Source organism: Oreochromis aureus, linkage group 17, assembly GCF_013358895.1.
Source record: "Oreochromis aureus strain Israel breed Guangdong linkage group 17, ZZ_aureus, whole genome shotgun sequence".
Taxonomy (NCBI): Eukaryota; Metazoa; Chordata; class Actinopteri; order Cichliformes; family Cichlidae; genus Oreochromis; species Oreochromis aureus.
In genome coordinates, this window is record NC_052958.1 from 23,418,542 (window position 1) to 23,488,703 (window position 70,162).

Sequence of the window (70,162 nt, forward strand, 5' to 3'; positions counted from 1 at the left end):
TCTGGAGTCTAAGTATCCGTCACACCTATCTCACTGATCATTAAGAGGAAACTGTTCAGTGTGGTGATCAACTTACAGGAAAACAGATGTTTAACCACAGCTCGATGTTTACACAGGATTACTGATTCTGTCTGACTGTTTGGGTTTTATCTGAAACATCCACGACAAGAGATCACAGCTCAGCTTTATTGATACAGTACAGACTTCAGTTAGACTCACCTGAGTATAAATTTGATAATAAATCACTGGAGATTTAACATAACATGTACCTGACAAACTCTTGGAACATCTGGACAAACGTAAATACTGGAATAACAACAGCTAGCTGAAATCTGTGATTTTAAAAGCTTTCATGAAGAAGTCTAGTGGCTATAAAACCCCTCATTACAGTAATGTTGTTGGTACATGGATGGGTTAGGCGTCTTCTTCTCTTTACCTTCATTCAGCAGCAACAGTTTTAGACTCCAAACTCACATCCACAGAGCCGTTTACAGACTTTACAGTGTCACACGTTTGATGTGGCATTCATGTTAAATGACTGATATTCCAGTTTAATTGACTCAGATACTCAGATGATTAGAATTTCCTAATGTGTGAATTTGGTTACCATGACACTGACTGACATTATTTACTCCACTAAGACCACAGAGTGGCTTTCACTGAATAAATCACATTATAAAACACTTGCTCACTTTTCTACATGTTTTCACAACAATTTCAGCTTCATGTCTGGCCCTTTGTTGTTGGGCTTCCCATAGTCTTCGTTGGGCCTCTGCAGCTTGTCTTTGATGCTGTTCCTGTAATGTTCTCATGTTTTGAAGCTGCCTTTGCCTCTCCACAGTCTCCCTCTTCCTTTCCTCCTCTCTCTCTTTCCTTTCCCTCTGTCTCTCATTCTGGAGTTGTTCAGTGATTTTCTTCATCTCTTTCTCATATTTTTCCTGGATTTTCTTCTCCAGTTCTTCTCTTTCTCTGCGTATTTGCTCCTCTTTCTCTTTCAGGACTCGTTGTTTCTCCTCCTCGATTTCTCTCTCAGCCTCTTGGAACATCTCATTGGTATAGTGGCTTCCTCCGTTCTTCTGAACTATACATCTGATCTTCATGACCAACTCGGTGACCTGAGCTCGGTCCTTCTTCTTGTTATTGAAGACGTGGTACTGGCCATTACATCTGGCCACGAGTTCCTGCAGCTCTAAGTTTCCCCCCAAGAACTCCTCTATAGACGTGTCCTCAAGTTGATCCCCACCAGTAAAGAGAACCATGCTGTATTTGTCTGCTGCCTGGCCAAAGGCTTCTTGAATTTTCTGAACCGTCAGCATTTCCTCTTCAGTGTATCTGCCCAACCTGATGACCACCAGAAAGATGTGAGGTCCAGGAGAAGCATAACCAATGCACTGGGAAAAATCTTTAGCTGCTTTATCCATGCCGAAGGTGGTGTCAAAGAGGCCTGGGGTGTCAATGACTGCAACCTTCTGCCCATCCACCACAGCTTCAGCTTTAGAACAGTGAACAGTTATCGACTTAGAACTGAACCTAGATGTGAAGAAGTCTGGTCCCAGAATGGTGTTTCCTGTGGCGCTCTTCCCACTGCCAGTCTTCCCCACCATTACAATCCTCAAAACTTCATCATTTCTCCTGATGGGCTCTGTGGACAAAGATCTGCATTTTAGAGAGTTCTATAACTCTGAAGAATTAAACTACATTACAATATAGGTATATTTCTTTTTGATATAACTGTGGCAATGAATGGTAAAAAAATCCCCAAAATATTTACATCGATCCATTCAAATACTTTGTTCTGTATAACCTAGTCTAATAGGTATAAGTGAACAGATTATGCAGTACCCGAACTTATCTAAGACCCAGAAACAAAATCAATCAATCAATCAATAAAATCCAACACTCTACCATATCCACCTGAGAACCAGCCTGTTCATTCATGTCCATAACTTATTTGAGCTACTCTACTAATTCCTGATGTCCTAAATGGAGGACAGTACATTTGTTAAATTGATTTGCATTATCCGATACTGTTGAATGTGTAACACTGTTTCTTGACATTGCATACTGCTGAATCATGAAGAGAACGTTGGGTGCAGAGGACCTTGTGCCGATAATAGAAGAGACAGACCACATTCCATGCCCCCACCTTTACAGAGAGCAGAAAAACAAGGAGCCGAGGTCATAACTTAGGCGCCGTGTGAGAGAAAGAATGTGAATGTTTAGATTTTTACGACTAGGTGGGGGCCACTAGAGGCTATAAGAAGCTGAGTAACCCGTCACCATTTTGAGATTTGCTGTGACCCTCTTCATGCATCTCTCCCCATCCGGATGGCTTGCGCTCATAAGTGTTGAATTGTATGGAAATAAAGAATTGTTGATTGAGCATTTATACACCGAGTATTGTCCTTCCTTCAGCCCAAAGATTAAAAGAATTGGGAGATTTTAACAACTTGGTGCCTGGTGACCCGGATCTTTGGTGTGCTGAGGAAGGGCAGATTTGGCCTGTGGTGAGATCGTGGGGCAAGGCGAACAGAGGGCCGGTCCAAAACAAAAGGGAAGCACAGCCTGTTGTATTATAAATACCAAATGTGCATATTGGGCTTTCCAAATTAATCTGTTCGCTGAGTTACACGTATTTTCACATTAAATTTGTCGGTGTCTGGTTTTCGGCGCGAGATACTAACATCATAAGTTGAGGCTGAATTCCAGTGTGTCATAGGAACTGCCTCTAACAAGAAACTAATAACATACTACGTTGAGTCTAGTTGCAGCCCACGTTACCTTCCACATTTAATTTTGTCTATGACTGGCTTCTGTTGCAAGAAACGGGGAAAACTTCTAAGACGCGGCCAAAGTTTAGCATATGAAATAGAGGTGAAATAGAGTCTGGCTTGTGGTGCGCTTGCATTTCAAAGGTGAGCTCAGAGGTTTCTGTGTGTGTTTCTGCATGTGAGACACGCTCTTTGTGTGTTTCTGTGTGTGAAATATGAACATGGTGACAGTGACGGTTAATGTGTGAATAGGAGGACACTAGAGCGGAGACACATTTTAGGATCCAAGGTTGACGCCTAGTGTACCTGTGGAAATTATTTTGCCCTGGGGTTGGCTCCCCCACCGTGCGTTGGACGCGGCGTACGGACCAGTGGCGTCTGGAGGTCCAGGCTTATCACCTGAGAGCTGAGGGCCCACAAACGATAACAGAGTAACACTGAAACCGCTGTGTAATCACGGGTTTACATTTATTCTGGAATAGAACAAGAAAATGCTTTGACATCTAAGGTTGAGTTCTATATTAGTGAAAAATAAAAAAGGTTGAATTCCTCGTTTCAGTGGTTGAAATTGTTGTGTGCCTGTCCCCTGACGAGTGTGAAATTAAATAAAGAGGGAATTTGGAGCCACATAGAAATAGACGGGCATAATTGGGTGTATTACTCTGTGGTGTAATAAAAAATAATAAAAAAAAAGAGAGAGAGGAGTGTGTTGGGAGACTGGCATGCAGTCTGCACTGTCAAGGTGGGCGTGTTACCTGCTTATCTGTTTAACAGTGATGAAAATGATATTAAATAAATCTCTTAGTGTGTTAATACAGGTGGCTACGGACCTGGACCAACTGCCCACCACAAGCACAGCGGCCGAAGCAAAATTATAGTAGTGGTAACCACACCCAGCAAGAATCAGCAGCTGTGGAAAAGACAGCAGCGAGGAGAGAATTAGAGGAGAAATTAAGAGAAGTTTTTACACATAAAATTGGGGCCAACAGACTTGTGGAGGTTGGGAAGGCGTCCGGAGCATCACAACAAAAGGTGAAACAAAAACACACACAAGCAGAGAAATGTGAGAGAAAGGCTCCTTTTAAGGTAACGCCTTGTTTGAGAAAAAGTTATAAATAACCCGCCTACAATGCACACACACACAATGAAAAAACAGCTTACACTCATGAACAGTGTTGGGAAGGTTACTTTTAAAATGTATTCCACTACAGAATACTGAATACATGCCCCAAAATGTATTCTGTAACGTATTCTGTTACGTTACTCAATGAGAGTAACGTATTCTGAATACTTTGGAATACTTAATATATTATCATGCTGTTTACAACTACATGAATGTCCTATTGCTGTGATTTATTACTGTTACTGAAGGTCCATGGCTCAAACGTAGTAAAGGGACCTCTGGCTAATACGTCGGGTTCGTGTCGGGCTGGTAGCCGAAAACTAGCTTTACTTTGTTGTCTGGGTCAACTTTGCTTATGGGAGAGAGAGAGGCGTTGAAAGGCTGCTCCAACGGAACTTATTTTTTCCGGAGGAAAACACGAACACAGTGTACAGTTGAGTCTTAATAGCTTACTTACAGCTGGGCTCGTCAGGCACTCTTCTTGGCTGCTGTGGTTATTATTACATTTACATGCTTCCAGCTCCCGTTTTTGCTCCGTGACAGCTCGGACTTTTCCTTTCTCTCCCTCCCTCGCTCACAGACACATAACGTGTATGGCAGTCCATTCTCCCTGCAGCACAGACTACACTGCCCATCAGGCTACATGCTTTAGGGCCATGCCTGTAGCATTCTGCCTTTTAGCTTAGCACAACAACAACAACAAAAAAGTGCTCTCTCACCCAGGAAACACGCAGAGAGAGAGCGTCACCCTGTAACCATGGCAACCGTAACGCTGCCGCCTGGAACAACAGAACGTAGCTGTCAAACAAACCCAAACAATCCTGACCCGCGACAATATGAAACAGGGAAGTACCGCCGTGTATTCCATTTATTTCAACAAAGTAACTGTATTCTGAATACCACCTTTTTAAACGGTAACTGTAACGGAATACAGTTACTCATATTTTGTATTCTGAATACGTAACGGCGGTACATGTATTCCGTTACTCCCCAACACTGCTCATGAACACGTGAAGATTTTCCGGCAAGATTGAAGCAGGGAAATTTAACATACACCTGTTGTTTTTAATGATGAAGTTTATCCATTACTAACAAATAAACCCTCTGGGTTGCAGGACAACAATTTAACTTCAAAGAAAAAGAAAATAAAGAGACTGGTATGACCAACCAGTGATGAAACAACAAAATTTAGTGGTTAAGAGTTAAATTGTGAGGTGTTTTCTGCTGATTGAACAACACAAGTACTGACGGAAAGAAATTTCTCTTTTGTGAGTTTAAACATGATCTTAAGAATTTGAACATGTGCATGTTGTCCTGTCAACTTGGTGGGTTATGAGTTGATTATATCGTGAGAAAAAAGAGAAAAAAGGGGGAGAGAAGGCTGACACAGGGCCTGGCCCAGTGTTTCTCCCCTTTCTGAATAACACAGCCAAAACAACATAATTTTCCTGTTCGTCTGTTTTGTTTTGTTTTTTGTTTTTTCTCCTTATGTTTAATTACAGGCTGCTTTGCCGGCCCTGGAAGCCGAGGCTGACCTGGACTCCTGCTCTCCCCTCTACCATCTTTCACGTGACCCTGACCAAACGCTGCAGCGGCTGGACCCACAACAACGACCTGAAAATGTCAACAGTGCTGCAGGAAAGCGATCTCATGCAGCGGAGACGGAGAGCGCTAAACCCAAGGGCCTTAGGTTTAGCGCCTCCGCCTCCGCTGCATGAGATCGCTGCATGAGACCGTTTCACTACACGGGGGAAAAGAATTTCAGACACCTTCACCTGACAGAGCTGTGACGAGACGCCCGCCAAGCCCGAATGAAAACAAACAGGGCGTGCCAGGGACAGGAGGAGCAAGTGAGGTCAAAAGGCACCTCAGAATGGACAAAATACAGAGGAAGATGCAGGTTTCACCTGCAGTGAGCATGGACACTGGAGAAACGGACTGCCCCAATTGGGGCCAGAACCAGGATGGACAGAACTTTGAGCAGCGGCACCAGCAACGGTCACAAACAGACTGAAAAGGAGGAGGACAGGACCTCAGGGCACGCTTCAGGCCATGGTTTACCCAGAACACCAGAACAGGAAAGTGATGAACACAAACACACACAAACACATACATCTACATACACTAATGCAGAATGAAAAGAAACACACACATGAACACATGTGCACTCGTTGATTGAGTGAGAAATGACACACGCACACAAATCGAAATGCTGATTCACTGAGAAGTGATACACACACATACACATGCACACGCTTGTGCAATGAAGAATGCTTTGCTAACAAATGCTTATGCTGATATGCAAAATGCTGCACACAAACATCCCAATACATAATTTTTATGAGGAGCCATTGATTACTTAGAATACGTTTTATGTCACCCAGAGAGCATTTATGTAGATTTAAGGAACATGGTCTAAAATTGTCTGGTTATGAAAACAATGTCTGTGCGTGATGTCTGTTTATGGCTCAAGGCCTTGACTGAATTCTTTGCTGTGCTTCACACAGCCTGGTGAGGAGCAGTGGCACAGAGTGAAAATGATGAACTAATAGTGTAAGTTTTAGGTCGGAGTCCCGCATTTTCTGTGATTGACATTTAATTCAAGGAGGAACAAAAGGTGCTACGGTACCTGAGGTTCTCATTCCTTCACAATATTGTCCCGGCAGGAAGCAAAACTTTCCTGTGAATTTCTGGTTGATTTTTGGGTTTTGCTTAGCGATAGCTTGATTTTATCAGTGAGCTTTGGGTTGTTTTCTTTCTCTAAGCGAGAGAGAGATGATTTTATGTTTGGACATGTCTGCAACGGGCCCTAGTATGTGTTATTTTATTAGTATTTTGTTGGTTACATCTGTTTTCGTTTTTGTTACAGTGCACTGAGATAAAAACATCTGAGAGGTGTGATCCACCGGGGGTGATATGGTGATATTTTGTGAGTTCATGATTTAACAATCAGCTCTTTAAACCAGGCCTAAGAGATTGAAATTTAAAGCGCTATAAAATATTCTTACTGTAAACAGTTGCAAAGTGTGCTTCTCCATAATTATAATGGGCTTTGGAGAAATTCACTTATATGGGACATTGATCACATGAGATGGTCCTGAGTCTAAAAGGATTGCAGTGAGTCAATCCAGTCCAAAAAACAAGGAATAGTTTCCTTTAGAATGATGACGTCATCTTGCTTGTGATGGATGCTCGAATAGGTCGCGCGGGAGACTCCATTATCAGCAACATCTGGTATGAATGTGTGTGAATGAATGCATGTGACTGGACTGTGATGGACTGGCTTGATACTGAGACAAAGACTGCACAAACTTTAGGATTAGTAAATGCCGACAAACAATTCACCCAGCCGGCAAGAGAAGGGTGGATGCTTGGCTTTGTTTTGTTTTTGCAGGAGTAGGAGGATAAGAGAGACAGGAGAGGAGAATTTCTGATGCTTTTTGAGATATGATGTCACTAACCTTTTCTTTTAATTTTCTAGCTCCGGTGAATTGACACATGGGAGTGTGTCAAAAAGGGGGAAGTGGAAGTTGCGTTTGAACATCAAACAATGGTTATATGAAAATTTCTATGAGTTTATTTGTGTGTTTAATAATTTAGGTATGGTAAAACTTAAGCTTATAATGTGTTAGACTTAGAAATGGTTCATTAATTTTTGATTTATTTTACACACACATTGCAAATGTGCTCATAATGAGTTGGCACTCAGTCTTTTGAAGGTCATAAGCTTCGTTCGGCGTGATGTCCAGACTGATATATTGCAGGAAATGACTTTGAGTGCAGAGGGCTAAATGCAAACACGCTTACACGCACATAGACTATGATTAGAATAAGTCCCTGGGTCAAAAAGTCCTGAACATGATATTCTAAACCAAATTTGCATCACTGGAAGAACAATGGACAATAACATTAGATTATCAAGGCTAGGCAGAGAGGTGTTTTGGTTTTCTGTCTCGTACAGAGAAGGGAACAGACACCAGACGAGGTCACGGAGATACGAGGATCCTTCGCAGCAGAGACAGACACAGAGACTGCCAAGACAGCAACTGGGGTCAAGTGTCATGGCGTTTGGGCTCCGACTAGTCACCTCAAGAGGATGGATTCCAGGAGCACAGCAATAACCATGAAGGGGTTGGCGAAAAACTAGGAACACCAGACCAACGAGGTTCAAGAGGCTCTCGGTAAAAAGGGGGACACGGCTGTGACCCCAGAATCCACAGATCGTTGTTTGAAATAGGGGCAGAATAATCCCCTGATCTGTGCAACGACTGAAGGGTGGTCTAACCCCTGAGGTCGAAGAAAGAAGAGCAGAGAATCACCCGACTGGAAGACACTGGTAGCTGCAGCAATAAAATAAAGGTTAAAAGCCCCTCGGACAGAGGTTCTAGTCTGAGTACATTTGAGGGTGTAAGGTAGCACCAAGATGGGGGTGGGAAACTGGAGCACCAAAATAAAGCTGTGGGAGAACTGGGGATTGATGGGAATCATCTGTAACTACTGTTGTTGTTGTAATCATAGTTTTTATTGAATCTGAACTGCGCAAACACAGAGATTATCGCACATATGGTCCACCCGTTAAAGGGGGACAGAGGGCCTCAAGGGCAAGAAGAAATGGACCTCGTAATGTTGGATTGCAAGATGTAAGTGATCTCTTTGAAAAAGAGATCAAAAGGGGGAATTGTGAGATTATTATATTATCTTATGCCATGTTATACCCCTGATTAATGATTGTGAAATTATTATGTAGTTTTAGTTTGCTTTATTCTCCTGAAGAGGTGATAACTATTAGATTTATTAAACTGATTTGTATTAGATTAGACTGCTGATTTATTGTGAATGAATGATATTGTTTTATGATGCATTATACTGCTGAGTTATAAGAAATACCGTTTTCAGAGAGTCATGGCCTTATTTGTCTGATTAGAAGAGAACAGAACATACCAGAGAGGTTTTCTGCCCCATCTCATCAGGAGGAGATAAACAAGGAGCCGAGGTCATAACTTAGGCGCCGTGTGAGAGAAAGAATGTGAATGTTTAGGCTTTTACGACTAGGTGGGGGCCACTAGAGGCTATAAGAGGCTGAGTAACCTTCCACCAGTTTGAGATTTGCTGGGACCCTCTGCATGCAGGTCTCCCCATCATGATGGTTTGTGCTCATAAAGTGTTGAATTGTATGGAATAAATAATTGTTGATTGAGCATTTATACACCGAGTATTGTCCTTCCTTCAGCCCAAAGATTAAAAGAATTGGGAGATTTTAACAGTTTGTGTTTGTTCTAGCATCACTAAGAGTCATGTCTGTACCCTTTATCTATTAAACTGTTCCTAAACCTTGAATAATATTCTCATGTAAGAGTGTTAGTAATGAATGCGTTTTTAAAGGGCAGTTTGGCGGAGGCGGTTGCATCTTTCTCCCTCTCTCTCATCTTATTTTTCCTGCTTGGCTTCTCATGTCCTTGTCTAGTCTCATCTAACTTTAACCCTCATAGAGACTCTCGGTCTTGTTCTCTAAAACCTAAAGAATATAGATTTGATCAACTGGTCCCTCAATGCAGGATCATGAGAAGACATAGTATACATTTTCACTGCTATGCAGATGACACCCAGCTCTATCTGTCCATGAAGCCAGATAACACACACCAATTAGTTAAGCTGCAGGAACGTCTTAAAGACATAAAGACCTGGATGGCCGCTAACTTTCTGCTTCTTAATTCAGATAAAACTGAGGTTATTGTACTCAGCCCTGAAAATCTTAGAAATATATGGGGCGCCGTTTGTAAAGTGAAACATGCTGAAATTAACGGCAACATTTTTCCACATTTAGCTCAAAACCTTACAAAAACATGTTTTTTTGAGTCATTTTTTTTTACAACATTTAGTAAAATATTTGTAACTTTTCATATTTAAAACACAATTTTAAATGTTAAATCTAAATGTTAAATGTTAAATCTAATTAGATTTAACTAAATATCTAGCTAACATGCAAATTTATTGTACGGATCAATGGAAATACCAAAATAAAAGCTTTACGAAAACCTCCGGTGCAAAGGTGTGCTGGTAGTAGTAGAGTTGGATGTCTCGAGACCGGTCTTGGTCTCGAGACCGGTCTCGAGACCACTTTTACGTGGTCTTGGTCTCGTCTTGGTCTCGACGGACTTTTGTCTTGGTCTCGGTCTTGGTCTCGATGGACTTTTGTCTTGGTCTTGTCTTGGTCTCGACGGACTTTTGTCTTGTCTCGGTCTTGGTCTCGCTGTTTCGGTCTTCCGTTCTCAATTCGACATAGTGTTCGGGAGATTTGGAGTCAACCATTAGCGGAGCGGGGGGGTGGCTTACTGGGCTTAAGCCCGGGTCATTTTTTCAGAAGCATGGGGCACCGTCGTAAATTCCCCCTAATTTTGGTATGATCCGAGCTCAGGTACTAGGCGACTGAGCACAGCACGCATGTGAGCGAGGAGGGAGAAGCTGCTGCCTGCGAGTTTGCTGCAGACAGAGGACAGCTTAAGTTTGACCAGGTACCAAAGCAAATCATTCGTACTGAACTAATAATGTAAATATGACGGTGTATCACAAAAGATTGATATCAAACTGATCAGTTGGTTTGCGTTACTTGCTCTTCGAGTGAATCAACAAATGGATCAATAAAAAGCCGAACAACAATGCTGATTTTTAGAGAGTCTTAGCCTACATTTCATATTTTCAGTTGTTACCCTCCACGGCTAAACAAACTCTCTAAATCGGTTTCAATTGTGTACTGATGAACACAACAATGGACATAAGAAGCTTCTTTCAAAGAAAAACTCAGGTAGATGTTATTTTATATATTATGCTTTGTATGTTGTTCAGTATATCTATGCAAAACAAGAGGAATTTCAATACACAGCAGTATATTCACAGATGAAACAAGATATTTACATACACTTTAGGTAGAAAACATAAAAACTATTTTTTACTGTTAAACATTAATTTAGAGTAAACTTTTGTTTTAGATAAATAAACTAATCTTTTGAATTAGTTTAATGACAGAATAAAGAGAGACAGAGCTGTCTATTTTTATCCCTTTCATCAAATTTAGGAGAACATATACACTAAGTTTATTGTTAATTAATAAGAAAAACTCCAGACGATTCCATTCTGAGCTTAAGAAGCTTCTGATAGGTTAGTAGAGTCCATGTGAGTAAATTGGTGGCACAGCTGTGGAAGCATATAAGGCAAAACACAGAGCCTGTTTCTGTGACATGTGAAAATCAAGAGATGTCAACCAAAACACCAGGAACAGAATTGTGGAGCTACATAAGTGTGGCTCAATTTTGAATACAATTTGGTGCCATTTGCAATTAAGAAATACATATAGTTTTCTCTTTACTCTTAAAGTTAACAAATATGTTTTTATATTTATCAATCTAAAAAAATAAACATTTAGTCTGATTTGATGTTACAATTAAAAAGTGTTTGTGTTTTTATCTGAAGAGTATGTAAATATCTGGTTTCAACTGTATATTTGATGATGTTGGTGTTTGGCTTGATTGTCAGCACAAAGAGGAGAGAGAGGAGCAGAGAGGAGATGGAGAATGAGGACAGAACAGAGGTGGAACAAGAGCAGGTGAGACACACATGTTAGTCAAATGGTTGTTTGCCAAAACTCATCAGAACATGTATCTAGTACCTGTTTCTTTTAGATACCATTTGTTACTTTTCAAATTCTATATTTATTAAGTTATGCAGGCTTGTTTGCACAACAAGGCTAAATAATTATATAAACTTTTCAGAATCTAAATAGCGTACTTTGGTAGAATTAAAAAATAAGTGTAGTGCAGGTCTATGATGATTTTCAGTGCTACTATCATCTAGTTCTGATTCTGGTTCCATCTTGGTTAAGTCCTAAGTAGTCCTGATTTTGAACTGTTGTAGTCCTGTTTTAATTCGGATCAGTTCTGGGTCTGGTTGAATTGGAGTTTAGTCCCTGTGTCTTGATACAGGCCCCGACTTTGTTCTGCCTTGCTGCTTAATTAAAAACTAGTTTAAGGTGTCCTGCATATGTGATATTTATTTTTTTCCTATATGAAGTCATTCTTTTTGAACAAAACTCAAAACAGAGCCTAATAATCTTTCAGTCATTTCTACCCTCACTTAATTTCCTTTCGCTGCTCAGCTCTCACACAGTGGCTCAGTTATGCTCCAATCCTCCATATTGTTGCCAATCACATGCGAGGATATAGGATAATATCATTATATGTGAAAACAGAGAGGGTGAGAGACGCGACAGTCAAGTGGAGCCATGCGTCTGTCCTCTCAGCAAGTGAGTGAGACAGTAGACAGCGGTGAGGAGGGCTGTGCGAAAGCAAAAACACATAAATATGCCTGACACCTGTAAACGAAGCAGCATCTGGCTGCAGTTTAAAGACTTTTTTTGTCTCGGTCTTGGTTTTGGTCTTGGTCTTGGTCTCGTCTCGACTCGGTCTCGGTCTTGGTCTCGTCTCAACTTGGTCTTGGTCTTGGTCTTGTCTTGGTCTCGATACCCTCTGGTCTTGGTCTTTGTCTTGGTCTTGATACCCTCTGGTCTTGGTCTTGTCTTGGTCTCGGATTAGGCGGTCTTGACTACAAGTCTAGGTAGTAGTCAGATTGTGTCTGCTCTCCCCCTCACTTCTCACCGCCATTAGCTGCTTCACTTCTTGCCTACGAGCATGTCCAGCGATTTAGCTAATTAATTATTTTTATTTAAACCAAACACTGATATTATGAGGCGTGCGTATAATAGCATTGTGTGTTTTTTCTAAAAATGTTTTCTGTTGTATTAATTATGTTTCTCTTTCTTTGAGTTACCCGATTTTGGGCGGTGGCTGTTTCCTGTGTGGGCAAAAGGCGTAGCTGAGCACTCTGAGAACAAAATGCCTGCTCAGCAGGACCAACCATGTGCTTATCAGGAACAAGGTTGTTTTAGGTTTACTTATGCTATTCTGTGCTTAGTTTGTATTGGTTTGTTTTTTTCTTCTCCCTATTGTGTGTAAATGGTTTGGCCAAACCACCATTAAAGCTACCCTCCTGTGTCTTTGTAAGTAGGTTAGTTTGTGAGTTAAGTTGTGTCCACTTTGTTTAAGTTTCTGGAAATTACTTTTTGTAGAGTTATATTTAGTTGACCTCTTTTATGGGCCCACTAGTTATGTTTTTGAATTTTGTCTTTTGAACTTTTTTGAGGGTTAAAATAAAGAAAATACTTTTCGAAGACATTTTTTCATGTCCTCTATGCCTTGGCTGCTTGGTCCCTCACAACTGATGTCAGAAGTGGGATCTTTCAGTTGAGGACACAGTTTTGCTTTTTGTTCTTTTTGAGGTTTTTTACCCCCAGAAACAAGAAAAAAGCATTGGGGAGGAAAGGTCTAATAACTGTTCAGGAGAAGGAAGCTGATGTGGAGGAGGAAATTGGAGTCTCTGAAATGGTCGGGAGCGCAGAGGATGAAGAAAGGGAGACAACTCTGTCAGATCTGATATCAATACTGCAAGCTCAAATGGGTCAACAGGAGGCTCGGGAAGCAAGGCAAGAGGAGGTAATTGCACACCAAGAACAAAAATTCAAAGCATTGCAACATCAGTTCCAGCTTTTACAGTTGGAGGTGCAGTCCTGGACATCACCAGTGCCTGAGCTACCATTAGCTACCACAGAGTCACCAGAGTCAAGGGAGCTACCTCACATTTGTAGTTCTCCTCAAGCTCAAGCTGAATCCAGTGAGTCATTATCATGTCAGTTTCCATTCCATGAACCCAGACTGGAAAAGTTAACTGATAGTGATGATATTGAGCCTTTTCGGACTACATTTGAAGGCATTGCCTTAGCATATCGTGGGGAAAAAACAGACTGGGTTTTTCGATTAATATCACTGCTAACGGGCAAGGCAAGAGGGGCATATGTTCATATGGATATTGATGACTCTCTCAATTATGACAAAGTAAAAGCTGTTTTGTCCAAGTATGATGTTAACCCTGAGACCTACAGGCAAAGATTCTATAGACTTGAAGTCGGGCTTGATGAGAACCCTAAGGAGTTGTATGCTCGACTTAAAGATCGGTACGAAAAGTGGATTCAGCCAAAAGGTAAAACTAGCCAAGAAATTGGTGAAATAATCATCCTTGAACAATATTTGAGAATGTTGTCCCCTGAGCTACAGGTTTGGATACGAGAGCACAATTCGTCTTCTGTGTTTGTAGCTGCCAGGAGGAAAGGACAACCCTGGACTTGTAATGCAAATAAAATGTCAAAGGAAGGCCCCAAATCAGCCCAGATGTATCATCAAAGGCCATTGTCAGCTGATAAAACTCCTGTGGGTGAGAACCAGTTTGCTGGCAGACCATTAAAAAATTCAAAAAGGATCTTTTGTTACCAATGTAACAAAAGCCAATGTCCCTAAAAACTTCAGCTAAGATGGTTCAAATGTGTTTCATGCCATGTCCACATGCTGAACATGGGCTCCATTGTGACCAGACTGTTAAAATGATACAAACTGAAGCTAATGGAACAACTTTAAGAGCTTTACTTGATTCTGGCAGTTCTCATACACTTATACACAGAGATTTTGTGCCACCCAATACAGGGAGTGCAGAATTATTAGGCAAGTTGTATTTTTGAGGAATAATTTTATTATTGAACAACAACCATGTTCTCAATGAACCCAAAAAACTCATTAATATCAAAGCTGAATGTTTTTGGAAGTAGTTTTAGTTTGTTTTAGTTTTAGCTATTTTAGGGGATATCTGTGTGTGCAGGTGACTATTACTGTGCATAATTATTAGGCAACTTAACAAAAACAAATATATACCCATTTCAATTATTTATTTTTACCAGTGAAACCAATATAACATCTCCACATTCACAAATATACATTTCTGACATTCAAATCAAAACAAAAACAAATCAGCGACCAATATAGCCACCTTTCTTTGCAAGGACACTCAAAAGCCTGCCATCCATGGATCCTGTCAGTGTTTTGATCTGATCACCATCAACATTGCGTGCAGCAGCAACCACAGCCTCCCAGACACTGTTCAGAGAGGTGTACTGTTTTCCCTCCTTGTAAATCTCACATTTGATGATGGACCACAGGTTCTCAATGGGGTTCAGATCAGGTGAACAAGGAGGCCATGTCATTAGTTTTTCTTCTTTTATACCCTTTCTTGCCAGCCACGCTGTGGAGTACTTGGACGACGCGTGTGATGGAGCATTGTCCTGCATGAAAATCATGTTTTTCTTGAAGGATGCAGACTTCTTCCTGTACCACTGCTTGAAGAAGGTGTCTTCCAGAAACTGGCAGTAGGACTGGGAGTTGAGCTTGACTCCATCCTCAACCCGAAAAGGCCCCACAAGCTCATCTTTGATGATACCAGCCCAAACCAGTACTCCACCTCCACCTTGCTGGCGTCTGAGTCGGACTGGAGCTCTCTGCCCTTTACCAATCCAGCCACGGGCCCATCCATCTGGCCCATCAAGACTCACTCTCATTTCATCAGTCCATAAAACCTTAGAAAAATCAGTCTTGAGATATTTCTTGGCCCAGTCTTGACGTTTCAGCTTGTGTGTCTTGTTCAGTGGTGGTCGTCTTTCAGCCTTTCTTACCTTGGCCATGTCTCTGAGTATTGCACACCTTGTGCTTTTGGGCACTCCAGTGATGTTGCAGCTCTGAAATATGGCCAAACTGGTGGCAAGTGGCATCTTGGCAGCTGCACGCTTGACTTTTCTCAGTTCATGGGCAGTTATTTTGCACCTTGGTTTTTCCACACGCTTCTTGCGACCCTGTTGACTATTTTGAATGAAACGCTTGATTGTTCGATGATCACGCTTCAGAAGCTTTGCAATTTTAAGACTGCTGCATCCCTCTGCAAGATATCTCACTATTTTTGACTTTTCTGAGCCTGTCAAGTCCTTCTTTTGACCCATTTTGCCAAAGGAAAGGAAGTTGCCTAATAATTATGCACACCTGATATAGGGTGTTGATGTCATTAGACCACACCCCTTCTCATTACAGAGATGCACATCACCTAATATGCTTAATTGGTAGTAGGCTTTCGAGCCCATACAGCTTGGAGTAAGACAACATGCATGAAGAGGATGATGTGGACAAAATACTCATTTGCCTAATAATTCTGCACTCCCTGTATTGTCCGTGTCAGTGATACATCCCCATTTGTTGTGTGCATGGAGATGAGAAGATGTACTCAACAGCTGACATGTACATTAAGGTGAATGGACAGACTTACCTTTTAAATGTTGGGGTGGTTGATAACTTGCCTTATTCAGCTGTTTTGGGATGAGATTTTCCAGTGCTTTTTGATTTGTTGGAGTCGGACCAGAATCATAAACGCAATGTGGCTGTTACTAGAGCTCAAGCTCAAAAGTCTAGTGAAAATTCAGAAGTTTTCGGTGCCTTGCCATTTGTTAATGAGGACTGGGAAGCTGCATCTGGGATGCCTCATAAAAGTCATAGACAGAGGAGACGGGAAAAGTTCCAGCATGTTATACAAGCAATAGACAAGGACCAAGTAGAGGAGACGGGCATTAACAGAAGTATGTCCTGCAAAATGGCCCTTGCCATCAAGTGGGCCTTTGATTCCTTCAGGTACTACCTTCTTGGAAGAGAATTCACCCTGGAGACAGATCACAGTGCACTTCAGTGGATGGAAAAAGATGAAAGATAAGAACAGAAGGATCACAAGATGGTACCTTGCACTGCAACCTTTCCGGTTTATCATCAAGCACATTCCTAGGAAGAGCAACGTTACAGCCGACTTCCTCTCTCGCTGTATCAGCGAGACTCCTGAAGAGGGGTTGTGTGTGATGGTATCAGCCACACATGGGTAAATCAAGTCCATTTGTTCACTTTATTAGTTTGGTTTGCAGTTATTTTAGTAATATAATTTATTAATCATTTTTATTTAAACCGAACACTGATATTATGAGGCGCACGCATAATAGCATTATGTGTTTTTTCTAAAAATGTTTTGTTATATTAATTATAGTTTCTCTTTCTTTGAGTTACCTGGTTTTGGGTGGTGGCTGTTTCCTGTCTGGGCAAAAGGCATGGCTGAGGACTGTGAGAACAATTCAATTCAACTGACATGAATTGATTCAGGTGTGTTGACCCTGGGTGATATCTAAAACCTGCAGGACATGGCCCCTGAGGACTGGAGTTGGACACCCCTGGATTAGGTGTTGTTTATCATCAGTTGAAAATGTAGAGTGTAGGATTAAAGAAATTATTTTATTGCTACTTTTCATAACCATCATCTTTATCATTGCATTAATTATCATTTCATCAAAGCATTTATTGAAGCTGTTGGCATTATGTTATAATTTGTATTACAGGGGTTATCATAATCACATATTAACATTTTTATTACAGGTGCAGTTATAACCACTTAAATCGTTGAGTTAAATCTATAATCTTAAAAGCTTATATGCTGAGTATATTGTTACAGTAAAATAGTAGCTGAGCAAAGGCCTGAGTGTATTCAGCAGCATGTTGCACTAGAGTTTACTTGACAACAGGTGACAGAAGGAGGACAAGTCCATGGGGACCTCAAAGGCCTGAGATCATCACCATATTTGGAAGAGGATGCCAGAAAGGGGAACTTCTGTGTCTGCATTTATCTCTTAAAATTGATCATTGTCTGTAAAAGAGGCAAATAATGTTCTTAAGATGCAAATTATGTGCTTGTAAACGCAAGAGGGGGCGTTATAATACCCTGATGATATAAAAGCAATCTGAAGTGTATTTTTGGGCGGAGATTTACAACTGATGTTTTGCAGTTTACACCTCCCCACGCTGCGTGTATTCATTAAAATCAATTGTTTTGATCAAGCTCTTCTGGACCATCGTTGTTTTACTCTCGTCCTCAATATCGGACCCTTAACATTTGGTGCATTGGCCGGTGGTTGAGGGGGGAGAGAGTTGGAGGTTAAGACCGAGAGGGTCTGAGGTGCTCGAACGGGCAGACACGAGTCAGTGGTCGAAGTGACTTGACATAAGCCGGCTTATTCAAAGGTAAGGCACTACCTGTTGAATTAAAGTGTGCCAAATTGGGCATTGAAAATTTAAGTCTACACACTGAAATTACTGGTAAATGTCTGGTTTGATTTTGGTGAAGGTCTCATGAGAATTGAAAGTGGAAGTAAGAATAAGGAAACTTTGAAAGTGACAGTACTGAGTTCAAGAAATAAGAAATGACAAGAGAAAATACAGAAATGTTTAAGAGAATATAGGATAATAGGTAATTGGTGAATAGTTTGTGACAGTAAAGTCTCAATTGAATATAATGCCGGGCTTGGACATCAATAAGATTGCTTGTGTAGATTTATGGGGTGTCTTCAAAGTAATTAAATTTTTGTAGAACGGGACTCTGGGAGTTCTGAGAAGTGCATTGTTCAGAGGTGATGCTCCAAATTTCCTGGGGACGCTCAGGATTTTCCTTTGGAAGGGATAGTCCGATTTGGCAATCGTGGACAACTGAGGACGGTCCAAAATAAGCTACTGACTGGGTCAGTTTACCGTCCGGGACGGTGGTTTGCACTTTTTTGGTCAGCAAAGTTCGGAACTTGGGCGTAGGACGCTTTTAAATTGTGTTAGGGCATTAGATATGTGACCACGGCCCGGGGCCGAGACTGGTTAATTGATGACAAAAAACTCAGAGTTTATCGGTTGGACCGTTAATTTAAATTTGTCGAAATTGTGTAGGTGTTAATAGGCCTGATAATCTCTGCAGTTGTAATTATAGGACGTCTTTGTAATATAAAGTAAGAGGTTTGGTGTGAAAGGAGTCTGACCCAGCACTGAGCTGAAGTGCTGATGCCATTTTTAGATGGAGTGTGTGTGAAAATGCAAATTAGGAAGCTGTGAACTGCTTAAACCACAGTTGGTTTCACAAGTACTGCTGCAAACATTGTTGAATGCGTGTGTTTAAGACGCCATTTGTGTTTATTAGAGGGCATAAATAAATAAATAAAGTTTGAGTTGTTACAGGATGTATAGCAATTGACTGAGTTTTGATATATATATATATATATATATATATATATATATATATATATATATATATATATTTGTCATGGCTCTGGGTCCGTTGGACCCAGTATGTTGAGTTTATTATATTATGATTTGTTCTCGTATTCTCTTGTTGTGCTATTAGTGATTATGATGATGATGATTATTACTTCTGGTTTAGGTTTTGTTTTCTCGCTCTCATGTTTAGTTCAGGTTCCATGTGTTTTATTCTGTCTCTCTTTCAGTGTCCTGTCTGCATCCTCGTGTAGTGTTCTCTTGTTTCCTGTTTTATGGTGAAGGTCTGCGTCTCTTGTGAATGTGTTCAGTCTTACCTGCTGTCTCGTCTTGTTAATTACTCCCAGCTGTGTCCACCACCTGTGTGTAATCTCCCTGTGTTTCTCTGTGTGTATTTAAGTCGGGTCTTCTGTCTTTGTAGTTGCGGGTTCGTCTGCGTTATTTGATATGTTATGGTCTGCGTCTCTCCGTCCGTCATTCTGTGTATTTCCCCGTGCCTCCCTGCATCTCTGTTTCTGTTAGTTTTTCCCAGTTTAGGTTTTCTTAGTTTTACGCTCATCCTCGCCATCTCTGTTGGATTTACTTTTGGGTAATAAACTCACTTGCACCAGAGCTGCCGCATCTTGGGTCCTTAATAATTCACACACGGCTTGCCCCGGCAATCCGTGACAGTATTGAGTGCACTGTATATACCGAAGACTAAAATATTACTTTCAATAGTAACTTCTTTTCAGCAATAAATGCTGGGGTGTTTTATTTTTTCCAGTTATGCGTGTGCTGTGAGAATGATTAGAGGTTTCAATTGTTTTTCTTGGACTTGCTCTTTCTGATTATGAAAAGCATGTCTAAAATACTCTTAGGAAAGCGTATTTTGAGTTATATTCCTGAACTCTTGTCGCAGTTCAAGTGTGTGAATGCTGTGAGTAGAAATGCAAAGAATTTAGTATATTTAAAAGGTATTGTGTGTGAGACGATTATGAAATTATTGTGTGAATGACGCTACATTTTAGATCAAGAGTTAGTAGAATTACAGAGGGTTTGTAGAATATAAGTACAAAACTAAAAGAGTTTGATTAGCCTGTAGAAACAGGAAAGAGAGAAACAGAAAATACTGTGCTGCTGTGTGTGTGACAGGAAGGTGTGTGTGTGTGACTGACTGTGTCAGGGGAGCACCCAGAGAAATAGACAGACGAGTTAAATTCTAAGAAGATGAAGCGAATGCATGTTTTAAGAAAAAGTTATAAAATTATATTAATTACATGTTTTAGAAAAGAGAAAGACCGAGAAAAATAAATACATCAACTAACAATTACATTAATGAATTGAAAACACACGTACACAAATTGTTACATGTGAAATTATTGTTGGAAAGTTTAATACACACATGCAATAAAGAAAGCAGTTTACACTCCTTTAATTTCCAGAACCAGTGTGTCCCCTAGACCTGATAACACCCTTGCCCATTTGGCCCCTGTATCAGGCGAGTATGGAAGGCTGGATAGCCCATGACGGGTAAGATCCCATCTCAAAACCCTGGGACAACCTAAGGCAGGCACAGTCACGATTACTTGGCCTAAGTCCCTGTGAGCTCGGACTCACTGGTGGAGACGGGACTTGAAGGGTAAAGCCGCTGGGCTGAGGCGGAGGGGAAATGTCATTAACAATGACCAGTGATGAGCCATAGAGAGAAAACACTCCCTGTCTAAATCAGCTTGAGAATTGTAAAGGAGTCTGAAACACTGCAAAAGAAACATTTACAAAATCACACATACAAACAGAAAATGCACTAACCTTACAGAGATAAGCTCATGAAGATTAATGCATAGATAGTGATTAAAACTTGGCTAAAGTACACAAACATATGCAATTAAATCAGATTGCTAAGTTCATGATTGATATAATGGTGTGAATGGGTTAATAAAATGCACTTAAAACCTGAAGTTGAGATATGACTCAGTATGCAAATTAGCTGAAAAGGAGTGGTGACAAAGACGCTTGCTGTGTGTCTGTGTGGTGGAGGCCTTAAAGAAAGGAAGCAATGTAGACTGTTCAGAGGTGCAGGTTTGGACAAGAAATTTATAATTTAGTGTTGACACATTGTTTGAACGTGTTTATATCTTATGCTGAATCTAAGTATGGTAAAGTGCTTAAAGGGGACATTGTTGTGTGCAAAACGGTGCAGCTTTTGATGAGGTTTTCGGTGTGTTGAACGGGTGACATTTAAGACTGTTTAAGATATTTGAGGTTGTTGTTTTTTATTTAATAGAGGGAGTTTTATTAAACATGGACATGTCTAAGGGGGCCCATTATTTTGTAACAGTGCACTTAGAAAAAACCTGTCAGGTGATTTTGTTTTGTGCTTTGAAGAGCTAATAACCAGCTCTCTTTTTCTCATTTTTGTTCTGAAGCAGGCCTGAAAGAGAGTGAACTAACAGCGCTGACAAAGTTTTTGGGAGAACAATCATAACGTGGGCTTTCCAGATTATAATTGGCTGAGGAGGAGTCTACTGGTGGGGACCTGATTGGTTGTGAGTCTCTGTTTAAAAGGATTGTAGCGAACCAATCCAGTCCAAAAGTATAAAGAACTATTTTCCTAAAAAGGTAAAACAAGTGAATGAGCTCATTTTGCTGAGAGGGGAGTATCTGTTTATTTGCGCGGGAGCCTCCACTATCAGCAATACCTGGTGTGAATGCATGTGAGGGAATGTGTGTGACTGGACCAAGGTGGGGATGAATAAATGTGGACAAACAATTTGCCATGCCAGCAAGAGAAAGAGGATGCTGATTTTGGGTTGCTGATGTTTGCTGTGAGAACGTTTCTGTTGTTTTTTTTTACTGGGGTTAGATTATGGTATTACATTATATTGTTGGGAGAATGCTAAATGCTAAAAGGGAAACATTTGTTGATGTAACTTATGTTGCCATTAACTGAAGAAACACATGATTGATAATTGTTCTGTTTAAGTTTTATTTTTTGTTATAACACAGATTGGATCATAAAGGGGGAGAGTTGAGTATGAAATGTAAAGTACAGGTTTTGTTTCCAGGAAGTTCCAAGGATGCAGGCTCTGGCTGGAGCGAGGAGTTCGAGAGGATGTGACATGATGATTAAATTGGTTTCATTCCTTAAACACAGGTTTTCAGGGCCGGAGCAAAATACCTGAGAGGAGGATTGCTGAGGTGCTTGGACAGATGAGATGACTAACCTTTTGTTGTTTTTCCCTTTAATCTCTTAAGCCCGGGTGACGCATTTTGAGTTTTTTGTTTATATTTGAGACATAAGATGTCTCAAATATAAAGGGGGAATTTAAGGGGTAATTTGAAAAAGGTTTTAGGATCATTTAATGACATTTTGGAGTTTTGGATGATTTAGATATGGTAAACCTGGGGCAGAAATTGTTATTTTCATGTTTAAGTTAAAGGATTAAAATGAACTGAATCCTGTTTAGAAGATAAAAGGCTGGTGTTCATGAGAAGTTGTACACCAAATTTAAAGGGAAATTGCGGGACATTTTTGAATAAAAAGATATGCTTTGGGGAAAACGATTTTAGGAGTAGAAAAGGTTTTATTTCTTTTTGATTTCTAGAATAAGTGGTTATAATGCAGGCTTACACATACAGATATTACATAGATTTATTTTATAGGGCAAAGGTGGAACACATGTTGCTTTGTTTCTGCTTAGCAACTACTGAGGTAGAAGGTGTTAAAGATAAGTATGCAATAAGTGAACAGGAAACGTGTGGGGGTGAGACGGGTGAAACAAAATGTTGTAGATAATGGAAACTTGTCTAACCGGCATTAACAGTAACTTTTGCATGTTATGTATATGCTTGAAGCAAAAAGAGGCGTAAATCCTGATAGAAATTTTGAAGTGTGCTTTCTAGCGGAGATTTAGGCTGACATGGGGATGGTGTATATTTTACCCGGGGTGTGTTTAATAGAACTAAAAGTGTTGCTCACACACATAAAGAGCATTGAGATTAAGTAAATTAAGATCAAGAAAAGTTAATATAAAGGACAGAGCCCAGAACATGATATTGTGAACCAACTTTAAAATAATTAAAGGAACATTAGATGAACACAGTAGATTAGTGAGGTGCAGCAGAGAGAGGCTGTTTGTTTTCTATCCTTTACAGGAGAAGATTTCCACTAGAGAGGGACCCAGGAAAGGAGCAGAGACCACTTAAGCATGAAGTGTTTTCAAGTGGGAGCTGGCGTTTTATTACTGGACCACCTAGATGACATGAGGTTGTTGTCTGATTTGCTGAGTCAGAGGACGGCTAGAGAGGGTCAGAGCGAAGGCAGTGGACCTGGGAATGGTGGTTTCGGCGCCCATGATGCCATTAATGGATCTAGAGGTGACAGAGTGGGTCGAGGAGTGACACAAGAAAACGGTGAGGGAATTGTAGGATTAAAGAAATTATTTTATTGCTACTGTTCATAACCATCATCTTTATCGTTGCATTAATTATCATTTCATCAAAGCATTTATTGAAGCTGTTGGCATTATGTTATAATTTGTATTACAGGGGTTATCATAATCACATATTAACATTTTTATTACAGGTGCAGTTATAACCACTTTAAATCGTTGAGTTAAATCTATAATCTTAAAATCTTATATGCTGAGTATATTGTTACAGTAAAATAGTAGCTGAGCAAAGGCCTGAGTGTATTCAGCAACATGTTGCACTAGAGTTTACTTGACAACAGGTGACAGAAGGAGGACAAGTCCATGGGGACCTCAAAGGCCTGAGATCATCACCATATTTGGAAGAGGATGCCAGAAAGGGGAACTTCTGTGTCTGCATTTATCTCTTAAAATTGATCATTGTCTGTAAAAGAGGCAAATAATGTTCTTAAGATGCAAATTATGTGCTTGTAAACGCAAGAGGGGGCGTTATAATACCCTGATGATATAAAAGCAATCTGAAGTGTATTTTTGGGCGGAGATTTACAACTGATGTTTTGCAGTTTACACCTCCCCACGCTGCGTGTATTCATTAAAATCAATTGTTTTGATCAAGCTCTTCTGGACCATCGTTGTTTTACTCTTGTCCTCAATATCGGACCCTTAACAAGAGGATGTTACCTGTCTAATTTGGCTTCATACATGCATGTTGGTTGTGCAGCTCTCTGTTATGAGCTTATCCAAATTCCTTAATGAACATAGGTGTAAAATGGGTCTGTGATGACCTGACAGGTGTTTTAGTGCCTAAGTCAAACCAGAAACAGTTAACTCAAATACTTAAACAAAATGAAACTGAACTTATCTGTTTTTTTATGTTTATTTGTGTTTTTCAAACCAACAACTGAATAAAAATAAAAATCAATGAAAAGTTAGGTACAGGTATGAATATCTGCGGTGTGGTTATGCTGCTCAAAGACAACCAAGTAGTTTTCAGTGGGTGAACCTGTTAAGTGTCAGTTTTATATCATGAGGCTCAAATACAATGATTAGAGTTTTCTAATGTGTGAATTTAGTTGCCATGACACTGACTGACACTGTTTCCTCCACTAAGATCACAGAGTGGCTTTCATTGAATAAATCACAATATTGCACATTTTGTCCTTCTTTTTTCAGCTTCACATCTGGCACTGTGTTGTTGGGCTTCCCATAGTTTTCGTTGGGCGTCTTCAGCATCTCTTTGATGCTGTTCCTGTATTGTTTTCAACATGTCTTGAAGCTGCCTTTGCCTCTCTGCACTCTCCTCCTCTCTCTCTTTCCGCTCCTTCTCTCTCTCATTCTGGAGTTGTTCAGTGATTTTCTCCATCTCTTTCTCATATTTCTCCTGGATTTCCTTCTCCAGTTCTTCTCTTTCTCTGCGTATTTGCTCCTCTTTCTCTTTCAGGACTCGTTGTTTCTCCTCCTCGATTTTTCTCTCAGCCTCTTGGAACATCTCATTGGTATAGTGGCTTCCTCCATTCTTCTGAACTATACATCTGATCTTCATGAGCAACTCGGTGACCTGAGCTCGGTCCTTCTTCTTGTTATTGAAGACGTGGTACTGGCCATTACATCTGGCCACGAGTTCCTGCAGCTCTAAGTTTTCCCCCAAGAACTCCTCTATAGACCTGTTCTCAAGAAGATCCCCACCAGTAAAGAGAACCATGCTGTATTTGTCTGCTGCCTGGCCAAAGGCTTCTTGAATTTTCTGAACCGTCAGCATTTCCTCTTCAGTGTATCTGCCCAACCTGATGACCACCAGAAAGATGTGAGGTCCAGGAGAAGCATAACCGATGCACTGGGAAAAATCTTTAGCTGCTTTATCCATGCCGAAGGTGGTGTCAAAGAGGCCTGGGGCGTCAATGACTGCAACCTTCTGCCCATCCACCACAGCTTCAGCTTTAGAACAGTGAAAAGTTATCAAGTTCAAACTGAACTTAGATTGAAAGAAGTCTCGTCCCAGAATGGTGTTTCCTGTGGCGCTCTTCCCACTGCCGATCTTCCCCACCATTACAATCCTCAAAACTTCATCATTTCTCCTGATGGGCTCTGTGGACAAAGATCTGCATTTTAGAGAGTTCTATAACTCTGAAGAATTAAACTACATTACGATATAGGTATATTTCTTTTTGATATAACTGTGGCAATGAATGGTAAAAAAATCCCCAAAATATTTACATCGATCCATTCAAATACTTTGTTCTGTATAACCTAGTCTAATAGGTATAAGTGAACAGATTATGCAGTACCCGAACTTATCTAAGACCCAGAAACAAAATCAATCAATCAATCAATAAAATCCAACACTCTACCATATCCACCTGAGAACCAGCCTGTTCATTCATGTCCATAACTTATTTGAGCTACTCTACTAATTCCTGATGTCCTAAATGGAGGACAGTCTGGGTGGCCACTTATATCTCCAACGAGGAAGGAAATCACAAAAAAAAAAAAAAAAAAAAAAAGATTCAATGGGAAGATTCTTTTTTCTATTTGTTGATGTGTGTCAGGAAGAATTATTTTCTTTTTTCATTGATTTCCAAAACTTTGAAGGGCAATTGAATAAAAATAAAATGACATATTCTGGGTTGGTGGTTAGAACAGAATGTTTGATTGATGGAGAGATTGCTTTTAGGATCAAATCTGACACGGAGCTGTCTTTCTCCTGGATAATATTAGCTAATATTGATCAACATTACATTAAATTGAACTATATGCTGTCTCATGCAGAAAAATGCTGTAAGGAAATTCCTGAAGATCATTTGACAACTCAGATGGCCAATTTGAAATTTTACAGAATTTATCAGTTGATATTATAAACTAACCATCACCAGATTCATGCACCATAGCTAACATGCAGCTAGCTAACATGATTTTTCTTACTGCTGTTATTGCTAGAAAAAAAAGAAAGAATAGGAATAACCCAACTTTAACCCTGAATGTTACCAGTCAGCTTCATCCTCTGATGGTGCAAAGTGACTGATAATGAACTTCTACAATATGGCCAAAATGGACCAGTTAATTAGCACACACACCAACATAATGATGACTGCAGTTCACTTACAGTTTCGGGAATTTAATACAACTGGTTGCCTTTGAATAAGATGAGGCACAAGATGCTTTCTACTTTCACTTTATCCTGATCTAATACTAACACCATACATAATTTATATTCACAGTTCAAGTTAAAGCACCAAATGTGGGTAAAATGCCGTTGCCTGCCATGTTTGGGTTGTACTGCGCAGAGTTTCTAATACTGCTGAAGTTCAGAAACTTTCTGCTGCTTTGCTTTGTGCAGTTTCATATACAGTGGCTTGCAAAAGTATTTGGCCCCCTTGAACTTTCCCACATTTTGTCACATTACAGCCACAAACATGAATCAATGTTATTGGAATTCCACATGAAAGACCAATACAAAGTGGTGTACATGTGAGAAGTGGAATGAAAATCATACATGATTTCAAACAGTTTTTACAAATAAATAACTGCAAAGTGGGGTGTGCGTAATTATTCAGCCCCCTGAGTCAATACTTTGTAGAACCACCTTTTGCTGCAATTACAGCTGCCAGTCTTTTAGGGTATGTCTCTACCAGCTTTGCACATCTAGAGACTGAAATCCTTGCCCATTCTTCTTTGCAAAACAGCTCCACAACTGCCCTGTGACAGCCTCAGACGTTGTCTAAGAGAATATTGGGAGCAACAACACCATGAAGTCCAAAGAACACACCAGACAGGTCAGGGATAAAGTTATTGAGAAATTTAAAGCAGGCTTAGGCTACAAAAAGATTTCCCAAGCCTTGAACATCCCACAGAGCACTGTTCAAACGATCATTCAGAAATGGAAGGAGTATGGCACAACTGTAAACCTACCAAGACAAGGCCGTCCACCTAAACTCACAGGCCGAACAAGGAGAGCACTGATCAGAAATGCAACCAAGAGGCCCATGGTGACTCTGGACGAGCTGCAGAGACCTACAGCTCAGGTGGGGGAATCTGTCCACAGGACAACTATTAGTGGTGCACTGCACAAAGTTGGCCTTTATGGAAGAGTGGCAAGAAGAAAGCCATTGTTAACGGAAAACCATAAGAAGTCCCGTTTGCAGTTTGCCACAAGCCATGTGGGGGACACAGCAAACATGTGGAAGACGGTGCTCTGGTCAGATGAGACCAAAATGGAACTTTTTGGCCAAAATGCAAAACGCTCTGTGTGGCGGAAAACTAACACTGCACATCACTGTGAACACACCATCCCCACTGTCAAATATGGTGGTGGCAGCATCATGCTCTGGGGGTGCTTCTCTTCAGCAGGGACAGGGAAGCTGGTCAGAGTTGATGGGAAGATGGATGGAGCCAAATACAGGGCAATCTTGGAAGAAAACCTCTTGGAGTCTGCAAAAGACTTGAGACTGGGGCGGAGGTTCACCTTCCAGCAGGACAACGACCCTAAACATAAAGCCAGGGCAACAAGGGAATGGTTTAAAACAAAACATATCCATGTGTTAGAATGGCCCAGTCAAAGTCCAGATCTAAATCCAATCGAGAATCTGTGGCAAGATCTGAAAACTGCTGTTCACAAACGCTGTCCATCTAATCTGACTGAGCTGGAGCTGTTTTGCAAAGAAGAATGGGCAAGGATTTCAGTCTCTAGATGTGCAAAGCTGGTAGAGACATACCCTAAAAGACTGGCAGCTGTAATTGCAGCAAAAGGTGGTTCTACAAAGTATTGACTCAGAGGGCTGAATAATTATGCACACCCCACTTTGCAGTTATTTATTTGTAAAAAATGTTTGGAATCATGTATGATTTTCGTTCCTCTTCTCACGTGTACACCACTTTGTATTGGTCTTTCACCTGGAATTCCAATAAAAATTGATTCGTGTTTGTGGCTGTAATGTGACAAAATGTGGGAAAGTTCAAGGGGGCCAAATACTTTTGCAAGCCACTGTATAGTTTCAGTACTGAACCACACCCCCCCATGCCGTTAGATTGGTTAGACCAGTTTTAATCGCTATGAATGAAAGCAAACTCAGTTCTAAACAAGAGCTAGCATGTTTTTCATTCGTAGGCTATTATATTTGATAAGGAAAGGTTTTTCTAGACTTCGGGTAACTGAAGCGAGAAAACAGAATCCCAGGTGAATCCTCAGCGGGGCCTTGTTTGTTTACCATATCGGCTATAGGAGACGTGCAGAGAGAGAGTCCCAGGTGCATACTTAGCAGTGCCAAGTTGAATTAACCCTAAGTTCACCGTTGGCCATAACACAATCAAAGGTTACTTATTAATCCTGATTACTAGATTTTCAAACAGTATTGGTCCACATGTGCTCATACAACAAGTGGCACAAACTTTATTAATATAATTGTAGATAATATTTGACTTAAATATATGGCTCTTGTGATTTGAACATGTATGTTAAATGCTTAACATGTGATTCCAATATATAAAACACTCCAGTATAAATGTGCATATATGAGTATATATGATTACATAGTAAATATGTGAAGTAACCCTAAACCTGGATATTCTTATCACTCATGTGAATGAGTTTTGTGTGTGTGAATTAACCTGGCCTTGTGTTTCACACACAGGACTTATCCTTGGCTCCCTCCCTTCAGTTTCACACACCTGGAGGTGATGAGCTCACCTGTTGTTTGTTTTTAGTCTTTGCTTGGTTGTTTAACTAATCACAGTTCCTCTGTACAGGAATGCTCTCTCTTTCTGTCAGTACTCTTGCTGCAGTATTTTGGATTAACTTGAACATCCTGATAATTAACCAGTTACAGTAGTCCAGGCTAGAAGTGATAAATGCTTGCTGGAGAGAACCCACAGAGACTTAGGGAGAACAGGACAACTCCACACAAAAACCAACCGGGCGTTGGATTCAAACCAGGACCTTCTTACTGTGAAGGGACAGTGCTTGCCGCTGCACCACCACGCCACCCAGAGTCAGAACCAAAGCATTCAAACTAGTTTATAAAGTGCGTCCGCATGAGAAATGCTCCAACATTAGTGTGTGTGGTATAAAATAACATGTTTGATAGTGAAACACACTCAAACTAAACTTTGTAGCTCTGTGTGGACGATTCACTAAAGAACACGAATCGCAGACGGTTCTGTCTGCTCTTTTCTCTCTGTGTTATATCAGCACATATATCACACTGCTGCTGACCTCACAGCTGGGCTGACCTCTGGCTCTCTGCTCTCTCAGATATGGCGACATGGTAGCAAAGACCATAATGGGGAAGATCTTCAGCTCCATCTGCTCTCTAAGTGGCATGCTGGTCATTGCCCTGCCGGTCCCTGTCAAATTTAGCCGAATCTACCACCAGAACCAGTGAGAAGAAACAACCGCAAAAGGTGAGCACTTTATCCATCCATATCATCCATCCACAGACAAACTGTCTTCAGAGTGTAGCTGGAGGACAGCAGTGACCTGGGTTTTAAATGCAGGACTTCAGTGTTTTTATGAAGAACTTTTTGTTTCTAAAGAGTTTAAAACTTTGTAAAATTAATAGAATGTGAAGAAATGGGTGCGGGCAGCACTCATGTAATCCCACACTTAACCCCAAGACTGTGCTGTGACTCTGGAAGCATCCAGCTTGCCCTGAGGCATGCTAACATTATTCAGAATAGTGTCAGATGAACGTCTGTACGTCTGAACGTGATGTTCCTGGAATACATACCTGATTAATTTTAGCAGCTGAAAGCGCTCAGACTGCAGCTTTAAAAACTAACACAGAAACTTTAGAAGTCTGCAGTCATTTCAGATCAACAGACCAGAATGTAATGCTGGTCATTACCAGGAACTTTTCTGGTAAGACGCTGCCACCGTGTGGTGAAGGTGTTCATTGCATATTTGCAGAGGTGTTTACAGAGAGCAGCTGTGGATGTGGGTGTGTTTACAGCTGTGAGTGTTCAGAGAGAAATCCAAAGTATCTCTGAGAGGAAGCAGGGCACTTCTGAAGTAAGAGGGCCGGCTGCTGCAGAAGGACACTCACACATCAGTGTGATGACAGCAGTTTGTCCTAATTTAGAAATCTGAGTTTGTGCACAACCCACAGGAGAAAAGAGAGGAAGACACAGAGAGCAGGAAGCCATCCAGGCTTTACTTCCTCCCAGCATCAACAAATGAGTTTTCTGGTTGTGCTGGAGACCTTTGTTTATCCCGCTGGGAGTCAGACAGAAACATCATGTTGGAAAGTTACCGAGAAGCAATGAATCATGTTTCTGCCTGCAGCCTGAACCCTGCAGAAGATCTCTGAAGAATAAATATTATCAGGTTCATACAACACATTATCTACTGAGCAAAGCTTTTATGTTCTCTCATGCACATCATCAGTCACTCAGCTTCTGTCTGCAGAAACCATCACCATCACATACATGAACTTATTATCTGTGCAAATTAGAGTTGATGCTTCAAACTGAACCTAAAGAAACTGTAAAATTATTTGCAAATCTCCACCTCAAATTTTATTCACACCAGAACACAGAAAACATATTTAAACATTAAATAAATGTTTAAACTGAAAAAGGTGGATACTGATAAAATGCTGGAGGAACATTGCGTAACTAATCAGGTTAGTTGGCAGCAGGTCTATAACATGACTCGCTCTAAAGGGCATCTTGGAGAGGCAGAGATTCACCCATGTACGAAAAAATCTATGGAACATTTTCAGAATAATGTTTCTCACTGTGAACATCCTCTACAACAGTACATGACAACATCACAAGATTCAGATCATCTGGAGAAATCTCCTTGTGCAACTCAGTGCACCGTGCCTTCCACACATGCAGGTTAAAGCACCATCATGGCTCCATCGTCAGTGCCTATGAGGCTGGCAGCTGGCACATCTGGAAAGGCTCCATCAGACCGGAACAGGTGCTCTCCTCAGCTGACAAACCATCACAGACTGATGTTAGAGAGGAAACATGGACCCGTCCTACTTCACAGATGTGTCGCTGCCATGAGATTCAACACAAGCTAATATTTTAATTAAAATGGTTCCTTTTCTCAGTTTAAACATGTAATGTTTCTGTGTTGTGAATAAAATGAGTTCATGAGGTTTGAAAACCATCACATTCTGTTTGTATTTATGATTTAGACAGAAATACAAACAGACAGCATCCCAGCTGTTTGGAACTGGGGTCGAATAAATACATAAATGAAGCACGAACACTAACAGTGTGAGCGCTGCATACAGACTGTATGTAAACACATGGCTCCAGAGATCATGTGACACTGTACTCCCATGCAGAGTCAGAGAGCAGGAATCCAGAATATGTCCAGCTGTGGGAGGTCTGGGAACGACTCCCAAACATGGACAGCTGGGAAAGGTCATTTCTGTGACATCCTGTTTCTGCCATATCAGTAACATCAGTGCTGGAAGTGTAACTATCCGATCCTGCCAACCAGAACTTAAACAACATAAAAACCAAATTCCTCACACTGTGTTAGACTTCAGGGGCTGGTTTTTCTGAGTCCCAGTGTTTCCACTGCTGCTGTTCTACATCTGAAGCTGAGCTGAGTTACTGCGTCACACCTGAATTGTATTTGAATAATAAATGATGTGCTGCTAGAGTTCCATTCTTATTATGGAACATCTTTTAAAAAATAACCATAATTTAGTGTTATTCAAAGTAACCATGACTATACAAGGCAGATGAGTGCAGGTTAAACAGGTGGGTGTGTGATGGACGGGTACAGAGCAGGTGATGGTTGGATTCAGCACCACATCACTTTTATACCAGCTTCAGACTGTCTGCAGCTGCAAACCAGCCACCACTGGAACAACTGCTCCTCTATGAGCATCAGCTGCTCCACCACAGCAGATCCTGTTCCCCCTGGAACTCACAGTCAGTGGTTACTGTGATGGCCAGCAGCAACTGGAGGCTTCCTGAGGTTCAGACCAACCAGTTGTTTATTCAGTAATATTGAAAATCACAAATCTCTTACGCACAGGTGGCACATGGCCCCGTATTAAACTAAACCTAGAATCTAAAATGAGAGCAGATATAACTGTCCATCCCGTGGTGCCCCTGGAACCTTTAAAAAGGTACTCAGGATGCTGGGAGACTCTTTTGGCCTGAACACCTAGAGGAGATCTACACTGAGGAGTAAACACAGGAAACGATAAAAGATGACGGACGTCTCTGTGAGCGTGTTCTTTTATACAAACACTGAGTGATGCGTGTGTGCACGTGTACGGTTTAAAACAGGACCTGACGCATTTCTCAGTCTTCACACTGCACTGCTGACAATACTACCTGCCCCTCAGAGCGACCCCTGCGTGGGGTCGGAGGGACCCCTGCGTGGGGTCGGGATGCTTCTGCTGTCATATGTCCGTAAATGCGCTGACTCAAGCTCCAGATATGAAGAGCTCCATGGTCATGGCCATCATGTCAGTGTGGTCACATGACCAAGTGTAAGAGGAACAGCTCTCCAGATGTGCCTTTCACACTTGGTCATGTGACCGCACTGACACAAATGCTAGCCTATCCACAGCCTCACAGCAGGTTGTGAAACACACTGAATATAACCCACAGATTATTTCTCAGGGCCACAGGACAGACAGAATGATTTATGAGCCGGGCTTGTCTGTTTTTGAAGGGACAGGCTTGGGTTCAGGTGCGTAGGTTTGTGAGTAAATAGCTCAAACAAAGATGAAGTTCAGTTTGTCACACGCTGAATCACACGACTCATCAAACACAAGGAAACACGAGTTTGACGTGGTTTTGATGTGAGAGCGGTGTATGATCAGAGACAGTCTCAGAGGCCTGTGCGATACGTGAAATGCTGTGAAACTACACAATGATCAGATGAGTGTACGATAAGCCGTGTGATATAAAAATAGACGTGGCGAGTAAAGCGAGCCGGTCTGCCCTCACAGACGCTGGCAGCCTGAATGAAACAGCGCTGGACAGTTGAGGCCGGAGCGGCGAGAGTCAGCGACCTATTAATAAAGCGTACAGTGGTAGTAGAGGTAGGATTTCATGCTCGCTGGATGTGCAGAGCTTTTCACTGCAAGCAGCTGACACCCTGTATCCATGTTACCGTCTCCGCTTTCTCCCAGCAGCTGCAGGAATGTCACAGGTTTCACTCCAAATCCAGAAGCTCCTCCCACATCGCCCCATCTCAATAATCTGAAATATCATCACAGCAAACAGTTTGTGAGAGTTGGGTCATCCACAGATGCCCTCACCTGAGTATCAGAACAAAGCTGTGAGGTTATTTTAGTCCCAGCTGTTACAGTAAGGAGCCATTAAAGTGCAGAGGAGAAGCCGTCCGTCTCAAACAGCTTTAATACTTTGTTTTATTCCAGTGAAAACGCTGCAATAACAAACAATAAATATCCAACACCATGCACAGACTCTCACACTTCCTGTGGGTGTACAGTCTCTCAGAGAGCTCCATAAATAATCCAATTCAAAAGTCATCTAATGTTCCAGTGGCTCCTGACACAGCTGTCAGGAAAACATCTGGAGTCCGTCTCCAAGCGGCTGTGTCCATATGTTTGGTCTCATTAGAGGCGGGGAGTCCAAACAGGAGGAAGTCTGTTCTCTAACATGTTCTCTGACTTCATCATCCCCAAGAACAAAATCAGCTCCTTTAGAGTTCACGATGTCTGACAGGAACAGCCTCCTCTCTTCCTCACCTGTCTCACTTGTCTCCTCCAGACCTGCAGTAAGCCCCCATTCAGTCCATTCTCAGTTTACAGTCTGTTCTTCAGACGACTCACAGTCCACCAAGAGAAGCACGAACAGAGCAGCAGCTACACCCAATACCATCACCTGTCAGACTGTCAGAGTGGGAACGCCTTCACTCTGACCAACAGGAAGCTGAGAGGGTGCACACATCTACATCTGATATCAACAATAATCCAGTGGTGCGGTTGAGAGGATGTGATAGAGCAAGACTGTAAAAATAAAAGATTATTTTCCTGGTTTCCTTTAGAAAAAGCACATGACCTTCCTTATTTAAACAGTAAGTCCAGAGTTTACCTTCAGGAATTCTTAAATTTTAACATAAAACTGATGATGCGTAGCTGGTGTGTTCCCCTCGATCAGCAACAGGCACGCGCTAACACGCTTTTTGTTCTGTGATGATCGGAGCTGCAGTAACGCCAGGAGGTCATCGGGGGTGTGGCTTTGCTCTGAAGCTGCCGGTGCTCGTGTTCTCACTGAGTAAAGGTTGTCTGGTGTTGGACAAGCCGGACGAAGCTTTTCAGGCGGCGGCGTGAAGTCGTTCCATCTCAAACTGATGTTTCGGTGTGGTGGCAGCCATGTTGGTGCAGCCTTTATTTGAGCGGCTGCAGCCTGGCTTTAAAGCGTCTGCTGAGGCTGCCTGTGCTGCTGTGTCAGGGTCGGGGTCATCCGGTGGCGGCAGTGTGGGCGGGTCCGGCTCTGGAGCCTTCCGTCCATAATAAAGTGCCCAGAGGAGTGTGAGAGTGAGCGCCATGGCGATGATCTGAGCCACGCCAATGGACACACCCAGGAAACGCAACACCTGCAGCTGCTTCGTCCCACGGATGAAGCTGTAGATCTTTGGACCGCAGCCCTAAAACAAACACACACACACACACACATGTAAGAGGAGGAGGATTGAAGAGCAGCTGGGTCATCAGAGGGTGTGTCCTCTAGCAGCTATGGCTCACCTCTTGGTGTAGGTCGCTGAGGTCGTGGTAGTGGGCATGGCGAGCGCAGCCTGGATACTGATTCGAGCAGCAGGAGTCAGGTGGCCACTCCATCTCAGTCATCTCCAGCCAATCAGTGAAGTAGATGACACCGCAGCATTTAAACTGAGGCCAGGTGAAGAAACATCTGTCAGTACACAGGCAACATGACTGCACCGTGTGTGTGTGTGTGTGTGTGTGTGTGTGTGTGTGTGTGTGTGTGTGTTACCTCCGTCTGAAAGCTGTTCCAGGTGTGTGTGAGCCACTGGTAACGCTGCAGGCCGTAGTTTGGCATCCGAGACTTCAGGCTGATCATGTCAGAGCGCTGCACTGAGGGCTACACACACACACACACACACACACACACACACACACACACACACACACACGCCATGTCCATTACAGTGAAACAAAAGTAAAAAGATCTTAAATCGGTGATGCTCGCTGCTGAAACATTGCAGCTTGTTCTTGATGGAGAAACATGAGTCACACAGCCGTGGCTCCTGATTGGTCACAAACAGGAAACTGAAGTTTAGGTTTCTGAGGGTCATGATGAAGGAAACACAGCTGCAGTGTATTCTCAACTGTGTTAGACACGTTGGTGTGTGTGAGCTGGGGTCACTTTAACGTGCGCTCACTTCAAGCATGAAGAGAAGTTGCAGCAGCGGCGTGTGGACGCCATCACGCTCCTTTCATAACATGTGAACATACGTCAGCTGATCACTCTGGGTTTGGACCCAGGCTTTGTGGTGGTCTTTGAAACAATTCAATTCAATTTTATTTATATAGCGCCAAATCACAACAAAAGTCGCCTCAAGGCGCTTTATATTGTACAGTAGATAGCACAATAATAAATACAGAGAAAAACCCAACAATCATATGACCCCTATGAGCAAGCACTTTGGCGACAGTGGGAAGGAAAAACTCCCTTTAACAGGAAGAAACCTCCAGCAGAACCAGGCTCAGGAGGCGGCCATCTGCTGCGACCGGTTGGGGTGAAAGAAGAAAAACAGGATAAAGACATGCTGTGGAAGAGAGACAGAGATTAATAACAGATATGATTCGATGCAGAGAGGTCTATTAACACATAGTGAGTGAGAAAGGTGACTGGAAGGGAAAAACTCAATGCATCATGGGAATCCCCGGCAGCCTACGTCTATTGCAGCATAACTAAGGGAGGATTCAGGGTCACCTGGTCCAGCCCTAACTATATGCTTTAGCAAAAGGAAAGTTTTAAGCCTAATCTTGAAAGTAGAGATAGTGTCTGTCTCCGAATCCAAACTGGAAGCTGGTTCCACAGAAGAGGGGCCTGAAAACTGAAGGCTTTGCCTCCCATTCTACTTTTAAATACTCTAGGAACAACAAGTAGGCCTGCAGAGCGAGAGCGAAGTGCTCTAATGGGGTGATATGGTACTACAAGGTCATTAAGATAAGATGGGGCCTGATTATTTAAGACCTTGTATGTGAGGAGCAGGATTTTGAATTCAATTCTGGATTTAACAGGAAGCCAATGAAGGGAAGCCAAAACAGGAGAAATATGCTCTCTCTTTCTAGTCCCTGTCAGTACCCTTGCTGCAGCATTTTGGATCAGCTGAAGGCTTTTCAGTGAGTTTTTAGGACATCCTGATAATAAAGAATTACAGTAGTCCAGCCTGGAAGTAATAAATGCATGAACTAGTTTTTCAGCATCACTCTGAGACAGGATATTTCTAACAGTATTTAATGTTCTGTTGGTTGTCAGTTGGATCAGTGTGGTTCACCGCTGTGCTGAGCAAGCTAGAGTTTGGTTGTTGTCAGTGTTGGGGTGCAACGGAATACCTGTACTGGCGTTACATATTTAAAATACAAAATATGAGTAACTGTATGCCACTACAGTTACTGTTTATATAGGTAATAATTAGAATACAGTTACTTTGTTTCATATGTTAGGCTATCCCCTCTTTATCCACTCTCTAATTTTGGTCATTAAACGCATTGCCAGAAACCCAAACAAAACACGCAATAAGAGGCTCTAATGTAAGCGTCCTGTTAATGTTGGTGGCGTCAGTTACACAATGGACCCACAGCAAGCACAACAGAGCCAGCAGTGCATGGGCAGGAATGCATTTCTTACTTTGAAATTCCACCACCACCTTACATTTATAGAAGAAAGGGACGGGCGAAATCTGACCGTGCAATGCAAACTCTATTTGCCAGCAGCCAAGCTACTCTCAGTGTCAAAATACTCCACCTCCAACCTAAAGAAACATCCGGAAGTAAGTTCTTTTTTAAAAACTAACCTACTGTAACTACCTTGTTTTAGACGTGGTAGCTACCTGGGTTATGTGCCACTTCAGTATCTTCGATGCACTGTTGCTGTGTGATTTATTACAAGTACTGAAGGCTGCATTACAACCTGCTAGCTGCAAATAATCATGTGCAGTTCTGAAAGCAGACAGAAAGAAAACATATTACTCATACAGAAATAGTTTTCTACACGAGATCGATGCAAAAAGTGCAGCCTTACCTAATGTCCACCCTACTGTTACTCATTTTATACTAAGATTTAAAAATCTAGTTGGTATTGCTTTCAGAACTGCACATGATTATTTGCAGCTAGCAGGTTGTTAATGCTATCCATCAAGTCTAACAGTCTGCAGTCTATGAACTAACCTCAGTTAGCTCAGTGGCGAGTAGCCTTCATTTAATAGTAATAAATTAATAAAAAAGCAACAGTACATTCATGTAGTTGTAAAAAGCATGACAATATATCAAGTAATCCAAAGTATTCAGAATACATTACTCACATTGAGTAACTTAACAAAATACGTTATAAACTACATTTTGGGCCATGCATTCTGTAATTTGTAGTGGAATACATTTTAATTGTAACCTTCCCAACACTGGTTGTTGTGTAGTTTATTCCAATGTGTACCCCGTTGTCTGAGCTATTTCACTTTTGTACGTGTGTGTCTGTCGCCTGTTTACTCGTTTTATCTTTGGTAGTCTGTTGTCAGCTGTGCTTTGTATTTACTTCCCCTGCCTCGTCCTGTGATTACTGCCAGCTGTTCCTTCTGCTGGCCTCATTACCTCCGGTATTTATCATCTCAGTCTACTCGTGTCCTTTGTCCAGTTCTTCTGCACTGCCGTGTTTTGGCTTTTGTTTCGTTCTGATTTTACCTTCCTCCTCCTCTGTACTGCAAGAATTCCAGCCACTTTCCACACAACAAACCCAAAACACACTACAGTGAGCCTGAGGCCTCACACACTCAGAACTTCAGGTTTTTACTGCAACCCCCCAAACAGGGACCAACCTGAGGTCCATGTGTGAGTGTCTGCTCGACTGATAAAGAAAAATAAAAACTTCACTACGATACCCACAACCCCCTGCAGGCAGCTGATCCAGAGATAAACGATGAGCCTGAGGTCAGAGTTCAAAGGCTGGCTCAAACTGCTGTGCTTCAAAGACAGCATTCAAAATGAAACTTTATAAACAACAAACTAAAGAACATATTCTGTCACCCCTAAAATCTGATTGAGCCAATCAGATTTTTTCTTTAGTTTGTTGTTTATAAAGTTTGAAGATCACCTGAAACTTTGAGAACTTTGAGAAATCAGCAGGAAAAGCTCAGGCTGTAAGAAACGAGTCAGGAAGCGCTGCTCAAGGCTCTCTGAGCTCTCCCAGAGGAGCAAGCCTCCAATATTTATTTTGTTATCGTTAGCGTGAGTCTGACACTCACTGACCTACGAACTACTGCAGGTAATGTACCCTGCAGTACTGGAGTAGATGTATTAAAGTACTTTGCAGGTGGGTGTGAGGTGACGGGTGTGTCGTGACAGCGCTGAAAGAGGAGCCGGATAAGTCTGAGATTCCTGATTATTATTAGAGACAAGCCGGGAGTCCAGCCGGTGCATGAGGCGAGAAATGATCCGTTTAGGACAGAAACACTTGCATGTGTGCGACACCACCGTAACTCCGTACTGACAAACTTGTTGCCATGACGATCAGTCAGTGAGAAAAAGCTGCAGAATTTCACATGAACAGAGGCTCAGTTATGAAACATGATTATAATTTTACCTGCTCTGATGGTTTGTTGGTTAAACACATTCACGTCTGACTACATGACACATTCAGGGACTCAAAGCTTTCAATGTTCTCACCTCCTCGTAGGTCCACACAGCACTGGCCAGCTCCACACAGAAGATCACCAACAGACTGCCGAAGTACTGAAACACAGGCGGAGACGAGTTTAGTCTGATAATCAACCTAAAACCTTTCTGTCAGAAAGCCGTGAAGCCGACGTCGTCCCCTCCCTCAGTGACAGCCCCGAGGCGTCTGCAGCTCTAAACTCTGAGCAGCACAGTAATGTGTGATGTCTGAAGCTGGTTTTATCTCCTTGTCCACCTGAATAACCTACTCACTCACAAACATGAGTGACATCTACTGTTATGTAATCTCACAACTAACTGAGGTGTGTGTGTTGGAACTGGCTGAGCGGGTTCCCATCATGCCCTGGGGCAGTCCCTGTAGCAGACTGAAGCTCCTCTCAGCAGCTCATCTTTCGGAGACAATCTTATCACCTGTTGGGAACAATGGGGCACCCAACACCTGGCCCTGCCCAATCAGAGCACAGCAAACAGGTGGTGTAGTTCAAACACACAGTTGGGTGGACAGTGTGACCTCTGTGGGCTCTACCTGAGAGTCCAGAGTGGGCTGTGTGTGACATCATACACCTGCACACCTGCTGACAGTGGTGGACTCTGGACTGAGCTCAATCCTCCCATATGCAGGTGTGTGAGGCGGGTGGAGCGTGTGGAGGTAGTTTAGCAGCTGTTTAGCAGCTGGTGAGCAGATGATGCTCTGATAGGCTGCAGCAGAACCAGTTGATAAGAGCTCAGTCTACCTGAGGAGTGTGTCATTATGATGAAGCTTAGGTGAGTCTGCCTCAGTGCTCATAGGGCTTCAGGTTCAGAGACATCAGCTCCAGGTTTCTGATGTTCCCACTTCACTGTGTACGCAAAATGTCAACCCCATCACAGGAAGGCGGGAGCCGCGGGCGCTTGTGTCATGACATCAGTCTCAGTGTAGACCTGTCACAGCTAACACACTGATCAACAGTCATGCAAACATACAGGTAACACACTGACCAACAGTCAGAGCAGCTAACAATGTTTCCTCTGCTGGCTGATTCACAACAGAGACTTCATCTGTGCTTTTCCCAATGTGTCAGACCACTCAGAGACTGTTTCCTGCTCAATGTCAGCTGAATCCAGGACGTGGACTTCCTGCTTCTGATTGTAAAATCTGAGATAAATGTCGTCTTTGGTTAAAGTAAAGATCCTGTCTGAAGTGTCTGATGTGAGCATTCGTACCCAGGAGAGCAGCAGCAGGTCACACCTGAGCGTGCCGCAGTACCCCACCATTGCCACGATGATGAGAAAGCAGCACACGGCAACAATGACGGGGTGAACAGCTGGAGAGTACGTGAGGACGGCAGCTTCCTCCAACCTGCATATACACACACACACATGAATTAGCCTCCATGCTCTGAGCTTCACAAAAGCAGCTGTTTAGTTCACATCTGGATCATCTATCAGAGACAAGGTGTGTCAGATAAAGCTGATTAAAACTTTCAGGTGCTGTCACCTGGTTGGCTCTCATACCTGAGCTGCAAGCCCGGCCAGACTCACCTGGTGTGGGCCGTCAGGGTGAGAACGGTGTTGAGAGAGTCACGGATCCACGCCGCCACTCCCAGCACACATGCTGACATCAGCTGGACACACAGAAATAAACACATGGATATGTTTCTGCTGCCTATAATAACATCTGAGAATGTGAAGCAGGCAGCGAGGAACACCCGGCCTGCTTCACCCCAGCACTGCCTGTCCCTGTACACAGAACTACCACTAAACACAGTACTCTCTACACAGAATTACCACTAAACACAGTACTATGTACACAGAATTACCACTAAACACAGCACTCTGTACACAGAACTACCACTAAACACAGTACTCCAGACAAAGAACTACTACTAGACACACAGTACTTTATGCACAGAACTGCCACTAAACACAGTACCTACAGTTACTACAGTAAAATACTGCATTGTTTGACTGCTTTAGTATAATGACTCTAACACACTGATCATTAAAGGGCAATTACACTCTTGTAGTCGTGCGCGTGCCCGCTCCTCTCACCCAGAACAGCAGGTTGAGCGCGTACAGCAGGCAGCGCAGACACCTCACTGCGTCCTCGCGAGCCATCCCGACCGGAGCTCCTCCGCGTGCCGCTCATCTGAGCCCGGGGCACCATGGCAACATGCTCGCTGCACTCACACAGCACGGAGCGCTCAGGAACTGCGCGTGCTCCGTGCGTGAAACCCGCATTCCGTCCCCGCGCGCCCTGGCCCGCTCGGTGACCAGCAGCAGGTGGTCCTCACTGCGCACGCTCCGAACCGGTCACCGCTGTCCGCACACCTCCGCACAGATCCAGACTGTCACAAAATACACGGACACACACACACACACACACACACAGAGCTCCGGCAGTCTGCTGCGTAACAATCCGAACCGTCCGCTCCTCTGCTCCTCCTGCTGCTCCTTCTTCACTAATTAAAGCAGCAGCAGCTCCGCCTCCTCCCTCACAGCGTCCGGGGGGAGGACAGAGGAATGTGTCCGCCTCCAGCCGCACAGCCGTGGGGTCAGCAGGCCGAGATTGAGAGGATGAAGCTGCAGGAAACACACACAGCGCTTGGAGTGTTTGTCCACATAGTTCTGGTCATAAACTCTTTGCAGCAGCACTTTTTGTCCCGAAATTATGTGGACACTTATTTTAGGCTACCTTGTAATTATTTTCCACATACTTTCTGACTATTTGCACATATATTATTATGTTACACACGGGACTGCCGGACACTGAACATAAACACGTAGAAAGAAAAATGTATGACAAAAGTATGTGGACATAAACTTCCACGGAAATACAGTAAGACATGTCGTTTGTGTCTACATAATTTTGGCCATTTAGGCTGCCTGTTTGTTTTTCTGCTCACACTTGTGATCAAAATTATGTGAACGCATGTGATTGGCTATCTAAATGGTAAATGGATGGTTCTTATAACACTAATCTAAAACAATATATATACCCAAAAGTATAGACTAACATGTACACTCATTTTAAAGTTATTAAAATCAATGATAAGAACTTATAATTAATATATGATCATTAAAATAGAATCACTGCTCGGTTCAGTCACATGAAGTGGGATATGTTTAATTAACAGCCGAACATGTGTGAAAACACAAGCGTATGTGGACAGAAGTTACCATACAGCTTATACTGTTTGTCCACATACTTTAAATGTGTTAAATTAGTACCACAACGCACAAATCTAATATTTAATACATGAACAAACATATCTGAACAGAAATGGTGGTGAGATGGATATATTCTTGCTATCTCTTTAGTTGTTTCTGTCCACATATTTTTGTAGAAAAGTAAATATAATTTTCAGCTGGTCATTAATGCAATTTTTCAGGTAAAAAAATGTCCCAAAGCTTTGTGTAAATGTGCAGTCGAAATGAAATATTTTACAAGGCTTGAGAAAAACAACCCTCTTGCTTTTTATTTTCAAATAAATAAATAAATAAATAAAGGATTACTGTACTGCCTAAAAGACGTAAATAAATGTAAATACAAATACAATTCCCATGATGCATCTGTCCTGTCAACGCCTGCCTGTATTTGAACCAATCAGAGCGCAGGCAGACGTTTGCGTCAGCATCCATGACCTCCTTTTTTCTGGGTATTTTTTCTGGGCAGACGTTGGCAGGCGGCGCCATATTGAAAGCAGAGAATTGTCGGAGAAAACGGCCGAAAGCTTAAATTAAACACGATGCTGTACCTGGAGGACTACCTGGAGAGTGAGTATGGGACTGCAACGAAGCGGCGGCGGTGTCACAGGGCTCTGCTGCGCGTTAAATATGTGTTATTTACCGGCTAGGTCGGCTCCGGCAGTTAGCCTAGCCGTGCTAGCAGGTAACCGCCTTTTCTTCTCCTGGCAGTGATCGAGCAGCTACCCATGGATCTCCGCGACAGGTTTACGGAAATGAGGGAGATGGACCTGCAGGTTCAGAGTACGTACAACCCCGCCGCCAACGGCGCCACACACCGGCCACACCACACCGGGGACACGCGTGCTGCGGAATGCACACATAGTGGCAGCCCTGCTGGGACTGTCCAAGCAACAGAGTCGCGTCCCGGCGCCGATGAACGCCCGAGCTGCGCTTACTTAATTAGCACATGTTAGCACAGGTGGCTAACGGGCTGAAACCCAGTAGATACCAGCATGAGACTGCAGCACAGCATCCACCTGCAGGGTCACATTCACCCACCTACAGGGACCCCTCCCCTTTAACACTGCCGATCCGAAAGTTCACATTCATGCACATGAAAAGTAAAGTTGCTAATAAAGCAACTTTAAAATGATTATCGCTGTTAGACGCTCACATGAGGTCCTGATCATCATTTTAACACTTTATAAATAAAAAAATAATCAGTTATCTTTGGTCTAAACTGAGATTATTTAACAGGATTTCTGTAAATATTTGGGGAGTTTTAAAGGTTTTAGTAAAATATGTTCTGGTAAATTAAGTTGCTGAACAAAATTAATTTTGAACTGAAATTTAAAATGAAGGATTATTAAAATAGTAATCATTTCCTCTAAAATATTTTGTTTCAATCACTGACACAAATTTAATTGGACTTAGACTTAGATAAATTAAACCACTTTCTAAACGCTTGTGTGTGCAGCCAGAAAAAAAACAGTGTTGTAACAGTGTTATAAACGCGACTCTGAAAGGTGTAATAATAAATCAGTGTTAGGGATACTCTGAATGAGCCTGTGCTGGGCGCTAGTGCTGTGTGATACTGCAGATTTCAGTATTGATCCAATACCAAATAAATACAGGGCCAGTATTGCTGGACACTTTGCTGTCATTTTTCTATCTGTTTAAACCTCAGGATATTAACCCTTTAAGACCTACCATAAAACCAAGTCTGCCAGAGCTTATCTTCATATTTTTAGATGCTGTAGTGCCATTTTTTGGGAGTATTTCAAGTTGCTATAGTAACTACATGAATTGCAAAAAAGTGCAATAAACTACAAAAGAATGTACAATTGTTTTTGTTTTTTTGTTGTTGTTTTTTTACACATATTTCTAGTTAGAGAAATTTCAGGGGTATATCCCTCAAAACTGTAAATGCAAAAAAGTTGCACAAAGTAGTTTCCAACCACAGGAAATTTATTTTGAGTGTATTCATAGTTTTATTTTTGACATACACAAATTTTTATATACTGTAGGAAAAACAAAAGTAAATATTGTAATGCAAATTTGCAAAAAACAGCATGTACATCAACATAAACTATTTCCAGCAGTGTAATTTGAGTTCTAAGCATCCCAGAAACTGTACAGAAAGCCATAAACATGAATTTTAAAACCACCGGCATATCTTTGTAAATGCCCTATAGGAAAAAAAACCTACATTTTCCGCGAAGATGATGCCACTTCTGGTTTCAGGTAGGTAATGGCGGATGCGCTCATCGTAATTAGCAAAGCGTGTTTCTGGAATACTATGGTTTTGTTGCTGCAAATGCTTTTTACACAATTTTTGCAAAGCCATATGTGGAAGGAAACCATGACCTAGGACAAGCTGAATGCATAAGATGTACTCCTCCAGTTTCATATGCAAAAAAAATTATTGCGCTAGCTTATGTGGTTGCAATTCTACTGGGCTTTAAAAACAGCCTGCTCTGACCAGCCATAAAAGGTTAAACCCTGCTTAAAAACATGCTTAAAATATTTTAATCTTAGATGTGCTTTTAGGGAAAGTTAAAAAAAATGTGCAACAAAAAAACTTTACTTTAAATGTATAAAAATGATAAACCAGGTGTTAATTACAGCATAATTCTGCTCTTATATTAGATCCTGGTGGTTTTCAGGTTATTTATTGGTCTTTAGGATCAGCAGACTGAGCTGTGTGAAGTTGTCAGCCTCGGTCCGTGGGCGTTTTCAGTTGGTCTTAAAAATGCACAGACTCTATATAACTTTAAAGTGATGATGAAACCACTTCAGTTTTAATCACATTGGTTCAGAGGCACAGATCTGTGACATAACAGGAGCACTCACTGAGTGAGAGCTGGAGAAATAAAGTTAAAATCAAACTTTATTTATACTGCACCATTGAAGCAGGTCAGGTCAGAGAGCATATCCAATCAGTAATCAACAAAATCTGACAAATATTATCCGCACATGGCACACTCACTGCTGCAGGTTTCAGCTGGCAGGAAACACTCAGAAACAAATCACATGAGGGAGTGTGGACCAGGTGAGTCCTCAGCTCTGATTTCATTACAGCTACAGTCCAAAGGTGATCTCCAGGCTCAGAATAAGTCTGCAGTTCACCAGAGAGGAAACACCTGAGGGAGGGCCGCACTCAGACTTTACACACGTGATGTTAAAATGCTGAGTGCTGCGTTTTCTCACGTTGTTTCCTGTTTGTTCCTTCAGATGCCACGGATCAGCTGGAGCAGAAGGTCATTGAGTTCTTTGTAAATGCCAAGAAGAACAAACCAGAGTGGAGGGAGGAGCAGATGGAGGTCATTAAAAAGGTCAGAGGTGGCGGATTCTTCTTGTTTCTGTGTGTGTGTGTGTGTGTGTGTGTGTGTGTGTGTGTGTGTGTGTGTGTGTGTGTGGCTCTTGGGTTAAACCTGCGTGTGTTCTTAGGATTACTACAAAGCTCTGGAAGATGCAGATGAGAAAGTCCAGCTGGCCAATCAGATCTATGACCTGGTGAGTAAAGGTTTCCTTCAGGTGTCACTCAGGTGATCACAGAATGGTAAAGGTGCACATTTAGGCTTAAACGGCTTTAACATGTAGAAATCTGAGGAACCCTCAGTTATTCCACACAGCCGCCACTAGATGGCAGAAAGAGCCTTGAAGAGCCACTAAAAAACCACGAGGAGTTACTTATCCTGCAGTCTGAGAGCATTGTCACTATCACTGAATGATACCAGCTAAACTCAGACCCTTCACTTATAAATCACTTATTGGTTACATCGATCACTCATCTGTGAGATTTGATCAGTCGTTGTTGATCAATGAGAATGATCAACAACGACTGATCTATGAGAATTTGCATATTAATGATCAAGGAACTGACCTTCCAACCCATTGTTCCTTCAGTGGTGTTAGTTTCAGTCATTATGTGAATGTACTGTTTATGAGATTGGGGAAACTTGCAGTCAGCTGAGACTGAAGAAGTCACTTGAATGAGTGATGAAACATTTCTCCCACTGAAAATGCTACGTCCAGATGAACAGAATCAACTTTTGGGGGCATCTGTGAGATTATTAACACATCCATCAGCCCAACACTTAAAGATTCTTTATGTGTCACAGAAAAGCTGCTTGATTGGTTTAAAATTGGTTTTCGTTGTTGACCTCGTTGGTCCTCTGTGTCTCAGGTGGATCGACACCTGCGTAAACTGGACCAGGAACTGGCCAAGTTCAAGATGGAGCTGGAGGCTGACAACGCCGGCATCACTGAGATCCTTGAGAGACGTGAGTAGCTCTTTGGTTCTATCCGGCAGGGGAATGTTAGACTTCCTGTCACGTGTGCCTGACTTCCTGTCCCATATCTGTGCTCAGGATCGTTGGAGATGGACAGCCCGTCTCAGCCTGTCAACAACCACCACGTTCACTCACACGCCGCCACAGAGAGTGAGTACACGCCAACACCACATCTGTTTATTGTCTGCTGCCTGGATCAGCGCCCACATCTTTCCTGATCCGTACTGATTGACCACCTAATCAATGACGTAAACGAGGCGGAGGTGTTCCCAGTTGCTGATGTCACACATCACGCATCAACCTGTTTTCCTGTTTTCCTTCTCTCACCCTAACCGGTCGCAGCAGATGGCCCCTCCCTGAGCCTGGTTTTGCTGGAGGTTTCTTCCTGTTAAAAGGGAGTTTTTCCTTCCCACTGTCGCCAAAGTGCTTGCTCATAGGGGGTCATATGATCGTTGGGTTTTTCTCTATGTATTATTGTAGGATCTACTGTACAATATAAAGCGCCTTGAGGCGACTGTTGTTGTGATTTGGCACTATATAGATAAGATTGAATTGAATTGAACCTGAACTGCAGTGATAACCCGGGTCTTAGACCACACTAACTTCATTGTCCAGCTTTGTCCTCATGCTGTTGTTAGCAGCTTTTAAAAGTTTAGCGTCACGATACTTGTTCTCGTTAGACCTTACCTGCTGAGGTCATTTGGGGTCATTTGAGTTGACGCGTGAGTCGTGACATCAGCACAATGAGCCTCTCTGAGTCGTCCACACTGATTTAACCGACTGAAATCACCCACTCTTGGCCATGCCACCGTTCACCATGGCAACAGCAGCAAACAGAAACATGGTGTCAGATCCAAGCAGTGTGAGGCTCAGACAAATTTGGGGCGGGACTTGGTGATGGTATTGTGTCTGTCTTTAGGCTGTTTTCAGTTTGAAACAGGAAGTGTCAGCTAACCGCATGTTTGTGTGCTCTCAGAGAGAAAATATAGTGCTCCGAGCCACCACACCACAGAACATGTTCCAGAGAAGAAGTTCAAGTCTGAAGCTCTGCTGTCCACGCTCACATCAGATGCCTCCAAAGAGAACACGCCAGGTAAGAGCCACGACCCTCACTGGAGCACTCTGACCCTCGCCTGCCATGTGTTGCCTGTCTCACACGTGTGTCCTCGGCAGGCTGCCGTACCAACAGCACGTCCTCGTCTACCAACAATGCGTACAGCGTCAACTCCTCCCAGCCTATGGCCTACAACCTGAGCTCGCTGTCCTCAGGGCCCGGAGCTGGAGCTGGAGCCGGCGCCATCACCATGGCTGCTGCCCAGGCGGTGCAGGCCACAGCTCAGGTGAGAGAACATCCAGTTAGAGAAGGGGTGGAGTTTCTCAGGTGATTACACCTGCAGGCCAAGCTTGTCATTTTGGATCAGTTAAAATCTTTTAAAAGTTCTTTGAAAAAAGCGACAGCGTCCAGAAACATTTGTTCCACAGAGAACACATTCACAGCATGAGCAGCTGGTCCGTCTCCATCACCTCTGAAGTCATATGCAGACATTCTGTTCATCATCATCAGTGCCTCAACTGTGCTTCTTTGCTGTGTTAGTTGGGTTTCCAGTATAACTCAAATCTGAAGTTTCAAGTAACTATCAGTCTGAGATGAGCAGGTCAAAGAATTTTTAAATCAGACATGTTGAATCACATTTGGTTAGTTCAAGGACTGAAGGATGGTAGAAAATCTGACATCTGGCTACCGGATGTGCTTGTCTGTGTTACTGACCTAAACATTTTACTGCTGATGTATCCATGTGAGCAGATGAAGGAGGGCCGGCGGACGTCCAGCCTCAAAGCAAGCTATGAGGCCATCAAAAACAACGACTTCCAGCTGGGCAGGGACTTTGCTCTGTCCCGGGACAGCACTGCCGGATACTCCTCCTCCGCCCTCGCCTCCACCCTCACCCAGACCCTCACCCCCAGCACCACCTCCGACTCTCGAGGACGCAAGTCCAAGTAAGACCACCATCTTGGCTGCTTGCCTCCAGCGCTCAGAATGGATAAACACTCACTCTTCTTCCTTTTTACAGGAGCAGCATTAAGTCTTCCAACCATCAGTCGTCTTCGTCATCGTCCTCCTCCTCACTGTCGTCCTGTTCTTCGTCATCGGCGCTCGCTCAGGAGCTCTCCCAGCAGGCATCAGTGCTGCCCGAAGCCGAGGCCAACAATCAGGTGGACTGGACCTACGACCCCAATGAGCCCCGATACTGCATCTGTAACCAGGTACACACATACACGCACACATCAGGTTCGCTGATGGACCAATCACTGACGAGGCCCCATAGACTGATGGTGACTCCTCTTCTGTGTTTCAGGTTTCTTATGGAGAGATGGTCGGCTGTGACAACACAGATGTGAGTCTTTTACCTTCAGGTTCTGACCCGTTTCCCACGGAAACGTGTGTCTGTGTGTGTATGTGCTGACCGTGTCTGTGTATGTCCTCAGTGTCCGATTGAGTGGTTCCACTACGGCTGCGTTGGCCTGACGGAGGCTCCGAAGGGGAAGTGGTACTGCCCTCAGTGCACAGCGGCCATGAAGAGGAGGGGCAGCCGCCACAAATAGACACACACCGCCTTGTAACCTACATTCGAGGCGGCTGAGGTCAGAGGTCACCAACAGCAAACTGCTGATCATCGGACACTGAGGATTTAAAGCCGTGTGGAGGAAGTGATGTCAGCTCTGAGAGAAATAAAACCTGGGTTCACTCTAAGCCTAAAAAAACCGCAGTCTCTGCTACTAAAGTCAAGATTAATGCTCACATCGTGACTCCACATTTAAACTGTCATTTTAATCCCAAAAACTAGTCTTTGTTATTCAGACTCAGTGCAGTTAATCCTGACATTTTAAACTAGTCAGAATAATTAATGAGTCTTTCTGTCAGAGCACAGATACTAACCCAGGTTTTATAGTTGGTTAATCTGGGATTATACTTGGAATAGCTGAGTTTGTAAACCAGGTCTTTTTGTCTCCTTCCATTATATGCAGATTTTTCCCAGAGCTGAAATTATTTCCCATGAGGCCATGCTCCCCTCTCACTCATTTAAAACTACAAACAGGATGGGTTGTTGGACTACAACTGTGGATGCCTGTTGGAGCCAAATTAGATGAGTCTCATTTGACCTCCATAGAAAGCCAGAATGTATTGTTTGTGAGTGTGTGTCTGTGTGTGTTGGTTTGTGTTGTGTTGGTTTGCGTGTGTGTGTGTGTGTGTGTGTGTGTGTGTGTTGGTTTGTGTTGTGTGACATGTTAAAATGAAGAGTCCAATAAAGCGATGTTTTGGTAAATCAGCTGGTGCGTTGTTGTTATTTGACCTAATGGAATCAACGGGAAGCAGCTGTCACAGCTGTAAACATCTGGTGGGTGAGAACTTCAGGCTGCCACGTAGTGCCGTTTATTCATTAAATCTGTGTCTCTGAAGTCAGCGTACAAAGACTATCCGCATGTTTCCAAGCAGAAAACCACAGTCAGTTCACATCATTGCTTTATAGTTTTTTATTAGTTGATGTCGCTGCAGTTCCTCTACCGTCCGGCAGAGGTCAGCCTGGAGACTCCCGGATCAAAATAGCAGATAAATGTTTACAGTTCTGCTCTCTGTGGATAATTTCCCTTTAATAGCTCTGGGGGTGGGGGATGGGGTCCAGTTAGAATTGGAACGTTAAGCCAGCTGTGGTTCTGGGCCAGTCAATCTGCCAGATTTTAGAGTAGAAAGATGCAGTTTGAAAGCTGTTGATCAGCAAAAACAGTGAGAGCTTTTTAACTCACATAGTCACACAGATGTTCGCACGCACGTGTGTCTGTGTGTGTGTGTATGTACATATATATATATATATATATATATATCACACGCACGTGGAGTGCACGCGCCTGAAATATCTGGACGAGGAGGAGCTGACCTCCTGTAGACTGCTGGTAGAGAGGAGGAAAAGCAGCTTCCTCCTGTTTGTGTGCAGAAAGGTTGGAGGAGAGGACGGACCGAGGAGCTGAAACCTGACCACGGAGCCTCCTCCTCCTGCTGCTGGCTTTAACTCAAACCAGATGGTGTCCCGCTACTCCACAGCAGCTCCAGCCTGATGCGTGGCTCCAGCACAGGAGGTAAAGCAGTTTAGACGGAGCAGAAGATAATGCGGGGAGGACGGCGCAGATTTGACTTCGAGGAGTCATACTGTGTCCTTTTAAAGGAGTGAGCTCGGAGTTTGTGGAGTTTGTGGAGTTCGTACCTCCTCCGTCTGATCTCAGGTCCGCGCGCGGCTGAGCAGCACAGCAGTCACGGCCTCTCTTGCGCGCGCACCCGTGTCTTCGGGACACATAAAAGCAGGACTTTATTTTCTAATGAAGGCTTCAAACTGCGCATGCTCTGAGCGGGCTCAGATGGAGCTGACGGAGGTGATGGAGGTGACGGAGGTACGGTGAAGCTCGCGCTCCGGTGATGCGGTGCGTCCTGCTGCTCCGCCGGCGCTCCGGCCCGCCCCTGCTGCTGCTCGCGCTCCTGCTCGCGCTCTGTGTGTACCTGATGGTGGGGGACGAGCCGGTGCGGTCAGATGTGTGCTACAAGGTATCCTCGCTCCAGATGTTGACCCGCAGGTTCGTGTGCACTCTGGAGGCTCTGCAGAGACACGCACAGGTGAGCATACCTGCGTCACACCATGACGTCATTCTGAGTGGCCAACAGTGACCCCCACCAGCATCAGTTTAGTAAAGCTGCTCACCAAACTCAATTTAAAAAAAGCAAACATTTAAGGACCACCTGCACTGAGCCAGTGATGGTCAGGCACCTGAGGGCTCCGCCACACTATCCCATCACCAAACTTAAGGCTGTTTTTATTATTTCTAGACTCCTAGATGACCGTCACCTTTCAAACACTATATTTTTAACTCCAGTTAAACTCTGTCAAACTGTAGCCCACTTTATCATGTGTCACAGTTTAGTGAAAATCATATTGCTTTAAAACTTCCTCAAATGTGTTTCATGTTTAGATCTCTCCAAAGGCACTTTATTACTGTACTGTCTCATTGGTTCCACATAAACTTTATTATTGAACCCAAAATGACTCTAAAGCTCTGTTTTAACTAAAACACTTCAAATACATGTGAACATCCCTGAGACAGCAAAGTGGAGTGAACTCTTCTTAAAACATTTTGATTTCTGAATGGACTTCTGAATGCATCCACTGGAGGAGGATTCCTGCTGGGCCGAGGCTCCTTCTGTCTCATTGTTGCTATATTTTTAGACACAGACGGATGAACGACTGTGAGCAGAGGGTTTTATTTTACCACGGGGTGACTGACAGCTGCATGGACCAATCAGAACCAGCCAATCCAGTCGGCATGTGTTCTGGGTATTTTAAGTGTGTCTTGTGCTCGGTGTCCCTGATAGAAATATTTGTGCCACGAGGATCCAGTTTCTGACAGATAGCAAGAGTGTAAACACAAGCACACTCACATACACACACACACACACACACACACACTCACACACTAACACACACACACTCACAGTGTTTGGTTTGTTTTATGAGGGCTGTAAACTCCTGTCTGCTCATCTTTCACCCTTTACTGAGTGTCGTGTTCAGAGCTCTGAGGTCAGAGTTGGAGTAACGCTGAGGCTTTAATGAGCTTTCATTCCATCTTCATCTGAAAACTTGATAATGAGTTTAGATTTACACCACTCAAGAAGAGCTGTAACATCTCCGTAATGCTGTGGCTCAGTAAAACTTTATCGATAAAGCATTTTGCTGACCCACAGGACATGAACAGCTGAGAAGGAATTTATTGAGTCTTTATGCATGAAGACAAACAAACTTCATCAATACATCTGAACGGTCTTTGTTATTGTGTAAGACGTAAAAAAATCTTTTAAATAAAGGTTTGAATGTTGTATTTCTGCTGTGTGTGTCATTCAACCTCTGCAGAATTAAAGCGACAGCAGAGGAGGGCTCACCGTGCAGGTCACCCTGAACACAATGGTCTCCACAGACTTCAGGGTACTTATGAGTATTCTTGCAGGGTTCCTGCTCTTTTAGAGTATTTTGGGGTCTTTCTCAGTCTCTCAGGAGGGTTCTGGGTCTTTCCTGAGTCTTTCTGGATTTTCTGAATGCTACAGGTATTTTGTGGTATGTACTGGTGTCTCTGGGTGATGCAGGGCCTGATTATTCCACCTCTACGAAGTTTCAGGCTCTGTCTTTGTGTCTTCAGGGTTCTTTGGTGTGTCTGATGTTTGAGAGGCCGTCCCTGGTGTCTCCATGTGTTATGAAACCTTTTAAGGTCTTTCGGGAAGTTTCTGGACTTTTCTTTGACCATCCTTCAGGGTCAGAGGTCGGTGTTGTTCTCGTGTCAGCTGACTCTCAGCTGTTGGCCATCAGCTGTTCACTTCTCTGGTTCCTCCCTACAGCTTCCAGTCAGATGTGAGGATTTACTGCTGGGAGCAGATTCTCAACATCTATTTTAATGCAGTCTGACAGGAGCAGAGGACCGGAGCCACGACAAGAACACCATGTTACCTCATGAGCTTTCAGAGGTTTGAAAAGATTCTGACTAACCAGAAAATACAGTCCAGTCCACGGGTGATGGTCAGTCGGTCCTGAACGGGTTAACGTAATTGAAACAGGAACCTTTGATCCATCAGCTGGACTCTGATTGGCCAATCGGACAGGTTAATTAAAAATGTCTGTTTGTTGTTTGGTTTAATATTTGCTATGATGACATAATTCAAATGTATTTATGTGTAAAATCATTTCTCTCATTTCTAATCCTGTAGCAGTGAACACGCTGAGATCACAGATCATGTTAAACTGAGTGAGACATTAAAACCGGGGAGGGGGGCGTGATGAGGGTGTTTTGGGTCATGTGACTCGGTCCATCAGTCTGGAATGTGGGTTGGATGGTCTGATGGTGCTCCTCCTGCTGAGTTAATCTGGAATTTTCTCTGTAAAAATCCCAGTTCATAAAGAACTGTCTGTGATCGATCTGTCTGGAGTCCAGACAGTGGAGCGTTGCTGCCTCGTTGTGTCAGCTGACAGGAAGCTGAAGGTGTTAGATTAAGGATAACAGGAAGCAGTGTGAGGCTGACATCACAGCCACTGACCCAACAGGAAAACAGCATCCCAGCCTCAGAGCTGCAGGGCTGAGCTGACTGCATTTCTTCTTCTTTGGTGAGAAGAAACACCTCACAGGCTGAACGTGTGCAGACGGCCATCATCAGAGCACCAAGCTGACCTGAGGGTTGACAAATCTTCATGGTTTCAAATGTTCATCTCTGAGCGCTCCATCAACTGGAGCTCCACCATGCCGGGTATCATTCAGCTGTGTCAAACTCCCTTAAAGCGATCTCTAAGATGTTCTCCACACCAATCTGTACATTTGTAAACTCTGTAACATATTGTATTATTTAAAGAGTTTAGTCTGTTACAGTCTTGGAGCAACTGTAACCCACATAATTTCCTTTGGGATAAAAAAAGTATTCTGATTCTGATTCACATGAACTCCTGTCGCCCCCTCAGTTGCAGCTCTTGTCTCAGAGGCCCCCCCACCGGCGCCGGGCTGTAGTTCTGACGGGGCGACACCCGGCCTCAGACACCGAGGTCCAGCTGTACCAGAGAGTCCTGCAGCAGATGGACTACGAGGTCCACCTGTCCAGATACGCCGAGACCAGCAGCTTCCTGAGGAGCACGCAGGGTAAATATACATCTGAGGGGCTGCTGTGCTGGCTTCAGGTGCTGCTGGGAAAATAAACAATCTCTCTCAAACTGATCCTGAATGAACCGTTCTTTAAACATTTCAACCTGTCAGAAAAACAAACGCACACGTGCACACACACACACAGAGACACATACACGCAGTCTCTGTATATCAAGCATGTAAACAGTGTGAGCTCGCTCAGACGGCCCCGCCCTGTTGGAGCTTTAAACAGCGACCTGAGCGAGCAGAGGTCAGGGTTTCCTGTGGGTGGAGGAGGGTGGAGACTTCCTGTGAGAGCAGATGGACCTCAGCGAGTGTTTGTGGAAAATCACTGCAGTCGTGCATGCCACAGCAGAGAAACACGAGCATGCACAAGACCGACAAACGGCCTCCGTCTGTGTTACCACAAAAGGCCTTCCATGCTTCCTTTCACTCTGGGTTTAACCCCGCCCACTTAGCCTGAAAACAGACCAGTGGGTCATCCAGCTGCTGATGTCAAATTCAAAGATGATTTATCGACAGCACTGAACGACATGAACAATTCAGGGAGATATGAGTGTAACAATAATAATGCAGATTTATTCACATGTTCATTACCACATCAACTGAATCCTGTGGCGGCAAAGAGATCTGAACCTCTGACTGGATGATTCTATCAGGTATTTTCTTAACACCCTTCATCAAACATTCATTATTATTAATGAATTACATCCTAACCTCTACCTGAACCTATAGATCTGAGTAATAAAGACTTCACTGACTGGCTTATGTGATCAGTGGCAGGTACATTATTGTGTTGTCTCTGTCCCCCTATGTTTGAGGAGCAGTGAGACAGTAAAGCTTGAGGTTTATATGTAGGTGAGGTGACAGTAAAACTTGAGAGCACGAAGTGAAGCTTCCTGCAGACCGAGGACGGCAGGAAGCTGGAACAGGAAGTTCCTTTTGCTCATGTTTGGTCATAAAACAACACAAAATGAGACGGAGCAGAAGGTCAACTCGTCTTGGCTGTAGGGGGATGGATGGATGGACAGACAGATGGATGGACGAATGGATGGATAGACAGAAGGACTAATGGATGGATGGACCTACACTTTACATCAGGTTTAAATCTGTGTATTATTGGTTCACAGCCTGAGGATGGTCTCACTGTTGAAGTAAAGTTGTCTGTGTTGAACATCCTGCTTCGTTCTCTTTCTGCTGAAACCAAACAGCTCCAGCCAAAAGCCCACCGCAGAGCGTTTCCTGTCAACAATCACTTCCACATGTTCCCGTTTTCTTTGTGTAAAACAAGTAGAAAAGGCCTCTGGTGGTTTTGGATTCTGTGGTCTTTCACAGTCAGAGGTGCAGAGTTTGGGGTGAGCTGGGACTTGTGCAGGTGGCTCTTTTATTTTATCTGAAAGTGTGAAGAAGATGATGTCCCTGAGTCTACCTGACTGATGTGATTTGTCGCATTGTGAATAAAACTCCACTTAACTACAGGTGAGGCTTCTGTGTGTCTCCATGGTTACAGGCATTGGTGGGTGGAGCCTCCTGCTGTGCCTCAGCACGTCAGAGCAGAGCTGTCTGAGGAGGATCTCCTTCTCTCACCTGCAGCGTCATCAGACGGTGAGCCTCTCCTGTCCTGTCTGTGTCAACTGACGGCATGTTTGATGACATAACAGCTAAACTGTGTGTGTGCTCAGGTGAACCTGCTGCCCGGGCTGATAGAGGCATTTTCAAACGTGGGTGGAGGTCTGTGTCGCTTCTATACACACTCCCAGCTGACAGGTAAGTCTGCAGCAGGTAAATCAAATCAGCTTATTGATCTTGATTAAATGTGATAGATCAGCTGATTGTGGCCTAAGTCGCATGATCTGTGCTCATCCAACATTAGACATTACTGCCAAATAAGAGCACTGCCTGGAACTGAGCTTTAATCTGAAGCTCCCAGCTAACCTCTTGCTGTTTCTCTCAGAGTCTAGTTTACCCATGAACCCTCATGCCTGTGGATCGACTAATCAGAAGCTGCAGATTCCCCTGGACAGGTGTGTATGTGACCAGCTGACAGCAAGTTATCTGAGTTTTGTGAGGTAATATTTCTTGTTTCTCTAAAGTTTCCCTGACAGCCAAGCCCCTCCTCCTGCTCTGGTTGCCATGGTGAATGTTTATGTCCTGGTGACCTCAGTGACCCCGCTGACTTCTTTCCTGCATGACATCAGCGTGGTGATGACCATTCAGCATCCGAGGGGCCAACCTGTGAAGGTAAAACATCATCCTGTGTAGGACTTGCTCACACTTCACTGCTAACACATCCTCTTTCACTTGCAAATCAGTTTCCCATTGGGGACAATAAATTATCATTGACCATTGCTGTTAGCCTTTAGCTCCTCCTCTTCCTGTCAGCTCAGGGACTTCCTGCTGCAGCACCTCGATCCAGCAGCCTCCCATCAGGCTTTGAGGCAGGTGAAGCAGGTGATAAGTAAAGTGCTGCAGGCGGCTGCAGCGTCAACCAATAAGAAGCAGCGAACCATAAGCAGGTGAATTCTAAGCTGAAACTCTTAACTTTACTTCCTGTTTCACAATCCAGATTCAGTACACACCTGTCTGTCTGCAGTTGCTCCAAACTGCAGCTAAAAGTAGGAAGGTATAAAGAAATGAAGGTAGGAAAGTAGAGAGCGAGTAAGAAAGAAAGGTGGGTAGAAAGGATGAAGACTTGAAAATGCCTCAGACTGGATCTGTCATGTCTACTGAGCGTGTGCAGTCTGCGCCCCCTTGTGGCTCACGTTGTCACTACTGTGTGTTTCAGGTGTGTGTTGTGCTTCCAGCTGCTCACCTTTACTTTGCTCTTCAGCAGCTCTGTCACACCTGTGGTAGTCCAGGTAAGAGTTTGACCATTAACTTTTCACATTCAGCCCAGCCTTCCAGCTGGTCTTCAGAGAAGTTCTGCCTCCTCTGGGTGAAAGGGTTCAAACTCATGAAGAGGCAGAAGAAGCTTCAAGCTACTGAGACACCTGGAGGTTGAGTTACATCAGGGGTGGGCAACTCCAGGCCTTGAGGGCCGGTGTCCTGCAGGTTTTAGATGTGTCCTTGATCCAACACAGCTGATTTAAATGGCTAAATGACCTCCTCAACATGTCTTGAAGTTCTCCTGAGACCTGGTAATGAACTAATCATTTGATTCAGGTGTGTTGATCAAGGGTGATATCTAAAACCTGCAGGACACCGGCCCTCAAGGCCTGGAGCTGCCCACCCCTGAGTTACATGATGACCCAGCAGAGCAACCGTCTCTGACTGGACCTGAGAATAACCACACTTTACTGGACCTCAAACACAGAACCAGTCTGAGCTGTTCAGGTGAATGACCAGCAGAGGGCGCCTTGACCTCAGCTGCTTTATGATTGGTCTGCTTCTCCTCTTCAGGTGGACACGCAGTTAAACGTTTCAGGGCTGAGCAACGATGCCTTTGACCAACAGATCACCAAAGACCTCATCCTGGAGGACACGCTGCACTTCCTGCTGCCACCACTCTCACACCTGTCCTCACACACACACCTGTCCTCGGAGAGGGAGGGGAGCCAGGTGAGTAGCTTGTTGTCATTAAAGGAGTAGGAGTTTTCTATGTCAGGAAAAAATTAATGAATAAGTAATAATTAATGAATAATTATTAATAATATATTAATTAATAATGCAAAAGATAACAATAAATAATGAGTAAATTCTATAACACGTGTAGAAAAAGAATAAATATTTTAATAAATTAATAAAAAGCGTATTTATTGAATAATTAACCAAAACAAATAAAATGAAATAAATAAAAGAAACAGAAACACTGAGTTAAAAATTAATTAAACCTGATGGACATCCTACAGACACTTTTTTTGATTCATAAATAAAAAATAAGATACTGTTTGTTTTTATTAATAAATAAAAAAATTAAATGTCACCCACCTGACTGTGTGTGTGTGTGTGTGTGTGTGTGTGTGTGTGTGTGTGTGTGTGTGTGTGTGTGTGTGTGTGTGTGTGTGTGTGTCAGTACGGTGGCTGTACAGGGACACTTGGCATCTGTTTGTCTGAAGACGAGTTTCTTCTTCTGCTGCACTTTCAGTTGCTGATGAAGACATCATCAGCGTTTCAGCCGGTTAGTTAAGCCCTGCCTCCTTCATCATCTTCTTCTTCATCAGTGTTAACTGTGTTTGTCTGCCTTGTTTGTCCCCACAGCTCTATCCCAGTGTTTCCTCCTCCTCATCCTTGCCTTGCAGCCTCTCTGACCTCCCTGACCTCCTGACCCAGATCGAACGTTTCTACAAGCTGAAAACAAACAGGAGCTGCAGGTAAGAGGCTCACAGGTGTGAGATCATCCATTGTGTGTGAACTTAGACGCTCACAGAAGGTTGATGTCTGATGTTCCCACAGGACAGACGAACCGCCCAGTCAGCAGCCAGCTCTGTCTTCCTCGCAGGACGAAGGTGAGATGTGGATTTTAGACCAGTGCTGACATCTGGAAACACATGTGGTCACATGATGCTGCTCAATCCATACAACCTGTTCTAGCTGTCACAAGGCGACAGGCAGGTACACCTGTAGAGGTACGCAGGGCTAACACAGACAGCCATTCACACCTACACCTGTGAGAGAAGCACAGGAAGAATGTGCTCATCGCTGGTCCTGGTACTGCTCACATCTGTCCCACTAATGTAGATATGGGCTGACTCACTGGTGCCTCCTGGTGGCGGTGGGACAAATGGCATTTGTTTGCAGATGGAAAAGCATCAGCTCACTGACGGTTATCTGCTTTAACGTACAGGTGGAAGTGAAGCTGTGGTTAGTGGATGCAGTTTGCAGAGGTTTTCTGATCCATGCAGCCAAAGTGTGATCACAGCATCCGCAAAGTTTTTTTCTTTAACGGAGTTCCAGCTTCAGCCTTAGAGGATGATGCTTGGTTTCTACCTGAGGAAACAGGAGATGGTTTTACCCCCAAACAAGTTCAGGGGCTTCCTAGGCGGGACTTGCTCAGTACTCTACTGTGAAAGCTCTGTTCATTAGTGGTAGGTGTCATGGGTGAAGTGAAGTAGAACATCGAGATCGAACGTCATGCTGATTCTTCTGTTTCAGGTGTCTGTGTGGACCCCCACCTTCGACAGATCTACACAGATCCCCCCCTCATTCTGACCCCCCCATTCCATCCCCTGGTGAAGGAGTACCGCGCAGAGGTGACCTTTGACACAATGACAGTTCGGATCCGGCCGGAACCTGTCAGCTCGGCCTGCAGGATCCACCTGGATGAACACCGAGGACCCAGGTGAGACCAGGACTGTAAAAACCAACAGGTTACAGCAGAGAACGTGAAGAACTACAATTCCCAGACTTCCTGGCCCTTAGAAGGTGCAGTCGAGATAGTCCTGAATGAAAGGAACCTCGAAATGTGACATTTGATTGGACAGCATGTTTAAGCAGGAGTCGAGACAACAGATGTACTTCCTTTATTAGATTCTTTTAACACGTTTCTATTGAAGTAAAATCAGAACGTGAACTGCTTTATAGCATTCGCCATTTTGATTTGGGGCATGAAGCAAGCAGCAGCCTGCTGACAGCAACCAGCTACTACTACTACTTCTCTTCTGGGCTTTAACTATGCTCCTAACGTCTGCTGGAGTCATGGTTTGGAAACAGGCGCCATCAAGGGAGGACACCCTGTCATACATTAGCATTATGCTGGGCTTTTATGAGGAAAAAGGAAGGGACACAAGAGTTGTTTTATTTCAGTTTAGATTTGTGATCCATGCTGGATTTATGAAACTCAAATAAAATGTGAAGCTGGCTTTGTAGCTCCATTTGCTCCTCTTCACAGAGGATAACCTCAGTTCACCTCCTTGCAGCCACTTTTACAACAGCAGGATTAACAAGAAGTTTCTTCCTTCAGGATGGCGAACTACCCGGTTGGCCTCGGCAACAGCAAGATCAGCATCCTGGTGATGGACAGCAGCCACCCGGAGCCTGTTATCATGTCCATCTACACTGTCCATGTTTACAGGGAGAGTCGGCCCAGCCTGCCCATGTTTGGATATCACGTGATGTGCAGCTTTGTGCAGGTAGGAGCTTTTCTGTTAGCTGGTGGACTGCAGGGTGTGTGACGTTCATTTCTTCAAACATAAAGTCTCCTTTAAGTTTGTATTTTGCTGTTTCAATGGGGTTGAAGTCATCAGTTATATCATCAGTCTGATCAGGTCTGCTGAAGCTGCTCTCATCACGTTAGTTGCCCGGAAGAGCCCTGAAATGTTACATTACCCTGAAAAATCCAGACAACAACAATAAGGCCCAATTCCCACCTGGCTTCCCACTCTGTGATAGTTTGACTGAATAATCTCTGAAAGCTAAATGGTGAGAAACACAGCAGCAAGCTCTTCAATGCTGTTGATGGAAATGGAAACAACCAATCAGGAAACTTCAGACAGCTTTGTTAACAGGATGTTCATCATTTAAAGCAAAATGCACAAATTCTGGTCCCATTACACCAACGTTTTGCCACAGTCTGGCTGAAGCAGACTGTGTGGAGTGAGGAGGTGGACCCAAGTGCAGACAACACAAAGTGTGGAAACAAACTTGATATTAACTGAAAGTGAGCCGTTTGTTAAAGGCTGGTTTTAAACATACCAAACATGGGGCAAAGACAAAACTAAACACTAACCTAAACTGGGTGAACTAAGGCTAAACATAAAAAACTCTGAACATGAAAACCTGACATGAAAAACCTTAAACACGACAACTTGGCATGTAGACCTGGGAACATGGCATGACAGCAGACGATCGGACAAGGAATGAATGAAAACACACACACTAAATGCACACAGGAGGTTATCAGGAGAAGTGGAAACACATGGGGAAACAGCTGACTGGAATGAACATAATGACACCACAGGGGAAGTGAAACTAAACACAATGGACATGGGACACCAGACATCTTCAAAATAAAACAGGAAATATAATGAGACACAGACACAACACGAGCTTGGACACACAGACATGAAACACACGAAGGGCGAGGGAAACTTAAACACACCGGGTGAAGACACTAGGGTAATCTAATAAACAATGAACTATAACGGCAACCTAGGCATAATAAAAATGAACTTATATAACCTAATGAAATTAAACATAAACCATAAACGTCAAAATATATTAAAACTTAAAATGCTGAGTCAAATGACACAGGATCAGGACACATTTATTTGTTGTTTATTATTTTGTGTTGTTTATTACATCAGCTTCACAGGTATACAGAATTCACTTCTGTTAGCTGGTGGACTGCAGGGTGTGTGCAGTCCACCAGCTGCACACACCAAATTATTTTATTTCATTCTGCCTTCCTTGACGCTTCACCCCTCCATTATAAGAATTATATGATTTGGGGGTTTGTCCGGGATTTTGTAAAACAAGGTTGGAACAGGTTTATTTTGTGTTACGTCTGATTTCAAACCTTCTGGTTACTCCAGTTACAAATGTGAGTTGTTGCCTGGATGTTTGAGCCCTTTTTGAGTTTCCAGTGTTTGCACAGGTAGGACAGCTAAGTGTCTGCCTGAGCTCTGCTGTGTTGCTTGCAACCTCTTTTATTATCTTTTGTTATCTTTTATCTGGTTTTTAGAGTAAGTCAGGGCACAGATAAGGTGAAGAGATGAGTTTGGCAGGATCTGCTGGTCATTTATTGCTTTTGTAACTATGAGTGTCAGAGAGCAATACAGCAGAGCCTGGCACAGAAAACTCTGTCTGTCTTGACATCTGTTTCCTTCACACTTTACTGCTTCAGTAAATCTGATTGAATCTGATCAGCCTGATAAAAAAAAAAGCTCTGGTGTTTTCTAATGTCTGCTCCGGGCTTGGCTCCAGCTTTCAGTAAACCATCTTGACATGACCTCGACACTCTGAGAAGAATGAAATGTTGGCTCCGTTTGTTTCTGCCTAAATTCCTCTCACATCCCTTTGCGGTGCTAACAGCTCGACGCCTGCGGCGAAGCGTGAGCAGGCATTTGCAAAGCTGATGCTTCTCCAACATCTGCACTCATTTCCATCAGCTTCTCCTCTGTGACCTCAGATGGATGTTTCTCAGGACTGCAAAATAACATCTGCAGAATAAAGCGAACTGTGTGAGGAGCTGCTTGTTTTCGGCTCAGGGTGTAGAGGATTCAGGTTTTCTGTCTCTTAGTTTCAGATGATGTTCTTCAGGTAACCTGTAAGTCTTTTCTGTCACTGTTAAATCTCCAGTGAGCAAACAGCTCCCAGCTTTCAGTCTGTTCAGGAAGAAGATGGTAATCTGCTTTATCTGGATCAGTTTCAGGTCCATAACATATGAGCTTACCTGATGCAGGTTAAAGCTGTGTGGGGCCCATGCCCCCACGTAGCCCCAATCCCTCTCAGGTTCATGTTTTCATCTGCCCTCCAGCTGCCCCCTTCTCATCCACCTGTGATCCACCTGTGAGCCTCAAATTGAGTTAAAGAGGGCGGAGTTCAGTGGGCCTGGTTGGCCCCTGAGAACACAGCGCTTATTGATGCTCAGCCATCAGGCTCATCAGGTCACCAGTAACTTATCCAGGATCAGTAGTCAGAGGTCAGAGTTTGGTCTGAGACTCTGTCTGAGCGTGAGCAGGATGTTCAGCTGAAATATTACTGAAAACAGAAAGTCGGTCTGAGGATGCTTCAGTGCAGATGTTTGCTGATGTGTGCATGAATGTGAGCTTGTGTTTAGCATGTGTTTTTTATGCATCACACACTCAAAGACTAATAACAAAACTAAAAACTGATGACTCTGTGGAGTGTTAATGATCAGGAGTGGGCGTTGGCTGCTTCTCTCTGCAGACGATCTGCAGCTCCAGCAGGTGGGAGCAGAGTCACACTGGAATCAAACCTGTACTCACATTTAACAGTAAAACCTTGAGTCAGCTGACGAGAGCTAAAGATAACACTGCATCAAACAAAAACATAAAAACAACAACAATAAAAATAACAAAATTAATAATAGGCAGCACGGTGGCACGGTGGTTAGCACTGTTGCCGCACAGCAAGAAGGTCCTGAGTTCAATTCCACCATCAGGCCGGGGTCTTTCTGTGTGGAGTTTGCATGTTCTCCCCGTGTTTGCGTGGGTTCCCTCCGGGTACTCTGGCTTCCTCCCACCGTCCAAAGACATGCAGTTTGAGGGGATAGGTTAAATGGATAATCCAAATTGTCACTAGGTGTGAATGTGTGAGTGAATGTGAGCGTGAATGGTTGTCTGTCCCTGTGTGTTGGCCCTGCGACAGACTGGTGACCTGTCCAGGGTGTACCCCGCCTCTTGCCCTATGACAGCTGGGATAGGCTCCAGCGCCCCCCGCGACCCTGGAAAGGATAAGCAGAAGCGGATGGATGAAAATTAATAATAATTTTTATTATTATTACAATAAGAGTTTTGAGGCCTCGGGAGTTTCTGCAGGTTAAACTGAGTGAAGAAAAAGACTCAAACACACCTGCGTATGTGTGTGTGTGAGTGTATCATGTTACAGTCATGTCTTCATTGGTTATCTGATGGAGCTGCTGAGCTTAATCTTTGTGTCTGTGCTCACCTGAAGACATGTGACCCTGGATCCTAAGCTGCTGCCAGTCAGAGTCCAGAGACGTGTGTGCTGATTGTGAGGATTGTGGTTGTTGTTTGAAGCTCATTGTGAGTCTGAATAAATCACTTCTAGCTGGTCCCCCCCCACCCACCCACCCCTTCAGCTCCTCTGTGAGAGCAGTAGCTCAGTCCAGATGTGTCATCCAGATGTTTCATTGTTGCAGATGTTCTCACAGTGTGCTGAGAGGACAAAGACCTTCATGTCCTGATTGGTCAGCTAAAGACAGACGAACGGTGGCCGGCTCAGAGACAGCAGGGTGGGGGTTCGTTGTTGTATTTGTTTGTGATGCTGGAGCTCTGTGAGGACATCTCACCTGTGAATCTCTCTGAGAACACCTGTGCACACCAACACGTCTCAGACCTCCGGCCCGTCTCTGCAGGCGGGTGAGCCAGAGCTGATGGATCAGTATCAGCAACATCATGCTCTGGAGGCTCCGCCTCCTCCCTCTCTGGACTGTGTGGGATGTGGAGCGTTAGCGTGAAGCAGCTTTTCATTCCTAACCTAAACAGAACAAAATGTTTTGGCAGCGACTCTCTGACCTTTGACCTCCTGTCTGCAGCGTGATCCCATTAAGCCTGTTTGTTTCTGTGGAAATGCAGATCAGCAGCTTATTTATCAACTTTCAGATGAAGCTGAGCTCAGAGATGCTCTGGGAGAACGACCACAAAGCCACTCCCAAGCCCTGAGCTGCACCCAGCTCCGCCCTCCGCCTCCGCCCTCGCCTGTCATGATCCTGGGTTTTGTACCTGGATTTTTTCTGTTTTGGATTTTTGATTTTGGTTTATTTAATATTCTGAGGTGAAGGTCCTAGTTTTGGTTATGCTTTTGATTTCTGTTTGTATCCCCAGATCTCAGCTCAGCTCGTTATCGGAGGTTTTCTTTTTTCATTCCCCGTCCTCTTGTGTCTAGTTTCCTCTCCCAGTGTCCTTCTTTGAACTCAGTCTTGTCTCCATGTTAATTTGTCTGTTTCCCTGTCATTTCTCTGTGTAGCCCAACATGTCTGGTAATTTCTGTTTGTCTCTCTCTCCTTCCCTCACTCTGTCTCTCTCCATCCCTCGCTCTCTCTCTCTGTCCCTTGCTCTTACCTTGGTTTTTACTTTGATAGTCTCCTGGCCTGTGTGCAGGATGTTGTGTTTGGCTTCCCTGTCTCATTAGTTAGACTATGTTTAGCTGTGCTCTCTCCTGTGCTCTGTTCCCTCGTTTGCCTTGTGTATTTAAAGTCTGCATCTTCCACTGCTCGTTGTCATGATCTTCCTCAATGCCGTGTTCTGCTATCGCCCTCTGCCCTCCACCCGCCTCAGTGCTGATGAGGCTTTTGAAGCGCTGGTCTGAGTCCAGCTGTCTCCACCCACTCATGTCCACCTCTGCTCCAGCTCTGGGTTACAGGCCTGCATGAGTTTCCCCCTTGCATGTGCACTAATGGTTCAGTCCAAGCGTACTGTGTGAATGCCTCCACACCTCCACCTCTCTGGTTATGAACCCCGTCAGCAGGCAGATGTTGCTGCAGATGTTCCTTTGAATGTATTTGGAATGCTGCGTGTGTGTTTGATTCTTCTCAATTGGTTTGGTCAGACCTCCTCCTCTCCCGTCTCCACCCACTGCTCCGTTCGGAGGTCTGAGTTTCCCACAGAAGGCGGCTCAGATGATCTAATGAGCGCTGATCCGGATTTACCAAGACTCTCAGACCTGAGATCAGTTCTGCAATCACATGGGAGGATTATCTGAGTGTTTCTGCTCCTCTATGATGGATTTATTCTGACACCACACAAACAGCCCACCCCCACCCACACCTCATTCCTGCAGGCGGAGAAAAAACTCAGAATCCTCTTTTCATGTTCAGCAGTTTGTCTTTTTCTCTCATTTATTTATTCACACACACACACACACACACATTCTCACAGGGTTAATATGCGGCATTCCTTTGTTACAACACTACCAGGGTTAGCTGTTAAATAAAAGAAGCAAAAACAGAGAACATGGTGTTGAACTACGACTCAAACACACTGCTGTGTGTAAATTAGTGTACTAGAACAAACTTTCATGACAGTATGAATGCTTAAGGAACAGTTGCCGTGTGAAAAGCATTTAGGTTTAGAAAGCTTATTTATTATGTGTATAAAAATCAGTGCCAGTGTGTGTGTACATTCTTAATCCCTTTCACAGTGATGATAAATGGATGTTGGTTGCCCTGAAGTGCAGATTGGTGCCACGTTATAACAAGTTGTCTCAGCAGCGTTAGAGTTCAACACTTCTGTGGCAGGTTTTCCTTCTTTTGCTTCTCTTTGCCTTTATTCCTGACTGACATATTCTTTCTTGGTGGTTTGAAACTAGCAAGTGCTTGACTAAGTGCTAATGTACTCAAAGTCATATCATATTTAATCTTCAGCTGTGTGAAAAAAATATTTTCCTGTTCTTGTTTTCTCAGTAATATCCGCATATGCCTGTGACAACCCCCATTTAAAATCAGGGACAGAAATGGGTAAACCCTGATGTCTCATCCCTAATTGGTGCAACTCCTGGCGCTGCAACTCTCCCCATGTTATAACCATACCCAGTCTCCAATGTTTCTATTCTTGTTTTATTAGAAATTATTTAATAGTAAATAATGTACATCATAAACATCTAGTTTATGTGAAATGAACTATAGTCTGATCATTAAAAAATCAAATATTTATTTACTGAAAATAAAAACTGCACTGATTTTCAAAATGAAGGAAAATATTGTTTACAAACTGATGAAATCTCCAAAAAATTAACCTGTTCAGGAATAATAATAAGGTTTAAGCATGAAACGTCACGTCACATTCATCAGCAGGAAATTACGGCACTCTGACACATTAAAAAAAAAACAGCCATTCGCAAAGAGAACACATTCATTTAGAAATTCATTTAGTTTTTAATGTTTGACACGTGTTTCACACCTGTGATCCGGCGTTTGCTCTGTGGTCCTCTATCAGCTCTGTGTGGCTGCACAAATACCAGCTCCATCAACTCAGCACCACCCGTCTGTTTTCACTGAACATGAAAACGTCTGACTACGATTCTGACCTTTGTCATATTAACTATCCTGTGAACACGAGATTTGAAAATAATTTGTGATATTTGATTATTTTAAACTCCCAGCTCATAGTTTAAAAAATAAAATACAGGGTTTTTTTAATCATCCAGGCAAAAAGCAAAAAGCCCTGCCCCTGAAGTTATAAAAATGATTCTCACAAAGCAAATCATTTTTTACTGCACGTCATATCTGACATCATCAGGCTTCAGTAGCTGCATTTACACAAAAGCTGTCGTCATGGTTAAAGTGACGTCTGTGCTCTTTCGTCGCGTTGTTATGGAGTTTGAAGCAGAAATGAAACTCTGATCAGAGGGAAAGGCTCACGTCTCTCTGAGTCCGGGTGAGGAAGAGGAGCGCGTGGCCGCGGCCTCGATGAAGTCAGAGTTGGGGGCGACGTGGCGGCGGCGAGGCCTTAAACGGTCCGCTGCTGCTGGAGGCGGCGTGTTTGGAGCTGATCTCGGAGCAGCGTGTACACTGAGCGCAGGTACGAACAAGAAAATCCCTGTTAAGTTTTCTTGTCGCACTTTGTTGCGAGCTGCGCTGCTGACTTGAGGAATGTGACGCCGCCACGACGAAACCTGCAACAGCAGCAGCAGAAGAAGAAGAGCCAGCGTTTGTGATGGCAGTGGCTGTGAAGTCTGCGCCAGACCTGGAGGCTCCCACGGGGACTCTGAGGTGAGCGTGGATCGCTTTGCTTGACTCCTGACCTCTGAGCAGAGGAGGACGGGGACGGATCCACAGAGGAGGATGAAAGAGAAGCTCTGAGAGAGGAAGCGGCGAGCACATGAAGAAGACGTGGTGTTTGACAGCGAAAAGCTTCAGACCTCAAACAGCAGATTTACCTTCAGAGGCCAAAGCTCACTGGGATGGATGCGACCTCTGACCCTGGAGGGAATCAAACCCAGTGATTAAAACTAAAGATGGTGCAGTCATGTGTTTAAGTTTTTCATGTGTAATTTTCTATGAGTAGAAAACAGCAGAATCTATTCGATTTACCAATGTAACCAGCTGTAAAGTTTTTATTAAACAAAATAGTAAAAACTCGTTTCAGTTTCAGGTTTTAAAGGAAACTTCAGACTGACGCTTCCTCTGAGGGTTCCTTTGTTTCCTCTTTATCTGTGTCCAGAACATCTCAAGTTCAGGTGGTAGAGTAGGTCACCTACTTATCAGAAAGTTGGTGGTTTGATCCCCATCTGCTCTAGTCTCTGTGCTCTTCGATGCATCCATCGGAGTTTGAATGCATATGAATGTTAGATAGAAAGCACTTAAATGAAAGGGCATAGAAAAAAGTGCTTGTGAATAAGGCAATTTGTGTAAAGTGCTTTGAGTGTTCAGATACAGCAGAAAAGCACTATATAAGAAGTAAGTAAAATTTATTTATATAGCGCTTTTCACAGATAAAAATCTGTGAAATAAAAATCATAAAGTGCTTAATTTTAACAAAATTAAAAAGAATGAAAATACAACAAATAACAATATAAAACAATAAAATACAACATAAAAAAGAACCAGTCCATTTGCCATTTTACCAATTACAGTTCGTGTTTGCAGAGTACTGCTGTCCGAAATCACACACGGGAGGTTCAGAACTTCCTGGAAGTGCTGATTGCAAATTTGTCACAGTTTGATGTCCGTTGTTCAGGACTGCAGTCTGCTGGTCCAGCCGGGTCGCCCCTGTGGTCTTCAGCCCCACAGCGGATCCCAGAGTCAACGTAATGCCTGCAGCTCAGGACACGTGTCAGGTCTGAGGTCCTGCTGGCGGACTGCTCCCTTAAGATAATACATCAGATTTAAGTTATGTGACTTTTTGTTCTCGCTGCCTCACCTGTGTGTGTCTCACCTGACTGACAGGTCGCTGGGTCGTTCCATGCCTCAGCTGTTCTGACAACAGGACGTGCGACTGGAGGGAAGTTTCCTGGCAGCCAGATGGTTGTTATCACCCAATAGTGGACCACCCCCTGCTGCAGGACTGTATGAAGGACAGAAAGGTAAGGTCACCTGATCAACTGATTTGAACCAGTCCATATCAGACGTCTCAGTTTGTGGACGGTCGTCCTGATGGAGTTACATCACCCGTTCTCTCATTGCTCCTCAGCTGTTGTTTATCGGGGACTCAACAAATCGTGGGATGATGTACTTTCTGATGGAGAGGGTGAACTCCACCCTGGAGGACTGGGGCAAAGCTCACGACACGCTGGTCTACAGGAACCTGAACAGAGGACGAACTCTGGTCAGCTACTCGTACTATCCTCAGTTCTGGCTGGAGAAGAAGCAGCGACCCACGTTCAGGCAGGCTCTGCAGCAGCTGCTCAACAGGTGAGGTCCTAACAATCCACTTTTGAGGCAAGTTACATGAAGCCGTGAGATATTTAACTGGTGACTTTTCCTGTTCTTGTCTGTTAAGGTCTCAGCCTCTGGTGAACTCTAACCAAACAGTTCTGGTGGTGGGAGGAGTCCAGTGGCTCAACACCAATCACCTGAGGACAGTCAGTGAGGTGCTGGACAGGTGAGGAGACAGTGTAACACCACCTACATACAGTATAAACCACAGTGTTATCTCCATATGGGCTTACACTGATCTAAAGAACAGAGGACCTAACACTGATCCCTGAGGTTCACCTGTACTCCAATCCTGCATTTACTGTAACATGAGAAACCCTTTCAGTAAAGACACTAACCCAGGGCTTAGCGTTCGGGATTAGCAATGTTATTGAGGACTCTGGTTTCTATGGTAACGTGGGGTTACTTCTGTCCCTCCTCAGTGAATCTCTCAGTAACATCCTGGTGGTGGTGAAGTCTTTAGGGATGGGCTTCCATCTGCCTGTGGACGGGATCAGGTCTCTCAGTCTGGTAGGTTCCTGTTCCTGCTGTCATTCATACCCCTCTATGGGAATTAAAGCTGCTTTCTTTGATCATTAATTCAGACAGAGATACAGGACCTGTACAGGGAGAACGATGACATTGTCACCACCGCCAAGCATCATGGGTACGAAGTGATTGACACGTTCAGCATCACGATGGGTCGATACAAAGAGTTCCTGCAGGGACGCTGTGCCTGTCACTTTCATGAGGTAACACAACTTTATTTATCAGCAAACGAAGCGCTTCC

General features: G+C 43.5%; 5 protein-coding genes across 6 annotated transcripts in view; 2 read left to right on the forward strand and 3 right to left on the reverse strand.

Annotated features, from left to right (window-relative positions):
* Positions 1-224: 224 nt before the first annotated feature.
* LOC116313800 (GTPase IMAP family member 7-like) lies at positions 225-16,959 on the reverse strand. The gene is made up of 2 exons (XM_031731603.2): positions 16,917-16,959; positions 225-1,642 (listed from the first exon to the last, which is right to left on the reverse strand). Exons 1-2 carry the CDS (start codon positions 16,957-16,959, stop codon positions 669-671), a joined length of 1,017 nt encoding a protein of 338 aa, XP_031587463.2. The 3' UTR covers positions 225-668.
* Positions 16,960-20,505: 3,546 nt separating this feature from the next.
* Positions 20,506-26,605, reverse strand: LOC116313799 (GTPase IMAP family member 9-like). The gene is made up of 3 exons (XM_039601348.1): positions 26,599-26,605; positions 24,524-25,429; positions 20,506-20,567 (listed from the first exon to the last, which is right to left on the reverse strand). Exons 1-3 carry the CDS (start codon positions 26,603-26,605, stop codon positions 20,506-20,508), a joined length of 975 nt encoding a protein of 324 aa, XP_039457282.1.
* A 7,056-nt stretch (positions 26,606-33,661) lies between these two features.
* Positions 33,662-42,142, reverse strand: tspan12 (tetraspanin 12). 2 transcript variants are annotated; one of them, XM_039600599.1, is made up of 7 exons: positions 41,195-42,142; positions 40,720-40,802; positions 40,402-40,537; positions 39,190-39,255; positions 35,279-35,386; positions 35,032-35,175; positions 33,662-34,934 (listed from the first exon to the last, which is right to left on the reverse strand). In XM_039600599.1, exons 1-7 carry the CDS (start codon positions 41,342-41,344, stop codon positions 34,602-34,604), a joined length of 1,020 nt encoding a protein of 339 aa, XP_039456533.1. In that variant the 5' UTR covers positions 41,345-42,142; the 3' UTR covers positions 33,662-34,601. The 2 variants fall into 2 exon arrangements, with proteins under 2 accessions (XP_039456533.1, XP_031587437.1); XM_031731577.2 differs by having other exon boundaries at positions 41,230-42,134.
* Positions 42,143-42,799: 657 nt separating this feature from the next.
* ing3 (inhibitor of growth family, member 3) lies at positions 42,800-49,990 on the forward strand. The gene is made up of 12 exons (XM_031731575.2): positions 42,800-42,954; positions 43,096-43,167; positions 45,601-45,701; positions 45,817-45,882; positions 46,556-46,652; positions 46,740-46,811; positions 47,638-47,754; positions 47,835-48,001; positions 48,466-48,659; positions 48,734-48,926; positions 49,019-49,057; positions 49,149-49,990. The coding sequence occupies exons 1-12, from the start codon at positions 42,927-42,929 to the stop codon at positions 49,263-49,265; spliced, it is 1,263 nt and encodes a 420-aa protein (XP_031587435.1). The 5' UTR covers positions 42,800-42,926; the 3' UTR covers positions 49,266-49,990.
* A 286-nt stretch (positions 49,991-50,276) lies between these two features.
* Positions 50,277-70,162, forward strand: part of cped1 (cadherin-like and PC-esterase domain containing 1) — a 20,976-nt gene continuing 1,090 nt past the window's right edge. The window contains exons 1-20 of the mRNA XM_031731574.2: positions 50,277-51,324; positions 54,200-54,374; positions 55,888-55,982; positions 56,060-56,144; positions 56,332-56,401; positions 56,471-56,618; positions 56,760-56,893; positions 57,163-57,235; positions 57,777-57,935; positions 58,390-58,494; positions 58,575-58,687; positions 58,770-58,822; positions 59,469-59,655; positions 60,277-60,445; positions 68,696-68,795; positions 68,905-69,041; positions 69,149-69,369; positions 69,458-69,559; positions 69,816-69,903; positions 69,978-70,124. Of these exons, the coding sequence (XP_031587434.1) occupies positions 51,130-51,324; positions 54,200-54,374; positions 55,888-55,982; positions 56,060-56,144; positions 56,332-56,401; positions 56,471-56,618; positions 56,760-56,893; positions 57,163-57,235; positions 57,777-57,935; positions 58,390-58,494; positions 58,575-58,687; positions 58,770-58,822; positions 59,469-59,655; positions 60,277-60,445; positions 68,696-68,795; positions 68,905-69,041; positions 69,149-69,369; positions 69,458-69,559; positions 69,816-69,903; positions 69,978-70,124 (2,556 nt within the window). The 5' untranslated portion in view covers positions 50,277-51,129. The remainder of the gene's footprint in view (positions 51,325-54,199; positions 54,375-55,887; positions 55,983-56,059; positions 56,145-56,331; positions 56,402-56,470; positions 56,619-56,759; positions 56,894-57,162; positions 57,236-57,776; positions 57,936-58,389; positions 58,495-58,574; positions 58,688-58,769; positions 58,823-59,468; positions 59,656-60,276; positions 60,446-68,695; positions 68,796-68,904; positions 69,042-69,148; positions 69,370-69,457; positions 69,560-69,815; positions 69,904-69,977; positions 70,125-70,162) is intronic.

Excerpts from the sequence above, each read along its gene's own strand:
- ing3 (XM_031731575.2), top strand. The coding sequence starts at position 42,927 with ATGCTGTACCTGGAGGACTACCTGGAGA. Across the intron at positions 45,702-45,816 it reads AGATGGAGGTCATTAAAAAG|GATTACTACAAAGCTCTGGA; the intron begins GTCAGAGGTGGC and ends GTGTGTTCTTAG. Across the intron at positions 48,002-48,465 it reads CGGTGCAGGCCACAGCTCAG|ATGAAGGAGGGCCGGCGGAC; the intron begins GTGAGAGAACAT and ends CCATGTGAGCAG.
- tspan12 (XM_039600599.1), bottom strand. The coding sequence starts at position 41,344 with ATGGTGCCCCGGGCTCAGATGAGCGGCACGCGGAGGAGCTCCGGTCGG. Across the intron at positions 35,176-35,278 it reads GGAACAGCTTTCAGACGGAG|TTTAAATGCTGCGGTGTCAT; the intron begins GTAACACACACA and ends ACCTGGCCTCAG. Across the intron at positions 34,935-35,031 it reads TCAGCGACCTACACCAAGAG|GGCTGCGGTCCAAAGATCTA; the intron begins GTGAGCCATAGC and ends TGTTTGTTTTAG.
- LOC116313800 (XM_031731603.2), bottom strand. The coding sequence starts at position 16,959 with ATGCCTTTTGCCCAGACAGGAAACAGCCACCACCCAAAACCAG. Across the intron at positions 1,643-16,916 it reads CAGCCACCACCCAAAACCAG|AGCCCATCAGGAGAAATGAT; the intron begins GTAACTCAAAGA and ends CTTTGTCCACAG.
- LOC116313799 (XM_039601348.1), bottom strand. Across the intron at positions 20,568-24,523 it reads CCAACAACACAGTGCCAGAT|CCCAGCGGCTTTACCCTTCA; the intron begins GTGAAGCTGAAA and ends CCTCCGCCTCAG.